The following is a 72,089-nucleotide window of genomic DNA, read 5'->3' as shown; positions in this document are numbered from 1 at the left end:
ATTCACGCTAACTGTTCCTAGCTAACTGTTAATTCCATATTGCCTTTTATTTATCACAATTTATTTATCGCAATTTATTTATCGCATTTTATTTATAGCAATTTTAATTCTCACAATTTTATTTATCGTCATTTAATTTCTGTTATTTATTTTTACGCACTATAAATATCGGGACACGTATACAAGGTTTTGACATATCATATCGAAGCATCTATATATATAATTTGGAATAACCATAGACACTCTATATGCAGTAATGCGGGAGTTAGCTATACATGGTTGAGGTTGATTCTACAATAATATATATAGTTTGAGTTGTGATCGAGTCTTAGACGTATACGGGTCACGAAACGTATTAATTAATTCAAATATTATATATTAAACTATATATGAATTATTGGACTGTTAACTGTGGACTAATAATATTGGATAATTAAAATGAATTAAAATATTGATTATAACATATGAAACTAAACAATTCTTCAAGTTTGCCACTTGATTACATCTTAAACCTCATTTGTATCTTGACAATTTTAATCTGAGTTCAAACCTTTCATGATTCTTAAAGACACCTCAACCGAGAGGATGAACCAACCGTACTTCATCTACGAAAGAAAAGATCGATGCATGTAATTATGCACCTGAAAAACTCTCGGAAACTGAGCAATCGTTTAACACATAGCTGTGCTAATTCTTTTAGTGTTATTATTACCCAGAATAATTTAGTAATCCCTTTCAAAGTAGCAAATTTAGTCACAGCTCCAGCAAGTCAATTTTGACCTTTTGTCCGAAATTATATACCTCTTCGTGCTATATGTATTCCATCATATTGGAAACTTCTGTAAAATCTAAGTACAAATTATGAATGAATTGTGAAAAAGTGTTGAGAACTGAAGCATGGGTTAGTAAAATATAATGACACTTGGCCAACGTGATTATATTACAGTAAGTCATGCTGAGTTTCTAAATGGAACGTGATGATGGTTCACAGTAGATCATACCATCGTCATGTGCCATGTTACATAACTCTTTCATTCTAATTAACCTCTGAACATATCAAGAAAATATATTCTTGATAGTTCTATTCTCAATAATTATGGTAATTTGACGAATCAAATCGTGCTTTTACGTTCTTTCTTGATTTTAACATTAAATTCATTCGAAACTCCATACTTACAAATTCTGGACCATTACTAGCTTAGCTAAAGGCCGAGAAGAGAATAAAAAGTCAAAGAGCTCCAAGATATAAGAGAAAATATAAAGCCCGACAACAACACCGAAATTACAAATCGTGTATATCAATACGTATCGCAACGTAAAGACATGGGAGAATTAAAAACATGATAACCCCAAGGTAATCAAAGAAGTAAACAGATTCCTCTGGTGATAAATGAAAGAGAAGAATGACAGAAGTGATAGTCAGGAAAATACAAAGTATTAGAACTGGATTAAGCATTTCCAGAATCTTTTGGAAGTATCAATTGAGTAAAGGAACGGTGAAAAGAATGGAATGAAAGGGGTTGATTTATAACAAAATGTCAGACATAGTAATCGAGACAGATTACCGCATTCAATTATATAGGATACTAATTCCTTAATTACCGAAAAATCAAATCTTTTATAGATTTCGAAGATTATCTTTAAATTCCTTGAATTTCAAAAATCCACCGTGACTACGTCAAAAGTTAAATCTCTATCTCAATCTTTTGTGATTACTTCATTCGTACGCTTCACCTAATCGAATCGTTTTGTCTATATTAGTCAATAATGATAAAACTCCATTTATCAACTCATATTCGTCGTGAAAACATTTTTATTGTTAGCCATGACGACCACGATCAAATTTCGGGACGAAATTTCTTTAACGGGTAGGTACTGTGACGATCCGGAAATTTCCGACCAAATTTAAACTTAATCTTAATATGAATTCGACATGATAAGTAAAGTCTGCAATATCGAGTCTCAAAATTTTTTAACAGTTTCATGAAATCAATTGACTTTCGACCATTCCCGATGATTCACGAACAAATATTTGTAAATAAATACATATATAATTAAATGTATATATAAATAATAATTTGAAATATTATTTGAAATATTATATGATTTAATTGTTGGAAATAAATATGTAAAATAATATGCGATGAAATGAAAACTATTACTATAGATATATAGTTATATAAATATTTCTTGCAAATATATAAAGTTATATTAAATTTAATTGTTTAAAAATATATAATATAATTATTTTAATAGTTAAACTTGCTATTTAAAAACCGATTATATATATATAATGAGAGAAAATGGAAGATGAATGATTTTGAGTTTAAATGATGAACGTCTGTAACACTCGGTTGACTTTTTGTGAGTGTTCATATAGATATAATATATATATATATGAAGGATTAAGATAAAAGTTAAGCTGTAAATTGATTACGAATATTTTAAATTTGTTAAAAATATTTTTACTTTTTTAAGTTTAATTATTAGTACTCCGTACATATAAATTGGAACAGAAAATAAATAATTATCGAACCATTTTGATCAAGTTTTAATCAGTAAATGACTGAAATAATTAAACGAACTTAATTTAAAATTTTGAGATTTTTAGGAACACTTTTATACATTAACTGTTTAGCAATGGACACGATATGACCATCCGTGATAAAGTGTCAGTAGAAAGATTACAAAAGAACCCGGCTGCTAAACTATTTGTTACTGTGCAATTTGAGACTATTTACTTTTTGAATTTTATTCATAATCTAACTGCATCTTATATATGTATATATAATTACAATATATATACATAACTCATGGATAAACATATATGGATTCAAATAGTTACACTAAATTAATTATATATATATATATATATACGAAATTTTCAATCTACCTCAACTTACACTTCCACCAAATAATCACCACTTGATTATTACTAAACGAATTTCTGTATCCTATTTAATCATCAACACCACTTGCATATGAAACTAGGCAACTATCTATCTATATATTTCCTTTATTTCTCGTATTATAATTTGTGTCTTCTACTTTGACACCTTTCCACCATCTCTTTGTTGGGTTGAAATCACAAACCCACCATCATCATCAATTTACACCCATTTGTTGATTGTCTTTCTTTTTAAACCACCATGCTTCACAAGTTTCTTCTATTGCAACTAGAATCCATCGCCACCTTTTTCTCCGGCACTCACCTCCACCAGCTACCACACCACCACATTCACCATCGTGAACAACCTCCAACAACCACCGTCCACCATGACCGCCACCATGCTACTAACAACGAACAACTACAAACCACCATCTTTTCTATCTCTAACTTCTTTTTCTACAAAACCCACTTATATTATTTTTTTGTTGTTTCACTCGAGCTCCAACTGTGACGACCCGGAAATTTCCGACCAAATTAAAACTTAATCTTTATATGTTTCAACACAATAAGCAAAGCCTGTAATGTTGAGTCTCGAAATGTTTGAACTATTTATATAGATTCATTTAACCTGTGACTATTTCCGACGATTCACGAACAATTGTGTGTAAATAAATATGTAAATATATATACATATATAAATATAAGAGTGCATATTAAGTTGTATTAATAAAATACAAAATAATCATTTGAATTGAAAATGTAAAATAATGTACAAGATAATTAAGATTAAAATTTATTTATGATTTAAACGAATTCTTATTTTTATTTATTATCATTTTTATGATATTATTTAGTTATTTTATTAGAATTATTATTAATATTATTAGGGTATTTACTATTAATATTTATTAAAAATAAAAATAGGGAATCCCATTCTGTTATAAGTAACTATCAATTTTTTTTCTTTTTCTTCACATGAAAATAATTTACGTACTTCATGTCTCCAGTTTGTTACAAGTCTACTTCACAAATCAATTGGAAATCAATTTAACTGTTAAATCATGTACCTAATCACTCTATATAAGTTACAAACTGCAATTTGAGTTGAAAAAAAAGAAAACCCAGAAAATAAGCTTGACACTCTGTACATTCATCTTTTTCACCATATTTTGATTTAGAATAAATTTTCAAAATGTAATAATGCAGTCATGTTAGGAATCGTCTATCTAAACTATCTGTAAGTTTTCAATCCTCAATTCTTTCTATTAATTTCTAATTTGAGAGTCAAAGTTTTGGTTTTCAAAGTCAACTAAGTGTTCTTGAATCAAATTCGAGTTTGTTTTGATATCTCCAGTTAATTTGATGATCCATAAAGATTATAGGAATGATTTGCAACACAATTCATGTTGTAATCATAACCTATAACACTCTTAATCTAAAAATCAATTTTTGAGTTCTTGAGTTCTTCACAGTGATATACACTAACGTGAATTCGAAACAAATTTCAAAAACTAAAAATGTAGAGTTGTTAGGAATCATTTACTTAAACTTTCTGCAAAATCTCAAGTTCCAATTCTTGATAACGAATTCGAATTTGCGAGTCAAAGTTAAATTGTCAAAAGTCAACTGTTTTGTTCTTGGAGAAATTAGAGCTTGTTTTGATGTTTTAAGTTCAATTGACGATTTCAATAGTTTTTAGGAATGATTTGAAACATGTTTCATGTTGTAAAGATTGTCCAAAACGAACTCAAAATTGAAAATAAAATTTTTTTTTTCTTGGCTACCAGCAAGCAGTAGGATTTTTTTGTTTTTTTTCCTCATTTTTTTTATATCATGAACACATTTTTATTTTTTGTTTCATGTTTGTTTAGAAGTCCTAAAACCATTTTGATGATTGACTATTAAGAATGAAGTTGTTTGATTGTTTAGATTTTGGTGAAGAAGATGAAGTGGGTTGAAACATGTAATAGATAAGTATTTGGGTTTGTATTATAAATCAGAAAAACTGAAATGGATGAATGGTTAAGGGTGTTGATGAGTGAGCGAGAGGTCTCGGGTTCGAGCCCGGCTTGGTGCAATTTTTTTAAAACTGACTCCTAAGGTAGTTTTATACTTTTAAAAATTATTATTATTATTAATATTATTATTATTATCCTTAGGTATTTCTACAATTATTAATTTTACAAAACAAAAGATATATATGTAAATATATTATTACATAAAATATACTAATATTACGTAAAATTATGTTTCAACTAATATTATTGATATAACATTAATTAAATATCAAATAAGTATCATAATATATTATAAGAATAATTAATACATAACAAATATATAAACTTAATTGATTTATACTATAATGTGTTAATACTTGATATAGGTTCGTGAATCCGAGGCCAACCCTGCATTGTTCAATGTCGTCATATGTATTTTTACTACAAAATACAGTATTGTGAGTTTCATTTACCTTTTTACCCTTTATATTTTTGGGCTGAGAATACATGCGCAACTTTTATAACTGTTTTACGAAATAGACACAAGTAATCGAAATTACGTTCTATGGTTGAATGATCGAAACTGAATATGCCCCTTTTTATTAAGTCTGGTAATCTAAGAATTAGGGAACAGACACCCTAATTGACGCGAACTCTAAAGATAGATCTATCGGGCCCAACAAGCCCTATCCAAAGTACCGGATGCTTTAGTACTTCGAAATTTATATCATGTCCGAAGGAGGATCCCGGAATGATGGGGATATTCTTATATGCATATTGTGAATGTCGGTTACCAGGTGTTCAATCCATATGAATGATATTTTTGTCTCTATGCATGGGACGTATGATTATGAGAAATGGAAGTATGAAATCTTGTGGTCTATTAAAATTATGAAATGATTCTTTATAATAAACTAATGAACTCACCAACCTTTTGGTTGACACTTTAAAGCATGTTTATTCTCAGGTACGAAAGAAATCTTCCGCTGTGCATTTGCTCATATTAGAGATATTACTTGGAGTCATTCATGACATATTTCAAAAGATGTTGCATTCGAGTCGTTGAGTTCATCAAGATTATTATTAAGTCAATTATATTTGGATATATTATGAAATGCTTTACATGCCTGTCAACTGTCGATGTAACAAAAGTTTGTCTTTTAAAAACGAATGCAATGTTTGTAAAATTTATCATATAGAGGTCAATTACCTCGCGATGTAATCAACTGTTGTGAATCGTTTGTAATCGATATGGACTTCGTCCGGATGGATTAGGAGGGGTCTCTATAGTTGGTATCAGAGCGGTGGTCTTAGCGAACCAGGTCTTGCATTAGCGTGCCTAACTGATAGTCGTTAGGATGCATTAGTGAGTCTGGACTTCGACCGTGTCTGCATGTCAAAAGTTTTGCTTATCATTTTTCTCGGAAAACATCTGCTTATCTTCCTTAGGAAATTACCTACTCATTATTCTTAGTCTAGACACATTTTAGTGCATTGACTGCATGAATAGTGTATAGACAAAATTCATATCTTAGCGTATCTGACAATTCATATCTTAGTGTATCTGTTACTGTAGACCTTGCCTGATATCTCGTAAATTTCTCCTTAATTTAAGGGATCCTGGTACTATATATATCTATGCAAATTATGCATTGAGAATACCATCTAACTATCAATTGATGCCACTAAACTCTTCATACCAAAAATCTTTCCTGAGATCGTTTAAGATGGCCTCTACGAATCGACCAAGTTCCTCTGACTCCGAAGACAGCGTGACAGGGGCACACCAACCAATCAACTACCGTGATTACTGGAGAAAATGGGGATGGGTTCGCGACATACTCACCCTATGGAGAAAGGAAGAAGGTACTCCATATCATGAATCAAATCTACCACCTAACCTTGGAGTACTTGACCCGCTCACCGGCGAACCCGTTCGCAATATCGTTTATACCCTATTTGCAAGAATTTTTCGTCTTGAAACTACCATTAATGGAACTAGAGAAGATATCCGACCTCTACCTCACATTGATAAACAACTCGGGTTAGTAGAAGAAGTTAGAGAACTCCGAGCTCGAGTATTAACTTTAGAGAGCACGGTATACAATTTGCAATCATCAACAGTATCACCAACACCAGTAACATCACCACCCTTAGCACCAATGGCACCAGTACCACCAACAACCCAAGTTTCAACAATCCATGCCTCAACATCTCATTCTGTACCTCGAGTATAATTATCGTTCCACAAATCATTCTACATCATTTATATTCGTTCGACATGACGATTATGTAAACTCTAATGTTTTAGAGATTCTAATGTTTTAGAGATTATGTATCATAGTTCTAATCGTAAATCTGATGAGTTTAATATCACATTGACTCATTAAATCCATAATTACATCTGAAGAAAATATATATGTAAATATATTTTCATAAAGATTGTGATTAAAAATTCTTTCGTACAAACTGTTAATGGTAAAAATATTTTAACGGGTAGGTAATACCCGAGAAATATTTAAGATTTCACATTAATAAGTTACATTGTACAGTCTTCGAATCTGATTCAACGGTCGATTACCATCCTACCTACATCTATCGATATACGAATCCGTTCACCACAGAATAATCATTTTCATTCAAATTCAATTTCATATTTGGATTTTTACTTACCAAAATCCAACAAGTGGCATAATGAAGAAATAATGGACACAATAAAAATTGATTAGAAACAGACTAATTAAAAATATGTAATTTTGTTAAGAAACCATGCTAACTGTTCCAGCTAACTGTTCCTAGCTAACTGATTACATTCTATTTATCGCATTTTATTTATTGCAATTTAATTATCGCAATTTACATTCTCGCAATTTTATTTATTGTCATCTAGTTTCTGTTATTTACTTTACGCACTTTAGTTATCATTATTTAATTCCTGTTATTTATTTTACGCACTTTAAATATCGGGACACGTATACAAGGTTTTGACATATCATATCGATGCATCTATATATATTATTTAGAATCACCATAGACACTCTATATGCAGTAATGATCGAGTTCTCTATACAGGGTTGAGGTTGATTCTATAATAATATATATACTTTGAGTTGTGATCGAGTCTGAGACATGTACACGGGTCCCGATACGTATTAATTAATTCGGATATTATATATTAAGCTATATATGTATTATCGGACTGTTAATTGTGGACTATCAAATATGGACTGTCGACATTGGATAATTAAAATGAATTAAAATATTGATTATAACATATGAAACTAAACATATCTTCAAGTTTGCCACTTGATCTCATCTTAAACCTCATCTGTATCTTGACGATTACAATCTGCGTTCAAACCTTTCATGATTCTTGAAAACACCTCAATCGATAGGATGAATCAACCGCACTTCATATACGGAAGGAAAGGTTTATGCATATAGTTATGCACCTGAGAAACTCTCGGCAACTGAGTAAAAGTTTAACACGTAGCCGCATCAGATCCTTTGGCATTTATTAGCAAAAATAACTTTGCGATCCCTTTTCAAAGTAGCAATTTTGTCACAGCTTCAGCAAGTCAACTTCGACTTTTCATTCTAAGTAGCCTTACTATAATCCTGATATATACAATTACCCTTTTTATAACGGAGAATTCTTTTATATTCCACCATATTACCAGAAGACGTACAAGCAGCCTCGTTGTTTTTTTTGGCTTAAATCTCTCTGACAAATCATTATATTTATTCATTGAAACCCTATCATATACTCATCCGCATATTGTAACGAGAACTGCCATACCAATTACCGGGAATCAGCAAATTTGTATTTTGAGTCTCGCAATGTTTCCACATCAACAGTTATATGTATCCATATAACATTTATCTCTTAGAACTATGATCTTCCATTCTGAAATTCAGAAAAGCACCCAGTCTGTGAATTAATGCTCTAAATTTTGAAAAGTTGAATGAAGCAACAAAAACTATGGATGATTTTAACAGTCAAAAGTTTGATAAAAAAAAAAAAGATACGTTGGAAAAGCTCAAAAGGAAGTTTGGTACTGAAAAACGAATTGAGCAAACCATGAAGGAGACTCTGAGCAAATCACAAGGACTAAACTTGTACATAAAGAACCCTGATGATTCTGTTTCTGATGAAGTCTTTAGTGAATATCTTGCTCCTTATTTATTCTAAATCCTTGCGAAAGGATTTTCTTCATCAACATTCGATCTCAGAAATTCTGAAAATATCATCATAAATATCTTTGATATTTCCGAGAATATTTTCATAACAATTCTTATCTGAAATCATTAATCTCTTCGTGCTATCAGTGTTACATCATATAGAAACTGTTAGTTTCTATATTCTGTAAACTTTCGAGCTTGAAATATGAATGTTATTGAAGTAATGTTGGGAACTGATGCATGAGTTAGTATAATATAATGACACTTGATCAACGTGATTATATTACAGTAAGTCATGCTGAGTTTCTAATGGAACGTGATGATTCACAGATCATAACGTCATCATGTGCCATGTTACACGACTCTTACATTCTACCCAATCTCCAAGTATATCAAGAACATATATTCTTAATAGTTCTATCTTTTCAGATATTCTACTAATTTGAAAAATCAAGATCGTGCCATTACGATTTCCTTCTAGAACATTAACTATGTTCATTTCAAAATCCATATCTACGAATTCCGGACCATTATTCACTTGACTTGAAGTCGGGAAGAGGAGACGAAAGTATGGAACTCTTGAATATAAAGAAAATATAAAGCTCGACAACAATACATAAATTACAAACCGTGCATATCAATACGTATTGCCACGTAAAGGCACGGGAAAATTAAAAACACTATAACCCCAAGATAATAGTAGAAGTAAATATAATCCTCCGGTGGTAGATGAAAGAGAAGAATGACAGATATGAAAGTTAAGAGTATATCAAGGATCAGAACTGGATGGAGCATATTAATGAATGCTTTAAAAATATGAATCAGGGGAGAAAGAATGGAAGGTGTGAGCTGTGAAAATAAGGAAACGAAGGGAGTGGATTTATAGTAAAATATCCGACAGAGCAATCGAAACAGATTATTGCATTTAATCAAAGAAGATCTGATTTCCTATATCGCCGAAGAACCAAATCTTATTACGAAGATTTTCTTTAAATCCCATGAATTCCGAAAATCAATCATAACTACGTCATCAGTTCCCTCTCTTGCGATAGCTTCGATTATACTCTTCGCGTAATCAATTTTTTTTACCTATATTACTCACTGATGATAAAACTCTAATTTCTAGCTCGGATACGTCATGAAAACATACTTATTGTCAGCCATGACCATTCCACTCAAATTTCGGGACGAAATTTCTTTAACGGGTAGGTACTGTGACGACCCGGAAATTTCCGACCAAATTAAAACTTAATCTTTATATGTTCCAACACAATAAGCAAAGCCTGTAATGTTGAGTCTCGAAATGTTTGAACTATTTATATAGATTCATTTAACCTGTGACTATTTCCGACGATTCACGAACAATTGTGTGTAAATAAATATGTAAATATATATACATATATAAATATAAGAGTGCATATTAAGTTGTATTAATAAAATACAAAATAATCATTTGAATTGAAAATGTAAAATAATGTACAAGATAATTAAGATTAAAATTTATTTATGATTTAAACGAATTCTTATTTTTATTTATTATCATTTTTATGATATTATTTAGTTATTTTATTAGAATTATTATTAATATTATTAGGGTATTTACTATTAATATTTATTAAAAATAAAAATAGGGAATCCCATTCTGTTAGAAGTAACTATCAATTTTTTTTCTTTTTCTTCACATGAAAATAATTTGCGTACTTCATGTCTCCAGTTTGTTACAAGTCTACTTCACAAATCAATTGGAAATCAATTTAACTGTTAAATCATGTACCTAATCACTCTATATAAGTTACAAACTGCAATTTGAGTTGAAAACAAAGAAAACCCAGAAAATAAGCTTGACACTCTGTACATTCATCTTTTTCACCATATTTTGATTTAGAACAAATTTTCAAAATGTAATAATGCAGTCATGTTAGGAATCGTCCATCTAAACTATCTGTAAGTTTTCAATCCTCAATTCTTTCTATTAATTTCTAATTTGAGAGTCAAAGTTTTGGTTTTCAAAGTCAACTAAGTGTTCTTGAATCAAATTCGAGTTTGTTTTGATATCTTCTGTTAATTTGATGATCCATAAAGATTATAGGAATGATTTGCAACACAATTCATGTTGTAATCATAACCTATAACACTCTTAATCTAAAAATCAATTTTTGAGTTCTTGAGTTCTTCACAGTGATATACACTAACGTGAATTCGAAACAAATTTCAAAAACTAAAAATGTAGAGTTGTTAGGAATCATTTACTTAAACTTCCTGCAAAATCTCAAGTTCCAATTCTTGATAACGAATTCGAATTTGCGAGTCAAAGTTAAATTGTCAAAAGTCAACTGTTTTGTTCTTGGAGAAATTAGAGCTTGTTTTGATGTTTTAAGTTCAATTGACGATTTCAATAGTTTTTAGAAATGATTTGAAACATGTTTCATGTTGTAAAGATTGTCCAAAACGAACTCAAAATTGAAAACAAAATTTTTTTTTTCTTGGCTACCAGCAAGCAGTAGGATTTTTTTGTTTTTTTCCTCATTTTTTTTATATCATGAACACATTTTTATTTTTGTTTCATGTTTGTTTAGAAGTCCTAAAACCATTTTGATGATTGACTATTAAGAATGAAGTTGTTTGATTGTTTAGATTTTGGTGAAGAAGATGAAGTGGGTTGAAACATGTAATAGATAAGTATTTGGGTTTGTATTATAAATCAGAAAAACTGAAATGGAGGAATGGTTAAGGGTGTTGATGAGTGAACGAGAGGTCTCGGGTTCGAGCCCGGCTTGGTGTAATTTTTTTAAAACTGACTCCTAAGGTAGTTTTATACTTTTAAAAATTATTATTATTATTATTATTAATATTATTATTATTATCCTTAGGTATTTCTACAATTATTAATTTTACAAAACAAAACATATATATGTAAATATATTATTACATAAAATATACTAATATTACATAAAATTATGTTTCAACTAATATTATTGATATAACATTAATTAAATATCAAATAAGTATCATAATATATTATAAGAATAATTAATACATAACAAATATATAAACTTAATTGATTTATACTATAATGTGTTAATACTTGATATAGGTTCGTGAATTCGAGGCCAACCCTGCATTGTTCAATGTCGTCATATGTATTTTTACTACAAAATACAGTATTGTGAGTTTCATTTACCTTTTTACCCTTTATATTTTTGGGCTGAGAATACATGCACAACTTTTATAACTGTTTTACGAAATAGACACAAGTAATCGAAATTACGTTCTATGGTTGAATGATCGAAACTGAATATGCCCCTTTTTATTAAGTCTGGTAATCTAAGAATTAGGGAACAGACACCCTAATTGACGCGAACTCTAAAGATAGATCTATCGGGCCCAACAAGCCCTATCCAAAGTACCGGATGCTTTAGTACTTCGAAATTTATATCATGTCCGAAGGAGGATCCCGGAATGATGGGGATATTCTTATATGCATATTGTGAAAGTCGGTTACCAGGTGTTCAATCCATATGAATGATATTTTTGTCTCTATGCATGGGACGTATGATTATGAGAAATGGAAGTATGAAATCTTGTGGTCTATTAAAATTATGAAATGATTCTTTATGATAAACTAATGAACTCACCAACCTTTTGGTTGACACTTTAAAGCATGTTTATTCTCAGGTACGAAAGAAATCTTCCGCTGTGCATTTGCTCATATTAGAGATATTACTTGGAGTCATTCATGACATATTTCAAAAGATGTTGCATTCGAGTCGTTGAGTTCATCAAGATTATTATTAAGTCAATTATATTTGGATATATTATGAAATGCTTTACATGCCTGTCAACTGTCGATGTAACGAAAGTTTGTCTTTTAAAAACGAATGCAATGTTTGTAAAATTTATCATATAGAGGTCAATTACCTCGCGATGTAATCAACTGTTGTGAATCGTTTGTAATCGATATGGACTTCGTCCGGATGGATTAGGAGGGGTCTCTACTGTTGGTATCAGAGCGGTGGTCTTAGGGAACCAGGTCTTGCATTAGCGTGCCTAACTGATAGTCGTTAGGATGCATTAGTGAGTCTGGACTTCGACCGTGTCTGCATGTCAAAAGTTTTGCTTATCATTTTTATCGGAAAACATCTGCTTATCATCCTTAGGAAATTACCTACTTATTATTCTTAGTCTAGACACATTTTACTGCATTGACTGCATGAATAGTGTATAGACAAAATTCATATCTTAGCGTATCTGACAATTCATATCTTAGTGTATCTGTTACTGTAGACCTTGCCTGATATCTCGTAAATTTCTCCTTAATTTAAGGGATCCTGGTACTATATATATCTATGCAAATTATGCATTGAGAATACCATCTAACTATCAATTGATGCCACTAAACTCTTCATACCAAAAATCTTTCCTGAGATCGTTTAAGATGGCCTCTACGAATCGACCAAGTTCCTCTGACTCCGAAGACAGCGTGACAGGAGCACACCAACCAATCAACTACCGTGATTACTGGAGAAAATGGGGATGGGTTCGCGACATACTCACCCTATGGAGAAAGGAAGAAGGTACTCCATATCATGAATCAAATCTACCACCTAACCTTGGAGTACTTGACCCGCTCACCGGCGAACCCGTTCGCAATATCGTTTATACCCTATTTGCAAGAATTTTTCGTCTTGAAACTACCATTAATGGAACTAGAGAAGATATCCGACCTCTACCTCACATTGATAAACAATTCGGGTTAGTAGAAGAAGTTAGAGAACTCCGAGCTCGAGTATTAACTTTAGAGAGCACGGTATACAATTTGCAATCATCAACAGTATCACCAACACCAGTAACATCACCAGCCTTAGCACCAATGGCACCAATACCACCAACAACCCAAGTTTCAACAATCCATGCCTCAACATCTCATTCTGTACCTCGAGTATAATTATCGTTCCACAAATCATTCTACATCATTTATATTCGTTCGACATGACGATTATGTAAACTCTAATGTTTTAGAGATTCTAATGTTTTAGAGATTATGTATCATAGTTCTAATCGTAAATCTGATGAGTTTAATATCACATTGACTCATTAAATCCATAATTACATCTGAAGAAAATATATATGTAAATATATTTTCATAAAGATTGTGATTAAAAATTCTTTCGTACAAACTGTTAATGGTAAAAATATTTTAACGGGTAGGTAATACCCGAGAAATATTTAAGATTTCACATTAATAAGTTACATTGTACAGTCTTCGAATCTGATTCAACGGTCGATTACCATCCTACCTACATCTATCAATATACGAATCCGTTCACCACAGAATAACTATTTTCATTCAAATTCAATTTCATATTTGGATTTTTACTTACCAGAATCCAACAAGTGGCATAATGAAGAAATAATGGACACAATAAAAATTGATTAGAAACAGACTAATTAAAAATATGTAATTTTGTTAAGAAACCATGCTAACTGTTCCAGCTAACTGTTCCTAGCTAACTGATTACATTCTATTTATCGCATTTTATTTATTGCAATTTAATTATCGCAATTTACATTCCCGCAATTTTATTTATTGTCATCTAGTTTCTGTTATTTACTTTACGCACTTTAGTTATAGTTATTTAATTCCTGTTATTTATTTTACGCACTTTAAATATCGGGACACGTATACAAGGTTTTGACATATTATATCGATGCATCTATATATATTATTTGGAATCACCATAGACACTCTATATGCAGTAATGATCGAGTTCTCTATACAGGGTTGAGGTTGATTCTATAATAATATATATACTTTGAGTTGTGATCGAGTCTGAGACATATACACGGGTCCCAATACGTATTAATTAATTTGGATATTATATATTAAGCTATATATATATTATCGGACTGTTAATTGTGGACTATCAAATATGGACTGTCGACATTGGATAATTAAAATGAATTAAAATATTGATTATAACATATGAAACTAAACATATCTTCAAGTTTGCCACTTGATCTCATCTTAAACCTCATCTGTATCTTGACGATTACAATCTGCGTTCAAACCTTTCATGATTCTTGAAAACACCTCAATCGATAGGATGAATCAACCGCACTTCATCTACGGAAGGAAAGGTTTATGCATATAGTTATGCACCTGAGAAACTCTCGGCAACTGAGTAAAAGTTTAACACGTAGCCGCATCAGATCCTTTGGCATTTATTAGCAAAAATAACTTTGCGATCCCTTTTCAAAGTAGCCAATTTTGTCACAGCTCCAGCAAGTCAACTTAGACTTTTCATTCGAAGTAGCCTTACTATAATCCTGATATATACAATTACCCTTTTTATAACGGAGAATTCTTTTATATTCCACCATATTACCAGAAGACGTACCAGCAGCCTCGTTGTTTTTTTTGGCTTAAATCTCTCTGACAAATCATTATATTTATTCATTGAAACCCTATCATATACTCATCCGCATCTTGTAACGAGAACTGCCATACCAATTACCGGGAATCAGCAAATTTGTATTTTGAGTCTCGCAACGTTTCCACATCAACAGTTATATGTATCCATATAACATTTATCTCTTAGAACTATGATCTTCCATTCTGAAATTTAGAAAAGCACTCAGTCTGTGAATTAATGCTCTAAATTTTGAAAAGTTGAATGAAGCAACAAAAACTATGGATGATTTTAACAGTCAAAAGTTTGATAAAAAAAAAAGATACGTTGGAAAAGCTCAAAAGGAAGTTTGGTACTGAAAAACGAATTGAGCAAACCATGAAGGAGACTCTGAGCAAATCACAAGGACTAAACTTGTACATAAAGAACCCTGATGATTCTGTTTCTGATGAAGTCTTTAGTGAATATCTTGCTCCTTATTTATTCTAAATCCTTGCGAAAGGATTTTCTTCATCAACATTCGATCTCAAAAATTCTGAAAATATCATCATAAATATCTTTGATATTTCCGAGAATATTTTCATAACAATTCTTATCTGAAATCATTAATCTCTTCGTGCTATCAGTGTTACATCATATAGAAACTGTTAGTTTCTATATTCTGTAAACTTTCGAGCTTGAAATATGAATGTTATTGAAGTAATGTTGGGAACTGATGCATGAGTTAGAATAATATAATGACACTTGATCAACGTGATTATATTACAGTAAGTCATGCTGAGTTTCTAATGGAACGTGATGATTCACAGATCATAACGTCATCATGTGCCATGTTACACGACTCTTACATTCTACCCAATCTCCAAGTATATCAAGAACATATATTCTTAATAGTTCTATCTTTTCAAATATTCTAGTAATTTGAAAAATCAAGATCGTGCCATTACGATTTCCTTCTAGAACATTAACTATGTTCATTTCAAAATCCATATCTACGAATTCCGGACCATTATTCGCTTGACTTGAAGTCGGGAAGAGGAGACGAAAGTATGGAACTCTTGAATATAAAGAAAATATAAAGCTCGACAACAATACATAAATTACAAACCGTGCATATCAATACGTATTGCCACGTAAAGTCACGGGAAAATTAAAAATACTATAACCCCAAGATAATAGTAGAAGTAAATATAATCCTCCGGTGGTAGATGAAAGAGAAGAATGACAGATATGAAAGTTAAGAGTATATCAAGGATCAGAACTGGATGGAGCATATTAATGAATGCTTTAAAAATATGAATCAGGGGAGAAAGAATGGAAGGTGTGAGCTGTGAAAATAAGGAAACGAAGGGAGTGGATTTATAGTAAAATATCCGACAGAGCAATCGAAACAGATTATTGCATTTAATCAAAGAAGATCTGATTTCCTATATCGCCGAAGAACCAAATCTTATTACGAAGATTTTCTTTAAATCCCATGAATTCCGGAAATCAATCATAACTACGTCATCAGTTCCCTCTCTTGCGATAGTTTCGATTATACTCGTCGCGTAATCAATTTTTTTTACCTATATTACTCACTGATGATAAAACTCTAATTTCTAGCTCGGATACGTCATGAAAACATACTTATTGTCAGCCATGACCATTCCACTCAAATTTCGGGACGAAATTTCTTTAACGGGTAGGTACTGTGACGACCCGGAAATTTCCGACCAAATTAAAACTTAATCTTTATATGTTCCGACACAATAAGCAAAGCCTGTAATGTTGAGTCTCGAAATGTTTGAACTATTTATATAGATTCATTTAACTTGTGACTATTTCCGACGATTCACGAACAATTGTGTGTAAATAAATATGTAAATATATATACATATATAAATATAAGAGTGCATATTAAGTTGTATTAATAAAATACAAAATAATCATTTGAATTGAAAATGTAAAATAATGTACAAGATAATTAAGATTAAAATTTATTTATGATTTAAACGAATTCTTATTTTTATTTATTATCATTTTTATGATATTATTTAGTTATTTTATTAGAATTATTATTAATATTATTAGGGTATTTACTATTAATATTTATTAAAAATAAAAATAGGGAATCCCATTCTGTTAGAAGTAACTATCAATTTTTTTTCTTTTTCTTCACATGAAAATAATTTGCGAACTTCATGTCTCCAGTTTGTTACAAGTCTACTTCACAAATCAATTGGAAATCAATTTAACTGTTAAATCATGTACCTAATCACTCTATATAAGTTACAAACTGCAATTTGAGTTGAAAACAAAAAAAACCCAGAAAATAAGCTTGACACTCTGTACATTCATCTTTTTCACCATATTTTGATTTAGAACAAATTTTCAAAATGTAATAATGCAGTCATGTTAGGAATCGTCTATCTAAACTATCTGTAAGTTTTCAATCCTCAATTCTTTCTATTAATTTCTAATTTGAGAGTCAAAGTTTTGGTTTTCAAAGTCAACTAAGTGTTCTTGAATCAAATTCGAGTTTGTTTTGATATCTTCTGTTAATTTGATGATCCATAAAGATTATAGGAATGATTTGCAACACAATTCATGTTGTAATCATAACCTATAACACTCTTAATCTAAAAATCAATTTTTGAGTTCTTGAGTTCTTCACAGTGATATACACTAACGTGAATTCGAAACAAATTTCAAAAACTAAAAATGTAGAGTTGTTAGGAATCATTTACTTAAACTTCCTTCAAAATCTCAAGTTCCAATTCTTGATAACGAATTCGAATTTGCGAGTCAAAGTTAAATTGTCAAAAGTCAACTGTTTTGTTCTTGGAGAAATTTGAGCTTGTTTTGATGTTTTAAGTTCAATTGACGATTTCAATAGTTTTTAGGAATGATTTGAAACATGTTTCATGTTGTAAAGATTGTCCAAAACGAACTCAAAATTGAAAACAAAATTTTTTTTTTCTTGGCTACCAGCAAGCAGTAGGATTTTTTTGTTTTTTTCCTCATTTTTTTTATATCATGAACACATTTTTATTTTTTGTTTCATGTTTGTTTAGAAGTCCTAAAACTATTTTGATGATTGACTATTAAGAATGAAGTTGTTTGATTGTTTAGATTTTGGTGAAGAAGATGAAGTGGGTTGAAACATGTAATAGATAAGTATTTGGGTTTGTATTATAAATCAGAAAAACTGAAATGAGGAATGGTTAAGGGTGTTGATGAGTGAGCGAGAGGTCTCGGGTTCGAGCCCGGCTTGGTGCAATTTTTTTAAAACTGACTCCTAAGGTAGTTTTATACTTTTAAAAATTATTATTATTATTAATATTATTATTATTATCCTTAGGTATTTCTACAATTATTAATTTTACAAAACAAAACATATATATGTAAATATATTATTACATAAAATATACTAATATTACATAAAATTATGTTTCAACTAATATTATTGATATAACATTAATTAAATATCAAATAAGTATCATAATATATTATAAGAATAATTAATACATAACAAATATATAAACTTAATTGATTTATACTATAATGTGTTAATACTTGATATAGGTTCGTGAATTCGAGGCCAACCCTGCATTGTTCAATGTCGTCATATGTATTTTTACTACAAAATACAGTATTGTGAGTTTCATTTACCTTTTTACCCTTTATATTTTTGGGCTGAGAATACATGCACAACTTTTATAACTGTTTTACGAAATAGACACAAGTAATCGAAATTACGTTCTATGGTTGAATGATCGAAACTGAATATGCCCCTTTTTATTAAGTCTGGTAATCTAAGAATTAGGGAACAGACACCCTAATTGACGCGAACTCTAAAGATAGATCTATCGGGCCCAACAAGCCCTATCCAAAGTACCGGATGCTTTAGTACTTCGAAATTTATATCATGTCCGAAGGAGGATCCCGGAATGATGGGGATATTCTTATATGCATATTGTGAATGTCGGTTACCAGGTGTTCAATCCATATGAATGATATTTTTGTCTCTATGCATGGGACGTATGATTATGAGAAATGGAAGTATGAAATCTTGTGGTCTATTAAAATTATGAAATGATTCTTTATGATAAACTAATGAACTCACCAATCTTTTGGTTGACACTTTAAAGCATGTTTATTCTCAGGTACGAAAGAAATCTTCCGCTGTGCATTTGCTCATATTAGAGATATTACTTGGAGTCATTCATGACATATTTCAAAAGATGTTGCATTCGAGTCATTGAGTTCATCAAGATTATTATTAAGTCAATTATATTTGGATATATTATGAAATGCTTTACATGCCTGTCAACTGTCGATGTAACGAAAGTTTGTCTTTTAAAAACGAATGCAATATTTGTAAAATTTATCATATAGAGGTCAATTACCTCGCGATGTAATCAACTGTTGTGAATCGTTTGTAATCGATATGGACTTCGTCCGGATGGATTAGGACGGGTCTCTAGACCAACAACCTGCATGTATACAGCTCCATCGAACCCAACACATTCACCTTTTATTCGAAGTTATGCGTTGCTGCAACATTCGAGTATTCCTCAAACACCACCACCCTCATTTAGTCGATCATCATTATTATTATTTTTTGCTGTTAACAAATGCAACCACCACACGCCACCATGTTTTTACTCCCGTATTTCAAAACTCTTTTTACACAAACCCTCATTTAAACCAAGTCACAAAAGAAAAGAAATCCAGAAATTATAAAGGGAAATAAATCATATACGTGCTTGAGGATTACAATGGATAACTTAACAGAGCTTTTTCCGATCAAAATTTACAATGCTATCCGGGTTCCATTTCGAAGGTACATCATAACCAATATCGATTCTTAATATGTTATTAGACTATCTTATTAGTAATATTTTTTTTATGATCGAAACTTGTCGAGAACGTATAATCGAAACTAACTGTTGCGTAACTTACGGTAATTATTTCATAATGTTTTAAACGAATCACTACATATAGGATTGGACCTAAATCTTTTATTAATTATCTATTAAGATTAGACTTAATTGATCAATATTATTATAATTAAATTTATGAAAAAGTAATAAAATAAACAGAAACCAAAGTTCCTGTTGCATTTCGTTAAATGAAGATGAAGATTCGATTTTCAATTTAAGTACCTTGACTATGTATAAGTTTACCTAATAAAATATGAGAAGACATTATTTCCAGTTTAGTCCCTAAATACAGTTGGGTTTACGTACAAATGTGTTGGTTAACTAAAGATAGTGAGATGAAATTTATTAAACATTTTGTTAAATGGATGATGCTAATGGTTGATTTAAAAAAAATCACGTCTATTATCATGTGTTTAATGTAAATAAAACAAGGATTGGATGTACATCAAATAAATTTACATTTTTTTTCGTCGTATCAAGCATGTTACAATCATAACATATTAGAGTAATATAAGTACGTGTTATGTCTCTATACTTTATAAAAATTTTAAAGTGTAGATCAACAAATATGGTAAATCCGAAACAGGTTCTTAACCGATTAGTTAAGGAAATATATAGCTATATATAAAATCGTAAACTTATATTATTTTAGTAGTGGACTTAAACTATTGAGAGAATAAAAATTAACATCATTTTTTTTAGTTTGTCTTGTTATTAATTTATTCAAAATAATTTAGGGCATACTCATTTCGGATCTCCCTTCTCGCTCTAGGTTGAGTACTTCGGGTCACTCGTTTACACTATTATTTGTGTATTTTGTTGTGCTAACCCTAAGGTGAGTTTCATTTGCTCCCTTTTATATATATTTTTGGGACTGAGAATACATGCGCTGTTTTTATAAATGTTTTATGAAATAGGCACAAGTACTAAAACTAATTCTACGTGGATTTAAACCAGAGATATACCCTTAGCTTGGTAACATTAAACTACTTGTCTATGTACGGTAGGCGCGAATCCTAAAGATAGATCTATTGGGCCTGACAAACCCCATCCCAACTAAGGGATGCTTTAGTACTTCGAGATTATTTTAAACACACCTGATCTGGTGTACTTCATAGGGTAAAACATGAACGTTAAGGCTTGTTACCAGGTGCCTACAACTTATAGAATACTTTTATACACTTGCGAGTGTACATATATTTATAAACGGAAATCTTGTGGTCTATTAATATAATGAAATGATTGTTATGATAAACCTATGAACTCACCAACCTTTTTGGTTGACACTTTTAAGCATGTTTATTCTCAGGTACGAATTAAGTCTTCCGCTGTGCATTTGCTCATTCTAAATATATTACTTGGAGTCGTTCAAGGCATATTTAGGTCAGTACCTCGCAATGGGACCAGATGTTATTGTATTCGTTCAAGAAAATTTGGACGGGGTATGACAAAATCCTTGAACCTGTGGTTACCTATCCAAAGATCTTTCCAAAAAAGTGTTTCCATGCAATCACCAAAATCTCGTATAAAAGATAGATTAAACGATAGCCCAATTTTTGAAAGGCTAGAACCAATCCCAATGATGTAGTACCATATAGAACACGAACGACTTGTAGAAGATGTACACAACCCCCCTTCCCGATCATATATGCTTTTATTTATTTTGACCCAAAAAGCATCCTTTTTGACTCGAAAACGCCACCACCATTTTGAAAGTAAGGCTAGATTTTTTGCTTTTAAGGACCCTATGTTTAGACCCCCCGACTCATAAGGGACAAGAATGTCCTCCCATTTTACCCATGACATTTTTTTGTTATTATTTTCTCCCGACCCGCCCCAAAAGAACTTACGGTGAAGAATCTCGAGAAGGTTGATGACGCACGTAGGAGTTCGAAAGAGTGAGAAGTAATACAACAGTAGACTTGAGAGAACCGACTTGATTAAAATTAACCTTCCCCCGAATGACATTGCCCTTGTCTTCCAACCCGTGAATCTTTTATTGAATTTCTCAACTATTGGTTTCCAATCATTCATTTTATTCATTTTTAGGCCCACCGGTAAGCCTAGGTAGGTAATAGGTAAGGACCCACCCACACAACCTATGTCTAAGGCCATCTCATTCGTTTCATTTTGAGCGGCCCCGACACCATAAATTACGCTTTTAGATCGATTCACTTTTAATCCTGAAGCCTTTTCGAAACATTCAAGAATTTTAATTACATTTCGCATATTCCTTTTACCCCACTTTCCAATGAAAATCGTGTCGTCTGCATATTGTAAATGAGATAGTATAACCTTGTCCGAACCGATCTCTACCCCTTTTAGATAACCCCAATCACAAGCGGCCTTAGCAAGATAGTTTAAACCCTCTCCGGCAATTAGAAATAGAAAAGGGGACAAGGGATCACCTTGTCAAATCCCCTTTTCTAGTGAGAATTCCGGAGTGGGAGACCCATTAACTAGTTCGAGACGGAAGCCGACTTAAAACACGAACTAATCCATTTCCTCCATTTTTCCCCAAAACCCATAAGTCTCATTATGTCAAACAAATAGTTCCAATTAATGCTATCAAAAGCTTTCTCAAAATCAATTTTGAATATAAAGCTTTTTTGTTTTCTCTTTTTCAAATCTTCTACCGTCTCATTAAGGATAAGAACGCCGTCTAAAATTGATCTACCTTTACTAAAAGCACTTTGTTCCAACCCGATGAGTTTCGGGATTGTGTTTTTTATTCTATTTGCTAGCATTATGGATTTTAAATAATAATAAATAATATTGTTTGAAACGATTAATTTAATATTAATGCACGGGCTCATGTTGTCAACTGAAGTTAAAAAGGTTATTTCATAATCCTTATATATATTTAAATGTATGTCTGTTCTGCTTAGTTTGAAATTATGACATAATGAAATTAGTTTGTACTATAAATATATACAATTAGAAACGTACATAAAATATTATTCATAACGATCGGTGTTAAAACAACTTTTTAAGGGCCCATGATAGGTGTGTTATAGATTATTTGTCAATTGAAGTTAAAAGGACGGACTCATAGTATATGTGTTAATATTCAATACTAATGTTTTTGATATAAATGTTGTTAGTAATAAATGATTTTTTTATCGTAATTGTATTATACATTTTATAAGTATCAATATTAACGTTATCGACTACTAATTTATATAAATGTCGTGCAACGCACAGGCTCACAAAACTAGTATATATACATAATAAGTATTTCAGCATCATTAAATTTAAAGTATTTTACAACGTTATAAAATATAGTTGTAGCCATTTCCCAGAAGACTAATGTACCCTCGTGTATACAATTGCCCAATTTCTTCCTCCGACTTTTTAGCCACTTTCGGCTTCCTCCGCATCTGTCGTATTTGGGAGAGCATGTATAAATTTATATTACACCCCCCACCCCCCACCCCCCCCCCCCCCCCCCGGGTCTCATTGTAAAATTCATTTATACTTATAAGGCTATAATGTATGAATGTAAGATAAAATGAGAGATAAAAAAACTAAAATACGGAGCATTCGATATTACAGTATCCTCTCTCTCTCTCTCAACAAAGAAATAAAACCCTAAACTAAATCTAGTCGATGCCATCCGTTTTTCTCCTCCTCCTGCCGTCAGTTTTCGTCGGCGGTCCGGAGGACCTCCCTCATCCTTCGTTTTTTCTATTCACTGTTCTCCCTTCGTTTTATTTCGCTATCTTCATTCGTTTTAGGTGTTTCAATTCGAATGTATTAAGGTTGAGTTGGCGAGATGGTTCTGCCGGATCTTTCCTCATCGCTTTTCCAGCGTAGATCTACAGGCGTCATGCAATTAGTATTATGTGGGTCTTTCCGATTTATCGGAGGTTCGCGGCTGCCGGCGGTTTCGCTTCCTTTCTCCGCCGCCGGCGGGTTCGGTTTTCTCTTGCTCCATCGCCTTCCTTCTGCTCTTGACTTAAGGTATTGTCGTTGTTTAGGTTCGTGGTTGTAGATTTCGAGGTTGTGGGTTTCGTGGTTGTGGGTTTTGATTCGTGGGTGCGTGGGTGTCGATTTGTGGGTTCGTGGTTGTCCTTTCGTGATTGTCGATTCGTGATTGTTCGTTATGCGTATGAAGTTTGAATACTTCAATCGATCTGTTAGGTACCAGTGTTGGTCTCGTGATTTCTAGTCGGTGGACCCCAATATTGGAGGTCTTGGATGGGTGGTTTCATTTGCAGGTATCCCCGTATCTTGATCCTCTGTCGTGATTATTGTTGGGTTCCCTTGGTTCGTCACGTGGTGTTCAATCTATTGAATGGTTTTTTCTTTGTTAATCGTATTTACATACTACATTATCACCACTCGGTTTGAATGTGTGATCGGATCTTTGGTTTAGATTATCGTGGGTTTTTCGGGTCGTTGTAAGTGTGCTCTGCTTTCATGATTTAAATTGGGTGCTTGCCCTTAAGTGGTATTGTGATATGTTTTGGTTAACAAGGGGTTTCCTTAGATTGTTGGCCCGTTCATTTGTAGTAACTTTTTGTTAGAATTCGTGTTCGAGTGAGTTTTAGAATCGTTGATGTTGTATGTTTTTTATTTAGCTTGTTGTGTGCTAGTCGTTTCGTGTTGAAGTCATTGCATTGTAGAAGGTTTGGTGGAGGTCGTGTTATATGTAATTCGCTTTGTATTCCTAGCATTTTGCTAGTTTTTATCAATTTAATATAATTATTATTGCCTTTCAAAAAAAAAAGAGAGAGATAAAATTATGTGATGAAATTGTATAAAACAAAAAATGTACAATCTAATCATATGATAATTTTAAAATTTTATGTTTTTTTATCTATAAATAATTAATATGGGACGAAAGAAGTATTATAAAGCTTTTGTAAACCTGTGTCCGATATTAATATGTTGAATGTTTTTTGTATGTTATTTATATTTTATACATATACATATATATTAATTACTATAAATTATAAATAAATTCTTATATTACAAAAATACGAGTTAAATAAATACACGTAAACACGTGTCTAACGGAATATGCATTACCAAAATCACATTATGAAATTTTAACAAAAAAAATAAAATAGCAGAAGTCCTCGAATACATAAATCGACTTTTAAGCTAAGAAAGAACTAAGAGTAGGTTATGATAGTTACGATTAGGTCAAACTGCTATTCTATTTTAAGTGTCCTAGTAATTGAGTAAAAATATTGATCTAAACTATTTCAGTTGTATAGATAAAAATGGAATCGAGTGCACAAATTATAACATTACGTTTTAAGGAGCTTATAAATTCATGATCATTATCATGAAATGTTATATCATCATGTCCCGTTTTGTAACGACTCATGTAATCACTCAATTAATACTTGAAAAGTACAATGATATTCATACCTTTCATGTATGCAAATACCTTTCATGTATGCAAGTTATTTTACATCAAGATGAGGTTATTATCTTTCTATTTATAGTGTGCCCGAAATTGCGTACTGTGCCTTATGTTAATGCGTTGTGTTAAATTCGTTATGCGCACGGCGCACCTTTGATGCACGCATAATTGTTTGCATAAACACATGGCTGGTCCTGAGTTTTCCAGTGCCCCGAGCGAGGTGATAAAAAAAGGCCCCTATGAATACAGATCAATGAAATTTACCGAGGTGACGTATAGCATATTGATAGGACCTTAGATCTAAAGTTCATTTTACTTCTCAAATCTCCGATTATATATAGAAAAATTGAACCCCTGAAAATCATGGGCCTGAGCGATCGAACACCTTGCACCCCTTCCGGGCCTCCCATGATAAAACATATGGGTCATATGATCAAATATATTCCAATATTTCTTCGAATATTTTGATAAAACTTTAATTATTATGTACATAGAATTTGTAGCGGACAAATTAAACATGCATAATTATATCCAATCTAAAATATTTGCTGGATTTGTGGTCACCCCTTAAAAATTTTGAAGAGTTGATACTCGTCGATTAAATGCCTCATAAATTTGTGGTTATAAATAAATGCATTGAACTACCATGTAAATGTAATATAGGAAAAATACAAAATTTAAAACCAAAAAAATAAAGATTAAAGATAGCGTGTAAAAATAAAATTTCATTTTTATACTTACTTTTTTAAATTAAAAAATATCAAGAATTTCAACAATGAAGTGATTACACAAAGGACAACTAGCTCTTTTCACAAACAGCTCTCTTGAACAGAGTCTGCAAAATGTGTGACCACAGGGGATAAAAGCTGCGCCCTTATGTCTTACCATGCACACGCAACAGTTATTGTACTTATTATCACCACCACCAACACCTCCTCCTGTACCACCGTCTTCCACCGTCACGTCATCAACCTCTTCCTCATCATTTACCAGAAAACTAGATCCATCAAATTCCAGTAACGACATTAACGACATCCTCGCCGACGCCGGCCGTTCGTTACTTTCACCTCCACCGCCGCCGCGGCTCCGAGCTTCCTCCGTCAATATTGGCTCTATTTCCTCCACCGGCGACTCAGTCCGTACAATTTCAGTTTGATTATTCATAACATTACCAGTGTTAACATTACTTTCACTCACAGGCGGTGAATTCAACCACCACGGTGACAAATTGGTGTTAACGACGGAATTCACCTCCGCCGTGCTGTTTCTCGTCTCCGTACGGTTACTATCACCGGTAACATGAACATGAGAAGCGAGTGTAGGAACAGCGGCCGTACAAGCGGTTCCGGCGCGTCTTAACCGGAGTTTCTGCCGGAGCATCTTCCACGTGTTATTCGATTTCTTACCGTAATTCGGATCATCGCGAATTAGATCTAGTAACGTCCGATCATGAATTCTGTACGGCGGCGTTTGTTTAATCGATAGGATTCCACCTAGGGTTATACCGTTCGTTTCTCCGCCGTAGTCGTACCGTCGGCTCCGTCCACCGCTGTCGTCGTCTTCCATTTCACAAACTGAAATTGCAGCTACTAGTTAAATTTAGATCTGATAAAATTATATATGGAGAAAATAGTGTTAAAATAAAAGAAGGATATAATACTTAAATTGAGTGGTGAAGAAAAATGGAAGGATATATTGATTTTGTTTGTTTTTATTAATAATTTGTGGGTAGCGTTTGAATTATTGTCTGCTGTTTTCTTCTCATATACACACTGATTTTACAGAGAATTAGTTAGAGAGAGAGAGAGAGAGAGAGAGAGAGAGAGAGAGTGTGAGGGACAATGAAGGTAATGTTATGGAGCTCGAGTTATTATGAAGAGGGAAGCAGCTCACTATCATGTCTATTGTTTATTGTACTCCGTAATATTTTTGGCAAATTGTACGAAATTTGAAATAATTACGCTATTGAACGGATTAAAAAAAAATACTAATATTTTTTTTGAAAAGCAACAACTTTTTTATAAATAAAAATAATACTGATAATACTAGCAAGATGCTAGTAGTTACAATAATTCTAAATGATATAATCAAGATTCACGATTCGACGACTCTACCATCCTCGAAAATTACAACAAAAAAGGCTAAAATCTAATAATCTAAGCTTCTATCTGCCGTCCAAATCAACACCAACATGTGAAAATATAACCACGACCAACACTACGAAATTCGAGATAATACCCGTCGATCACACAATCTAACCAAGTGGTGGTATAGTAAAATGTAGAAATGTAGCATAGAAAGAAACTATGACCGTAAAATCACACCTAATATCCATCACGACCAATAGTCACGACTTGAATCCCCACCCTACTCATCAATCAACAAACCGGCTCGACACCAAACATTGAAATAACCCGAAGCACCAATCTAATTTAACGACAATCAAGAAATCACCTCGACACCAAACATCAAAATAACCCGAAGCACCAATCTAATTTCACAAATCACAACAAAAACCTGAAAAAACAGTAATCATGAACCTCAAAAAATACTAATATACATTGTTCCATTTTTATTTTAAGTGAAATGAAAAATAAAATAAAATGAGAAATTTTAGGAGAGTATATAACCATACTTTTCACACGAAAATTTTAGGGATTTATCTTTAAAACTAGTGAAATGACTTGTAAAATCACGGATTTCGACTAAAAAAGATCTCGTTGTTTTACAAATATATTTATGTAATTAACTTGGTCAGAATAAATAAACTACATTTATTCTCCCACCACTTTCTTCCAATTTTCATCACAATTACTATTTTTCTTGTCATAAAAAGTCTACATAAACCATTCATTGAGACATGTATTTCGCATACATATGTAACGTGATTAATTCCGTAAAAAGAAGTCATATTTGAATACTAATAATAATGTAATAATAATTATTATAATAATTATAATGATAAATAATAATAATAAAGTTTGCTTAAAATTGAATAATTATATTTTTAATAATAATTATTTAGAATTACTATATGAAGGTTGTACAATATGCTTCAAAATTTATACATGTAATCATGGAGTGTTTTGTAAAAGATTGCACAATTTGTTTTAAAGTTTGTACATATGACCATGAGGGTATTTTATCATTAAGTTGTACATAATGCTTCAAATATTATACATATGATCATAGGAGTGTTTTGCCATAAGTTTGTACATAATGCTTCAATTATTGTACATATGGTTATAAGGGTGTTTTATCATAAGGTTGTACATAATGTTTCATATATTATACAATTAACGTGTTAATATGTTTATTAAATACAAATAATTATTTGAGTTACATAATCATTGGGCTGAGAATTTTTCTTTTTATTTTTGAATTTTTAAAAACTTGGATGGTTATTATTCATGACATCATAAAAATTTATTAAATACTATAGATATCTCTAAATTTTTTTATTATTTCATACCAATATTATTTTTGTTATACGCAATATAAAATTATAAAAACTATTAGGTCATTTTTCCCTACTTTATCCTCTTTTAAAAAAATAATAATATAATATGTATAAAACCAACAATAAATACTGATTATATTATAGAAATATTTATTTTGTTTAAATCATTTCTTTTCTTATAATCTTATTTCAACTCGAGAATTAACGTCTCTTGTTTTTATTTTATATTACATTTATTTTCATCATTTTTCCATCTTTTATCTTTCAAATCTCGTTCTTTTCCATTTCATAAAACATTTTTGATGTTTTTGTAAAATAATAGAAACCCCGTAGATTGTATTGTATTATTCATCAACTATATATAGACTATACAATTACACATTCTAACCCTAATGGACCGAGTCCATCTATACATTTGTATTGGGTCGGTCCTAATATTCTAATACTCCCCCGCAGTTTGAGCGGGAGGAAATTACAAAAGCTCAAACTGGAGCATAAATACATAAATTCATGATATAAATATAAACATTATGAACATAACAAACTAAAAATACGGCCAAAGTCTTCATGTTAGAGCTTGTAGTCTTGACTTTGTGGCTTGATTCTTATTATTATTATTTTTTTTTTCCGTATAAGAGATTAAGAGAAAAGATAGTCTATTTTTGGAAAAGAAATTAAGAAGAATTAGGAAAAGGAATATAAATAGGAAACATATAAATTAGAAAAGGAAAAGGAAAGATTGAAGTAGAGTAAAAGAAAATTTTTGGAAGATACGTTTTGATATATATTTTTTTTAATATGGAATGTTTAAGAAAGGAAAAAATAAGAGGAATCATAAGGAAATAAGTAGAGATACGGTTACTTTATTTATATATATATATATATATTTTTTTTTAAAAGGCTAACAATAGATGAGTTTACGATGCTTTGTTGAATCTCGACCAAAACATCAACAATAAAAGAAAAACAAAGACGGTGAAAAGAAAAATCATACCGACCGTAGTTACTGTGACGACTCGGAAATTTCTGACCAAATTTAAACTTTTTCTTTAAATGATTTAATGTTTTCGACACGATAAGCAAAGTCTGTAATGTTGAGTCTCAAAGTTTTGGAACTATATTCATGTAATCAATTATTCTTTGACTGTTCTCGATGATTCATGAACAATATATATATAACTTAATGTGCATATATATATATATATATATATATATATATATATATATATATATATATATATATATATATATATATATATATATATATATATATATATATATATATATATATATATATATATATGATTTCAAGTTATTTAGTAAACGATAGTAACATTCGATTATTGATTCGATTGATATTTAGATAAGTTAACTAAAACGTTTAAGATGAACCAGTAAAACACTAATTTGCTACAGTATTTTCGAATTGCTATAGTACCCGAAAAGCTACAGTGTTTTCGAAAATCACTATTTGCTACAGGAAAAAAAAACTTTGCTGCAGTAAAACACTATTTCAAAATGAAAATGTATATATGTATATGTATATGTATATACTACGAGACGATGATTTATAGAAGGAAATAACCAAAACACTTAATTGATTAAAGCTACACTTCGAGTGACATAGTTTATCAATGATTAAGTTTAATTTTTGATAAAAGTACACGTCGCGTAACGAAAAGTACTAGTTTTCTAAGCGTACGAAAATGCATTCGAGAAACCGAAACCGGCACATAAGTCAAGTGACAACGTACGAGTCAACGGACCAAAAATTATAAATCAACTATGCACGTGAATTTAATATAATATATAATTAATTATATAAATTAAATATATTATTATTAAATTATGTCGACAAACAAAAAGTTAAAACAATGTGAGCTGTAAATCCTCCCCATGCGATCGCATGGGAAAGGTGCTAGAAGGCCATGCGATCGCTGAAATGTCCCGTTCATATTGATTATAAACATTCCATATTAATTGATTTCGTCGCGAGGTTTTGACCTCTATATGAGACGTTTTTCAAAGACTGCATTCATTTTTAAAACAACCATAATCTTTATTTTATCGATAAAGGTTTAAAAGCATTACGTAGATTATCAAATAATGATAATCTAAAATATACCGTTTACACACGACCATTACATAATGGTTTACAATAAGAATATATTACATCAAAAATAAGTTTCTTGAATGCAGTTTTTACATAATATCATACAAGCATGGACTCCAAATCTTGTCCTTATTTTAGTATGCAACAGCAGAAGCTCTTAGTATTCACCTGAGAATAAACATGCTTTAAACGTCAACAAAAATGTTGGTGAGTTATAGGTTTAACCTATATATATCAAATCGTAACAATAGACCACAATATTTCATATTTCAATACACATCCCATACATAGAGATAAAAATCATTCATATGGTGAACACATGGTAACCGACATTAACAAGATGCATATATAAGAATATCCCCATCATTCCGGGACACCCTTCGGATATGATATAAATTTCGAAGTACTAAAGCATCCGGTACTTTGAATGGGGTTTGTTAGGCCCAATAGATCTATCTTTAGGATTCGCGTCAATTAGGGTGTCTGTTCCCTAATTCTTAGATTACCAGACTTAATAAAAAGGGGCATATTCGATTTCGATAATTCAACCATAGAATGTAGTCTCACGTACTTGTGTCTATTTTGTAAATCATTTATAAAACCTGCATGTATTCTCATCCCAAAAATATTAGATTTTAAAAGTGGGACTATAACTCACTTTCACATATTTTTACTTTGTCGGGAAGTAAGACTTGGCCACTGGTCGATTCACGAACCTATACAAATATGTACATATATATCAAAGTATGATCAAAATATAATTACAACCATTTTTATTATATTTTAAAGATTTGAGTGTATTAAGCCAGCTGTCTTCGTTAGTAACCTACAACTAGTTGTCCACAGTTAGATGTACAGAAATAAATTTATATATATTATCTTGAATCAATCCACGATCCAGTGTATACATGTCTCAGGCTAGATCACAACTCAAAGTATATATATTTTTGGAATCAACCTCAACCCTGTATAGCTAACTCCAACATTACTGCATATAGAGTGTCTATGGTTGTTCCAAATAATATATATACATGGGTCGATATGATATGTCAAAACATTTGCATACGTGTCTATGGTATCCCAAGATTACATAATATATTAGAATACATGTATAATACAATATAAGTTAGCTAGGATATGATTTGTATAGATTTGTTAAACATTTCCCGTAGCTAAAATAATCAAAAAATATCAAATCTTGTTTTACCCATAACTTCTTCATTTTAAATCCGTTTTGAGTGAATCTAATTGCTATGGTTTCATATTGAACTTAAGTTTATGAATCTATACAGAAAATGTATAAGTTTATAGTCGAAATTACAGGTTACAAGTCATTTTTGTAAAGATAGTCATTTCAGTCGAAAGAACGACGTCTAGATGACCATTTTGGAAAACATACTTCCACTTTGAGTTTAACCATGATTTTTGGATATAGTTTCATGTTCATAAGAAAAATCATTTTCCCAGAAGAACAACTTTTAAATCAAAGTTTATCATAGTTTTTAATTAACTAACCCAAAACAGACCGCGGTGTTACTACAAGGGCGTATATCCGGTTTTACGGTGTTTTTCGTGTTTTTCGGTTTTAAATCATTAAGTTAGCATATCATATATATATAGAACATGTGTTTAGTTGATTTTAAAAGTCAAGTTAGAAGGATTAACTTTTGTTTGCGAACAAGTTTAGAATTAACTAAACTATGTTCTAGTGATTACAAGTTTAAACCTTCGAATAAGATAGCTTTATATGTATGAATCGAATGATGTTATGAATATCATTACTACCTCAAGTTTTCTGGATAAAGCTACTGGAAATGATAAAAACAGATCTAGCTTCAAAGGATCCTTGGATGGCTTGAAAGTTCTTGAAGCAGAATCATGACAAGAAAACAAGTTCAAGTAAGATTTTCACTCGAAATAAGATTGTTATAGTTGTAGAAATTGAATCAAAGTTTGAATATGAATATTACCTTGAATTAGAAAGATAACCTACTGTAAATAATAAAGGTTCCTTGATCTTAGATGATTACTTGGAATGGATTAGAAAGCTTGGAAGTAGACTAGCAAACTTGGAAGTATTCTTGATTTTTTATGAAACTATACTTATGGAATTTATGAAGAACACTTAGAACTTGAAGATGGAACTTGAGAGAGACCAATTAGATGAAGAAAATTGAAGAATGAAAGTGTTTGTAGGTATTTTTGGTCGTTGGTATATGGATTAGATATAAAGGATATGTAATTTTGTTTTCATGTAAATAAGTCATGAATGATTACTAATATTTTTGTAATTTTATGAGATATTTCATGCTAGTTGCCAAATGATGGTTCCCACATGTGTTAGGTGACTCACATTGTGACGATCCGGAAATTTCCGACCAAATTTAAACTTTATCTTTATATTATTCCGACACGATAAACAAAGTTTGTTAAGTTAAATCTCAAGAATTTTAAATTGTGTTCATACATTCATTATAACCTCGACCAAATTCCGACGATTCACGAACCGTTATATATAAATAAATATGTATATATATGTATATGTATATATATATATATATATATATATATATATATATATATATTATAACTTAAAAATATTAATAAAGTATTAAACGTATAATACTTTACATGAACGTATTTGTTTCAATATGTTTATCGATGGAATTAGAAGATAATATCAAATGATTGATTTATCAGATACATTGTGATATGATTACGGGTCTATGTTATAAGGTCCACTGTGATTTAAGAAATCTATTTTTTTTTTGACGACATTCGGAAAATGGTAAAGTGATTTATAAGTAAGAACGTGGAGTGTAAATAACTTAGATGTTGGATATCGACAAGTTAAGTAACTCGACATTTTTCATTAAGATTATTTCATACGTTTATTTAACCTTTGAACTTTATCGCATGCTTCACCAACAGACTGTAATTTAAAAACTTGAAACCTATTATGAAAATATATGATTTTACTTTTCTAAAATGTTTTATGAAATAACGATTTCCATTATTTTAACCTTTGAACAAAATGCTTCTTAAATATATTTAGTTTTGGAAAACAAAATTATCATATTTATTTGATTTAGTTTCAAACGTACAAAAACATTTTCAGTTTAAAAAGAACTTTATTATTAAAACGTATATAACTTTTATAAATATTTAGAACCACTTTTAACAACTCATTACTTAACCAGTATGATAAAGATAACGATATTTATATTTTATTTTATTAAATGTATATAACGATTTAAATTAATATTATATATATTTATACGCGTATTATACGTACATAGTTTTATACTTTTACTATACTTAAACTTTACCTTTACTTTACCTTAACTTTAATAATTCATACTTTAATAATTCACTTTAATAATTCATACTTTAATAATTCACTTTAATAATTCATTCTTTAATAATTCACTTTAATAATTCACTTTAATAATTCATACTTTAATAATTCACTTTAATAATTCATACTTTAATAATTCACTTTAATAATTCATACTTTAATAATTCACTTTAATAATTCATACTTTAATAATTCACTTTAATAATTCATACTTTAATAATCCACTTTAATAATTCATACTTTAATAATTCACTTTAATAATTCATACTTTAATAATTCACTTTAATAATTCATACTTTAATAATTCACTTTAATAATTCACACTTTAATAATTCACTTTAATAATTCATACTTTAATAATTCACTTTAATAATTCAAAAATCTATTATAAATAGAATTCAATAGGTTTCATTATTTGATAGAAACTTGAAAATATTTTCTCTAAACTCTCTCAATCGATTTACATATATATATTTACTCCGTATTATTTCAAGATATTATCAGTATACATAAAATATTACGACGGAGTGCTGTCCGAGTGATTTTGAAATTGTTTTTCGAGCGGGATAGAGCTAAGTAAATTATGGGTTAAAGCTATGGAGGTTATGGGTATGGTTCGGGAGTATTGCTCGTGAGTCAAACTAGTGTTTATCATCTCCGTTGCGTCTACGTACTTTTCCTGCAATATTGAATCTCAATATTGATACGTTCGTGAATCCAAGGCCAACATTGCACTTGTTCAATGACGTCATATGTATTTTTACTACAAAATACAGTATTGTGAGTTTCATTACTCCCTTTTTATATATATTTTTGGGCTGAGAATACATGCGCTGTTTTATAAATGTTTTACGAAATAGGCACAAGTACTAAAACTAATTCTATGTGGGTTTAAACTAGAAATATACCCTTAGCTTGGTAACATTAAACTACTTGTCTATGTACGGTAGGCGCGAATCCTAAAGATAGATCTATTGGGCCTGACAAACCCCATCCTGACTATGGGATGCTTTAGTACTTCAAGGTTATTTTAAACACACCTGATCTGGTGTACTTCAGAGGGTAAAACATGAACGTTAAGGCTTGTTACCGGGTGCCTACAACTTATAGAATACTTTTATACACTTGCGAGTGTACATATATTTATAAACGGAAATCTTGTGGTCTATTAATATATTGAAATGATTGTTATGATAAACCTATGAACTCACCAACCTTTTGGTTGACACTTTAAAGCATGTTTATTCCCAGGTATTAAAGAAATCTTCCGCTGTGCATTAGCTCATTTTAAAGATATTACTTGGAGTCATTCATGGCATATTTTGAAAGACGTTGCATTCAAGTCATTGAGTTCATCAAGATTATTATTAAGTCAATTATAGTTGGATGTATTATGAAATGGTGTGCATAACGTCAATTTTCATTGTAAAGAAAGTTTGTATTTTAAAAACGAATGCAATGTTTGTAAAATGTATCATATAGAGGTCAAATACCTTGCGATGTAATCAACTATTGTGAATCGTTTATAATGTATATGAACGGGTCCTTTCACACATGGACTGCTAAGAGCTGATCATTGGAGTGTATATACCAATAGTACATACATCTAAAAGCTGTGTATTGTACGAGTATGAATACGGGTGCATACGAGTAGATTTGTTGATGAAACTGAACGAGGATGTAATTGTAACCATTTTTGTTAAGTAGAAGTACTATGATATGTGTCTTGAAGTCTTTCAAAAGTGTATGAATACATATTAAAACACTACATGTATATACATTTTAACTGAGTCGTTAAGTCATCGTTAGTCGTTACATGTAAATGTTGATTTGAAACCTTTAAGTTAACGATCTTGTTAAATGTTGTTAACCCAATGTTTATTATATCTAATGAGATGTTAAATTATTATATTATCATGATATTATGATATATTAATATATCTTAATATGATATATATACATTTAAATGTCGTTACAACGATAATCGTTACATATAAGTCTCGTTTCGTAATTCTTGAGTTAGTAGTCTTGTTTTTACATATGTAGTTCATTGTTAACACACTTAATGATATATTTAAATATCATTTTATCATGTTAAATATAGTGTATCAATATCTTAATATGATACATATGTATTTAGTAGACGTTATCATAACGATAATCGTTATATATATCATTTCGAGTTTCTTAACTTAGTAATCTCATTTCTTATGTATATCACACATTTTTAATATACTTAGTGAGATACTTACTCATCATGATCTTATGTCAACCATATATATATATATATGTCTATATATATACCACAACATGTAGTTTTTACAATTTTGTAACGTTCGTGAATCGCCGGTCAACTTGGGTGATCAATTGTCTATATGAAAATTATTTCATTTAATCAAGTCTTAACAAGTTTGATTGCTTAACATGTTAGAAACATTTAATCATGTAGATAACAATTTCATTTAATATATATAAACATGGAAAAGTTCGGGTCACTACAATCGCATGGCAGTCTGGTACTGGAAATGTCCTATAAATTCAATCGATTTCAGTTTGTGAGAAGCATACATCCTTCTATCTATCTCTCTGTAAACATATATAATTATATATATTATAATTAAAATTATTATATGATTATTATTATAAAGATTATTATTATTATTAATCTTAGTATTATTATTAAATTGTATTATTATTATTAGTATATTACATAAAATACTACGACGAGGTCTTGATTGAGTTATTTCAAAACGGGTTTTATGAGCGGGATAGAGCTAAGGAAATTATGGGTTATAGCTATGAAGGTTATGGGTATGGTTCGTGGGGTTTGCTCGTGAATCAAACTAGTGTTTATCATCCCCGTTGCGTCTACGTGCTTTCCTGCAATATTGAATCACAATATTGATACGTTGAGATCTACAGTTATTTGGTATTCCGAGTTTCGGTCACATTTCGGTGAACGACTTTATGTGCTGCTAAGGTGAGTTTCATTTGCTCCCTTTTTAATTGCTTTTGCAATCTATATTTTTGGGCTGAGAATACATGCACTTTATTTTAAACACAATGGATACAAGTACATACTAAATTCTACACTGAGTTTGAACCGAAAATCCCTTAGCTTTGGTAACTAGTAACTACCAGTTATAAGAACTGGTGGGCGCGAGTAGTAGTATATGGATCCATAGGGCTTGATATCCCCGTCCGAGCTAGAGCGCTAGCCTTTTAACGGACGTATGCTATTTGAGAAGCGTACACGTTGATTTGCGTGTATTATTAAGATGATTATACAAAGGGTACAAATTATATATACGTTAAGTTTAGTTACCAGGGTGCTCAATCTTGTAGAATATTTTGATAAACGTTAAGTTTAGTTAACGCATAAAGGGAAGAAATTTGAATGGAATGATGAATAAGAGAAAGCGTTTCAGTTATTGAAGAAAAAGCTAACTACGGCACCTATATTGTCATTGCCTGAAGGGAATGATGATTTTGTGATTTATTGTGACGCATCAAAGCAAGGTCTCGGTTGTGTATTAATGCAACGAACGAAGGTGATTGCTTATGCGTCTAGACAATTGAAGATTCACGAACAAAATTATACGACGCATGATTTGGAATTAGGCGCGGTTGTTTTTGCATTAAAGACTTGGAGGCACTACTTATATGGGGTCAAAAGTATTATATATACCGACCACAAAAGTCTTCAACACATATTTAATCAGAAACAACTGAATATGAGGCAGCGTAGGTGGATTGAATTATTGAATGATTACGACTTTGAGATTCGTTACCACCCGGGGAAGGCAAATGTGGTAGCCGATGCCTTGAGCAGGAAGGACAGAGAACCCATTCGAGTAAAATCTATGAATATAATGATTCATAATAACCTTACTACTCAAATAAAGGAGGCGCAACAAGGAGTTTTAAAAGAGGGAAATTTAAAGGATGAAATACCCAAAGGATCGGAGAAGCATCTTAATATTCGGGAAGACGGAACCCGGTATAGGGCTGAAAGGATTTGGGTACCAAAATTTGGAGATATGAGAGAAATGGTACTTAGAGAAGCTCATAAAACCAGATACTCAATACATCCTGGAACGGGGAAGATGTACAAGGATCTCAAGAAACATTTTTGGTGGCCGGGTATGAAAGCCGATGTTGCTAAATACTTGGGAGAATGTTTGACGTGTTCTAAGGTCAAAGCTGAGCATCAGAAACCATCAGGTCTACTTCAACAACCCGAAATCCCGGAATGGAAATGGGAAAACATTACCATGGATTTCATCACTAAATTGCCAAGGACTGCAAGTGGTTTTGATACTATTTGGGTAATAGTTGATCGTCTCACCAAATCAGCACACTTCCTGCCAATAAGAGAAGATGACAAGATGGAGAAGTTAGCACGACTGTATTTGAAGAAAGTCGTCTCCAGACATGGAATACCAATCTCTATTATCTCTGATAGGGATGGCAGATTTATTTCAAGATTCTGGCAGACATTACAGCAAGCATTAGGAACTCGTCTAGACATGAGTACTGCCTATCATCCACAAACTGATGGGCAGAGTGAAAGGACGATACAAATGCTTGAAGACATGCTACGAGCATGTGTTATTGATTTCGGAAACAGTTGGGATCGACATCTACCATTAGCAGAATTTTCCTACAACAACAGCTACCATTCAAGCATTGAGATGGCGCCGTTTGAAGCACTTTATGGTAGAAAGTGCAGGTCTCCGATTTGTTGGAGTGAAGTGGGGGATAGACAGATTACGGGTCCGGAGATTATACAAGAAACTACCGAGAAGATCATCCAAATTCAACAACGGTTGAAAACCGCCCAAAGTCGACAAAAGAGCTACGCTGACATTAAAAGAAAAGATATAGAATTTGAAATTGGAGAGATGGTCATGCTTAAAGTTGCACCTTGGAAAGGCGTTGTTCGATTTGTTAAACGAGGGAAATTAAATCCAAGGTATATTGGACCATTCAAGATTATTGATCGTGTCGGACCAGTAGCTTACCGACTTGAGTTACCTCAACAACTCGTGGCTGTACATAACACTTTCCACGTCTCGAATTTGAAGAAATGTTTTGCTAAAGAAGATCTCACTATTTCGTTAGATGAAATCCAAATCAACGAAAAACTTCAATTCATCGAAGAACCCGTCGAAATAATGGATCGTGAGGTTAAAAGACTTAAGCAAAACAAGATACCAATTGTTAAGGTTCGATGGAATGCTCGTAGAGGACCCGAGTTCACCTGGGAGCGTGAAGATCAGATGAAGAAGAAATACCCGCATCTCTTTCCAGAAGATTCGTCAACACCTTCAACAGCTTAAAATTTCGGGACGAAATTTATTTAACGGGTAGGTACTATAGTGACCCGAACTTTTCCATGTTTATATATATTAATTGAGATTGATATTTACATGATTAAATGTTTCCAACATATTAAGCAATCAAACTTGTTAAGACTTGGTTAATTGAAATAGGTTTCATATAGACAATTGACTACCCAAGTTGACCGGTGATTCACGAACGTTAAAACTTGTAAAAACTATATGATGACATATATATGGTTATATATATAGTTAACATAATATTATGATAAGTAAACATATCATTAAGTATATTAACAATGAACTACATATGTAAAAACAAGACTACTAACTTAATGATTTTGAAACGAGACATATATGTAACGATTATCGTTGTAACGACATTTAATGTATATATATCATATTAAGAGATATTCGTACATCATAATATCATGATAATATAATAATTTAAAATCTCTTTTGATATTATAAACATTGGGTTAACAACATTTAACAAGATCGTTAACCTAAAGGTTTCAAAACAACATTTACATGTAACGACTAACGATGACATAACGACTCAGTTAAAATGTATATACATGTAATGTTTTAATATGTATTCATACACTTTTGAAAGACTTCAAGACACTTATCAAAATACTTCTACTTAACAAAAATTCTTACAATTACATCCTCGTTCAGTTTCATCAACAATTCTACTCGTATGCACCCGTATTCGTACTCGTACAATACACAGCTTTTAGATGTATGTACTATTGGTATATACACTCCAATGATCAGCTCTTAGCAGCCCATGTGAGTCACCTAACACATGTGAGAACCATCATTTGGCAACTAGCATGAAATATCTCATAAAATTACAAAAATATGAGTAATCATTCATGACTTATTTACATGAAAACAAAATTACATATCCTTTATATCTAATCCATACACCAACGACCAAAAACACCTACAAACACTTTCATTCTTCAATTTTCTTCATCTAATTGATCTCTCTCAAGTTCTATCTTCAAGTTCTAAGTGTTCTTCATAAATTCCAAAAGTTCTAGTTTCATAAAATCAAGAATACTTTCAAATTTGCTAGCTCACTTCCAATCTTGTAAGGTGATCATCCAACCTCAAGAAATCTTTGTTTCTTACAGTAGGTTATCATTCTAATACAAGTTAATAATCATATTCAAACTTTGGTTCAATTTCTATAACTATAACAATCTTATTTCAAGTGATGATCTTACTTGAACTTGTTTTCGTGTCATGATTCTGCTTCAAGAACTTCGAGCCATCCAAGGATCCGTTGAAGCTAGATCCATTTTTCTCTTTTCCAGTAGGTTTATCCAAGGAACTTAAGGTAGTAATGATGTTCATAACATCATTCGATTCATACATATAAAGCTATCTTATTCGAAGGTTTAAACTTGTAATCACTAGAACATAGTTTAGTTAATTCTAAACTTGTTCGCAAACAAAAGTTAATCCTTCTAAATTGACTTTTAAAATCAACTAAACACATGTTCTATATCTATATGATATGCTAACTTAATGATTTAAAACCTGGAAACACGAAAAACACCGTAAAACCGGATTTACGCCGTCGTAGTAACACCGCGGGCTGTTTTGGGTTAGTTAATTAAAAACTATGATAAACTTTGATTTAAAAGTTGTTATTCTGAGAAAATGATTTTTATTATGAACATGAAACTATATCCAAAAATTATGGTTAAACTCAAAGTGGAAGTATGTTTTCTAAAATGGTCATCTAGACGTCGTTCTTTCGACTGAAATGACTACCTTTACAAAAACGACTTGTAACTTATTTTTCCGACTATAAACCTATACTTTTTCTATTTAGATACATAAAATAGAGTTCAATAAAAAACCATAGCAATTTGATTCACTCAAAACGGATTTAAAATGAAGAAGTTATGGGTAAAACAAGATTGGATAATTTTTCTCATTTTAGCTACGTGAAAATTGGTAACAAATCTATTCCAACCATAACTTAATCAACTTGTATTGTATATTATGTAATCTTGAGATACCATAGACACATATACAATGTTTCGACCTATCATGTCGACACATCTATATATATTTCGGAACAACCATAGACACTCTATATGTGAATGTTGGAGTTAGCTATACAGGGTTGAGGTTGATTCCAAAATATATATAGTTTGAGTTGTGATCAATACTGAGATACGTATACACTGGGTCGTGGATTGATTCAAGATAATATTTATCGATTTATTTCTGTACATCTAACTGTGGACAACTAGTTGTAGGTTACTAACAAGGACAGCTGACTTAATAACCTTAAAACATCAAAATATATTAAAAGTGTTGTAAATATATTTTGAACATACTTTGATATATATGTATATATTGTTATAGGTTCGTGAATCAACCAGTGGCCAAGTCTTACTTTCCGACGAAGTAAAAATCTGTGAAAGTGAGTTATAGTCCCACTTTTAAAATCTAATATTTTTGGGATGAGAATACATGCAGGTTTTATAAATGATTTACAAAATAGACACAAGTACATGAAACTACATTCTATGGTTGAATTATCGAAATCGAATATGCCCCTTTTTATTAAGTCTGGTAATCTAAGAATTAGGGAACAGACACCCTAATTGACGCGAATCCTAAAGATAGATCTATCGGGCCCAACAAGCCCCATCCAAAGTACCGGATGCTTTAGTACTTCGAAATTTATATCATATCCGAAGGGTGTCCCGGAATGATGGGGATATTCTTATATATGCATCTTGTTATTGTCGGTTACCAGGTGTTCACCATATGAATGATTTTTATCTCTATGTATGGGATGTGTATTGAAATATGAAATCTTGTGGTCTATTGTTACGATTTGATATATATAGGTTAAACCTATAACTCACCAACATTTTTGTTGACGTTTAAAGCATGTTTATTCTCAGGTGAATACTAAGAGCTTCCGCTATTGCATACTAAAATAAGGACAAGATTTGGAGTCCATGTTTGTATGATATTGTGTAAAAACTGCATTCAAGAAACTGATTTCGATGTAACATATTTGTATTGTAAACCATTATGTAATGGTCGTGTGTAAACAGGATATTTTAGATTATCATTATTTGATAATCTACGTAAAGCTTTTTAAACCTTTATTTATGAAATAAAGGTTATGGTTTGTTTTAAAAATGAATGCAGTCTTTGAAAAACGTCTCATATAGAGGTCAAAACCTCACAACGAAATCAATTAATATGGAACGTTTTTAATCAATAAGAACGGGACATTTCAGTTGGTATCCGAGCGTTGGTCTTAGAGAACCAGAAAATTTGCATTAGTGTGTCTTATCGAGTTTGTTAGGATGCATTAGTGATTCTGGACTTCGACCGTGTTTTCTTTAAAAATGAGTGCTTAACATTTTTGTTGGAAACTATATATTTTTAACATATGAATATTATGTGATATATTAATCTCTTAACGTGTTTGATATTATGTGATAGATGTCTACCTCTAGAACAAGTCCCATTGACTCACCTAATAATAATGAAGAGTCAAATGTAAATTGGAATGATTCGTGGACTGATTCACAAGTTCCCGAAGAGGAACCGGAAGAAGAGTCGGAACCGGAAGAAGAATCGGAACCGGAAGAAGAATCGGAACCGGAAGAAGAATCGGAACCGGTGGGGGAAATAATAAAACGGTTAAGTAAAAGAGAATCCTCAACCAACCGACCAAGGTTAATTATGGTCAATGGTGTTTCCGCCAAGGAAGCAAAATATTGGGAGGATTACCAATTCTCCGATGAATCGGATTCCGACGAGAATTCCAATGATGTTATAGAAATTACCCCAACTGAATTTAAAAAGGCAAAAGAAAATAATAAGGGAAAGGGCATAAAAATAGAGAAATCTAATTCCAACCCCGATGAACTTTATATGTATCGTCAACCCCCGAAGTCCTTAAGTTGTAACAATGACCCGGGAACCTCTAAACCACCAGGTTTTTCTAAACCAATGTGGACAACGACGGCTCGTATTAGGGGAACATCATATATCCCTAGAAACTTGGCAAAACGAACCAAAACCGAAGAAGAAGAAACGAGCGAGTCGGAATAAGATAGTTGTATTCGTGTGGTGTAATATATGTAATATAGTGTTCTTATGCTTTATGATATATGTAAAAATTGCTTGTATTAATAAGTATTTTTTTATGAATCTAACTCTTGTCTATTTTACAGTTTAAAAACACAAAATGGATAGACAACCCAATATTTTAAGAGACCTACCCGGAGACATGATTGATGAAATCTTGTCTAGAGTCGGCCAGAATTCCTCGGCACAACTATTTAAGGCGAGATCAGTTTGTAAGACATTCGAAGAACGTTCCAAGAATGTCTTGGTTTATAAGAGACTTTCGTTTGAAAGATGGGGGATAGCACATTGGGAAACCCATAAGTTACGATGTGTTTACTTTGACGCATATATTGCGGGGAACCCAAATGCTATTTTACGCAACGGGTTAAGAAATTATTTTGACTCAATATATCCGAATATTGGACTTCGTGATTTAGAAAAAGCGGCTAACATGCAACATAAAGAAGCATGTTATGCTTACGGATTAGTAATGTTCGCTTCTCACCAAAGTGAGAACAAGAACATCGGGCTACAACTATTAAACAAAACGTTTCCACAAGTGACGGAGTCGGTAATTGGGGTAAGAAATGAGGTTTTTAGATTGTTACGGGACTGTTGGACATTACGTAACCCTCGTCCTTTTGACGACGTTACAACACGCTGTCTTATCAACGGCCATAACGGTTATGTTCCACAAGACCAAGGATGGGAAGTAATCCTAGTAAAACCAGAATGCATGACTTGTTTCTGGACGTATGAATTACGTGTCTTTATTGCCTTTGCTGAACGACTTGTGTACTAGCTAGAATTATCTTCACAACTATCTTGTATCAAAGTTATTGTGTGCTATATTTCATGCTTTATGTAAAATAAGCGGTATTGTAAGTTTGTAAAATATTGTATAAAAGTTTGAACGCGAAATATTATTATAATCAGTTTTTCATATAGAATTGTAGTAGTTGAATTGTATATTAGCTACTAAGTATGAACTTAACGGGTAGGTACTACCAGAATTTAAACTTATAAAACGCTAATATGAAGAAAAAGCTTTTATAAATGAGTTCATATTATGCTACGAAATACTATTAACTACTCTTAATATTCTGTATGATTAACTTGTTCCATTTGACTATTTTGAAGGAAATGGCACCGACTACTCGACACACCGTGAATATGAATGAAGAGGAATTCCGTACTTTTCTAGCTTCAAACATAGCCGCAGTACAGGCTGCGCTACATACCAACAATAACCTTGGATCTAGCAGTACAGGAAATCGTGTAGGATGCACCTACAAATAATTCACTGCCTGCAAACCTTTGGAATTTGATGGAACCGAAGGACCGATCGGATTGAAACGGTGGAACGAGAAGGTCGAATCGGTGTTTGCCATAAGTAAGTGTACTGAAGAGGACAAAGTGAAGTACGCTACGCATACCTTCACAGGTTCTGCGTTAACATGGTGGAATACCTATCTAGAGCAAGTGGGACAAGACGATGCGTACGCACTACCGTGGTCAGCATTCAAGCACTTGATGAACGAGAAGTACCGTCCCAGAACCGAGGTCAATAAGCTCAAGACAGAACTTAGAGGGTTACGAACCCAAGGATTTGATATTACCACGTACGAAAGACGATTCACAGAATTGTGCCTATTGTGTCCGGGAGCATTCGAAGATGAGGAAGAGAAGATCGACGCATTTGTGAAAGGATTACCGGAAAGAATCCAAGAAGATATAAGTTCACACGAGCCCGCCTCTATACAACAGGCATGTAGAATGGCTCACAAACTAGTGAACCAGATTGAAGAAAGAATTAAAGAACAGACTGCTGAAGAGGCCAATGTGAAGCAAGTCAAAAGAAAGTGGGAGGATAACGGTGATAAGAATCACCAATACAACAACAGCAATTACAACAATAATCGCAACAATTATCCCAACAATCGCAACATCAATCGCAACTACAACAAACGGCCCAACAACAACAACAACAACAACAGCAACTACAACAATCATCCCAACAACAATAATAATCGCAACAACAACAACAATCAGAAGCAGCTATGCCAAAGGTGTGAAAAGTATCACTCGGGGTTCTGCACCAAATTTTGCAACAAGTGTAAAAGAAATGGTCATAGCGCGGTGAAGTGTGAGGTCTACGGACCAGGGGTTAATAGAACGAAAGGAACAAATGGTGTCGGAACGAGTAATGGCGGAGCAAGTAGTGTCGGAGCAAGTTATGCCAATGTAGTTTGTTATAAATGTGGAAAACCGGGCCACATTATTAGAAATTGCCCGAACCAGGAGAACACGAATGGACAAGGCCGCGGAAGAGTTTTCAATATTAATGCGGCAGAGGCACAGGAAGACCCGGAGCTTGTTACGGGTACGTTTCTTATTGACAATAAATCTGCTTACGTTTTATTTGATTTGGGTGCGGATAGAAGCTATATGAGTAGAGATTTTTGTGCTAAATTAAGTTGTCCATTGACGCCTTTGGATAGTAAATTTTTACTCGAATTAGCAAATGGTAAATTAATTTCAGCAGATAATATATGTCGGAATCGAGAAATTAAACTGGTTAGCGAAACATTTAAGATTGATTTGATACCAGTAGAGTTAGGGAGTTTTGATGTGATAATCGGTATGGACTGGTTGAAAGAAGTGAAAGCAGAGATCGTTTGTTATAAAAATGCAATTCGCATTATACGAGAAAAAGGAAAACCCTTAATGGTGTACGGAGAAAAGGGCAACACAAAGCTACATCTTATTAGTAATTTGAAGGCACAAAAACTAATAAGAAAAGGTTGCTATGCTGTTCTAGCACACGTCGAGAAATTACAAACTGAAGAAAAGAGCATCAATGATGTTCCCATTGCAAAAGAATTTCCCGATGTATTTTCGAAAGAATTACCGGGATTACCCCCACATCGATCCGTTGAATTTCAAATAGATCTTGTACCAGGAGCTGCACCAATAGCTCGTGCTCCTTACAGACTCGCACCCAGCGAAATGAAAGAACTGCAAAGCCAATTACAAGAACTTTTAGAGCGTGGTTTCATTCGACCAAGCACATCACCGTGGGGAGCTCCTGTTTTGTTTGTCAAGAAGAAAGATGGTACATTCAGGTTGTGTATCGACTACCGAGAGTTGAACAAACTTACCATCAAGAATCGCTACCCACTACCGAGAATCGACGACTTATTTGATCAACTACAAGGCTCGTCTGTTTATTCAAAGATTGACTTACGTTCCGGGTATCATCAAATGCGGGTGAAAGAAGATGATATTCCAAAGACTGCTTTCAGAACACGTTACGGTCATTACGAGTTTATGGTCATGCCGTTTGGTTTAACTAATGCACCAGCTGTGTTCATGGACCTTATAAACCGAGTGTGTGGACCATACCTTGACCAGTTTGTCATTGTATTCATTGATGACATACTTATTTACTCAAAGAATGACCAAGAACACGATGAACATTTGAGAAAGGTGTTAGAAGTATTGAGGAAGGAAGAATTGTACGCTAAGTTTTCAAAGTGTGCATTTTGGTTGGAAGAAGTTCAATTCCTCGGTCACATAGTGAACAAAGAAGGTATTAAGGTGGATCCAGCAAAGATAGAAACTGTTAAAAAGTGGGAAACCCCGAAAACTCCGAAACACATACGCCAGTTTTTAGGACTAGCTGGTTACTACAGAAGGTTCATCCAAGACTTTTCCAGAATAGCAAAACCCTTGACTGCATTAACGCATAAAGGGAAGAAATTTGAATGGAATGATGAACAAGAGAAAGCGTTTCAGTTATTGAAGAAAAAGCTAACTACGGCACCTATATTGTCATTGCCTGAAGGGAATGATGATTTTGTGATTTATTGTGACGCATCAAAGCAAGGTCTCGGTTGTGTATTAATGCAACGAACGAAGGTGATTGCTTATGCGTCTAGACAATTGAAGATTCACGAACAAAATTATACGACGCATGATTTGGAATTAGGCGCGGTTGTTTTTGCATTAAAGACTTGGAGGCACTACTTATATGGGGTCAAAAGTATTATATATACCGACCACAAAAGTCTTCAACACATATTTAATCAGAAACAACTGAATATGAGGCAGCGTAGGTGGATTGAATTATTGAATGATTACGACTTTGAGATTCGTTACCACCCGGGGAAGGCAAATGTGGTAGCCGATGCCTTGAGCAGGAAGGACAGAGAACCCATTCGAGTAAAATCTATGAATATAATGATTCATAATAACCTTACTACTTAAATAAAGGAGGCGCAACAAGGAGTTTTAAAAGAGGGAAATTTAAAGGATGAAATACCCAAAGGATCGGAGAAGCATCTTAATATTCGGGAAGACGGAACCTGGTATAGGGCTGAAAGGATTTGGGTACCAAAATTTGGAGATATGAGAGAAATGGTACTTAGAGAAGCTCATAAAACCAGATACTCAATACATCCTGGAACGGGGAAGATGTACAAGGATCTCAAGAAACATTTTTGGTGGCCGGGTATGAAAGCCGATGTTGCTAAATACGTGGGAGAATGTTTGACGTGTTCTAAGGTCAAAGCTGAGCATCAGAAACCATCAGGTCTACTTCAACAACCCGAAATCCCGGAATGGAAATGGGAAAACATTACCATGGATTTCATCACTAAATTGCCAAGGACTGCAAGTGGTTTTGATACTATTTGGGTAATAGTTGATCGTCTCACCAAATCAGCACACTTCCTGCCAATAAGAGAAGATGACAAGATGGAGAAGTTAGCACGACTGTATTTGAAGGAAGTCGTCTCCAGACATGGAATACCAATCTCTATTATCTCTGATAGGGATGGCAGATTTATTTCAAGATTCTGGCAGACATTACAGCAAGCATTAGGAACTCGTCTAGACATGAGTACTGCCTATCATCCACAAACTGATGGGCAGAGTGAAAGGACGATACAAATGCTTGAAGACATGCTACGAGCATGTGTTATTGATTTCGGAAACAGTTGGGATCGACATCTACCATTAGCAGAATTTTCCTACAACAACAGCTACCATTCAAGCATTGAGATGGCGCCGTTTGAAGCACTTTATGGTAGAAAGTGCAGGTCTCCGATTTGTTGGAGTGAAGTGGGGGATAGACAGATTACGGGTCCGGAGATTATACAAGAAACTACCGAGAAGATCATCCAAATTCAACAACGGTTGAAAACCGCCCAAAGTCGACAAAAGAGCTACGCTGACATTAAAAGAAAAGATATAGAATTTGAAATTGGAGAGATGGTCATGCTTAAAGTTGCACCTTGGAAAGGCGTTGTTCGATTTGGTAAACGAGGGAAATTAAATCCAAGATATATTGGACCATTCAAGATTATTGATCGTGTCGGACCAGTAGCTTACCGACTTGAGTTACCTCAACAACTCGTGGCTGTACATAACACTTTCCACGTCTCGAATTTGAAGAAATGTTTTGCTAAAGAAGATCTCACTATTCCGTTAGATGAAATCCAAATCAACGAAAAACTTCAATTCATCGGAGAACCCGTCGAAATAATGGATCGTGAGGTTAAAAGACTTAAGCAAAACAAGATACCAATTGTTAAGGTTCGATGGAATGCTCGTAGAGGACCCGAGTTCACCTGGGAGCGTGAAGATCAGATGAAGAAGAAATACCCGCATCTCTTTCCAGAAGATTCGTCAACACCTTCAACAGCTTAAAATTTCGGGACGAAATTTATTTAACGGGTAGGTACTGTAGTGACCCGAACTTTTCCATGTTTATATATATTAATTGAGATTGATATTTACATGATTAAATGTTTCCAACATATTAAGCAATCAAACTTGTTAAGACTTGGTTAATTGAAATAGGTTTCATATAGACAATTGACTACCCAAGTTGACCGGTGATTCACGAACGTTAAAACTTGTAAAAACTATATGATGACATATATATGGTTATATATATAGTTAACATGATATTATGATAAGTAAACATATCATTAAGTATATTAACAATGAACTACATATGTAAAAACAAGACTACTAACTTAATGATTTTGAAACGAGACATATATGTAACGATTATCGTTGTAACGACATTTAATGTATATATATCATATTAAGAGATATTCGTACATCATAATATCATGATAATATAATAATTTAAAATCTCTTTTGATATTATAAACATTGGGTTAACAACATTTAACAAGATCGTTAACCTAAAGGTTTCAAAACAACATTTACATGTAACGACTAACGATGACTTAACGACTCAGTTAAAATGTATATACATGTAGTGTTTTAATATGTATTCATACACTTTTGAAAGACTTCAAGACACTTATCAAAATACTTCTACTTAACAAAAATTCTTACAATTACATCCTCGTTCAGTTTCATCAACAATTCTACTCGTATGCACCCGTATTCGTACTCGTACAATACACAGCTTTTAGATGTATGTACTATTGGTATATACACTCCAATGATCAGCTCTTAGCAGCCCATGTGAGTCACCTAACACATGTGGGAACCATCATTTGGCAACTAGCATGAAATATCTCATAAAATTACAAAAATATGAGTAATCATTCATGACTTATTTACATGAAAACAAAATTACATATCCTTTATATCTAATCCATACACCAACGACCAAAAACACCTACAAACACTTTCATTCTTCAATTTTCTTCATCTAATTGATCTCTCTCAAGTTCTATCTTCAAGTTCTAAGTGTTCTTCATAAATTCCAAAAGTTCTAGTTTCATAAAATCAAGAATACTTTCAAGTTTGCTAGCTCACTTCCAATCTTGTAAGGTGATCATCCAACCTCAAGAAATCTTTGTTTCTTACAGTAGGTTATCATTCTAATACAAGTTAATAATCATATTCAAACTTTGGTTCAATTTCTATAACTATAACAATCTTATTTCAAGTGATGATCTTACTTGAACTTGTTTTCGTGTCATGATTCTGCTTCAAGAACTTCGAGCCATCCAAGGATCCGTTGAAGCTAGATCCATTTTTCTCTTTTCCAGTAGGTTTATCCAAGGAACTTAAGGTAGTAATGATGTTCATAACATCATTCGATTCATACATATAAAGCTATCTTATTCGAAGGTTTAAACTTGTAATCACTAGAACATAGTTTAGTTAATTCTAAACTTGTTCGCAAACAAAAGTTAATCCTTCTAACTTGACTTTTAAAATCAACTAAACACATGTTCTATATCTATATGATATGCTAACTTAATGATTTAAAACCTGGAAACACGAAAAACACCGTAAAACCGGATTTACGCCGTCGTAGTAACACCGCGGGCTGTTTTGGGTTAGTTAATTAAAAACTATGATAAACTTTGATTTAAAAGTTTTTATTCTGAGAAAATGATTTTTATTATGAACATGAAACTATATCCAAAAATTATGGTTAAACTCAAAGTGGAAGTATGTTTTCTAAAATGGTCATCTAGACGTCGTTCTTTCGACTGAAATGACTACCTTTACAAAAACGACTTGTAACTTATTTTTCCGACTATAAACCTATACTTTTTCTATTTAGATACATAAAATAGAGTTCAATATGAAACCATAGCAATTTGATTCACTCAAAACGGATTTAAAATGAAGAAGTTATGGGTAAAACAAGATTAGATAATTTTTCTCATTTTAGCTACGTGAAAATTGGTAACAAATCTATTCCAACCATAACTTAATCAACTTGTATTGTATATTATGTAATCTTGAGATACCATAGACACGTATACAATGTTTCGACCTATCATGTCGACACATCTATATATATTTCGGAACAACCATAGACACTCTATATGTGAATGTTGGAGTTAGCTATACAGGGTTGAGGTTGATTCCAAAATATATATAGTTTGAGTTGTGATCAATACTGAGATACATATACACTGGGTCGTGGATTGATTCAAGATAATATTTATCGATTTATTTCTGTACATCTAACTGTGGACAACTAGTTGTAGGTTACTAACAAGGACAGCTGACTTAATAACCTTAAAACATCAAAATATATTAAAAGTGTTGTAAATATATTTTGAACATACTTTGATATATATGTATATATTGTTATAGGTTCGTGAATCAACCAGTGGCCAAGTCTTACTTCCCGACGAAGTAAAAATCTGTGAAAGTGAGTTATAGTCCCACTTTTAAAATCTAATATTTTTGGGATGAGAATACATGCAGGTTTTATAAATGATTTACAAAATAGACACAAGTACGTGAAACTACATTCTATGGTTGAATTATCGAAATCGAATATGCCCCTTTTTATTAAGTCTGGTAATCTAAGAATTAGGGAACAGACACCCTAATTGACGCGAATCCTAAAGATAGATCTATCGGGCCCAACAAGCCCCATCCAAAGTACCGGATGCTTTAGTACTTCGAAATTTATATCATATCCGAAGGGTGTCCCGGAATGATGGGGATATTCTTATATATGCATCTTGTTATTGTCGGTTACCAGGTGTTCACCATATGAATGATTTTTATCTCTATGTATGGGATGTGTATTGAAATATGAAATCTTGTGGTCTATTGTTACGATTTGATATATATAGGTTAAACCTATAACTCACCAACATTTTTGTTGACGTTTAAAGCATGTTTATTCTCAGGTGAATACTAAGAGCTTCCGCTGTTGCATACTAAAATAAGGACAAGATTTGGAGTCCATGTTTGTATGATATTGTGTAAAAACTGCATTCAAGAAACTGATTTCGATGTAACATATTTGTATTGTAAACCATTATGTAATGGTCGTGTGTAAACAGGATATTTTAGATTATCATTATTTGATAATCTACGTAAAGCTTTTTAAACCTTTATTTATGAAATAAAGGTTATGGTTTGTTTTAAAAATGAATGCAGTCTTTGAAAAACGTCTCATATAGAGGTCAAAACCTCGCAACGAAATCAATTAATATGGAACGTTTTTAATCAATAAGAACGGGACATTTCATCTTACATGGCATATTTTTTAAGGAAACGTTGCATTCACCAAATCATCACCATGTATCTTATTTTGACTGCATTGTCAACGGAAGTACTATTGTAAACTATTATTTACGGTGATTGTCTATATGTAGAAATCATCAGATGTCGAAAACCTTTGATTTAAATATTCATTTATGGTGTGCCTTTTCAAAAGAATGCAATGTTTACAAAACGTATCATATAGAGGTCAAATACCTCGCAATGAAATCGATGAATGACGTGTTCGTCCATATGGATTTGGAGCGATCGTCACAGTTACCGATCAAAGGTTTTTTTTGTTTTTATTTTTGTTTAGAAAACTTGTTTAGAATAGGAAACATGATTGGAGATTAAAAAAAGGATGGTAGGAGATACGAATTTCTTTTTTTTTAAGTGAATTAAACGAAAAGAAAAAGAAAAATGTAGAAATAGATGAAGTAGTTGAAACACAAGTAACAAAGAGTTGTGGAACGACAACACTTCTGAAAAATCCCGATATCAACCGGAAGAATCGAAATAAGAAATAGTCACGAGAAGGAGGCTGCTTCTTTTTTTTTTAAATAATAATAAGAAAAGGGATAAAGAAGTTTAGAAAATAGATGATTCGCGGACGGGGAACGCGGAAAGAAAGTAAGAAAAGTGGCGGCATACCGGTACTCGGTGGCGGCAGACCAATTTTTGGTGGCGGCGGCAGACCGATTTTTGGTGGCGGCGGTAAAGAAAGAAAAGAAGAGATAGGACTGTAAGGCCTGATACCATGTAAAATGAATAAACCAAAGTGGCCTGGAACAATGGGGAATGAAGCTCACGAAGTAAGTTACGAATCCAACACGTTTCAGCAACGACATTTGCAACAGCTCGATATTCAGCTTCAGCACTGGATCGAGATATCGTAGCTTGGCGTTTAGAAGACCAAGAAAGAAGATTGTCACCAAGAAATACACAATAACCAGAGGTAGAGCGGCGTGTACCAGGGTAACCTCCCCAATCAGCATCAGAATAAGCTGTAAGCTTAGTAGTGGAAGAGGCAAACAGCTGAAGCCCATTATCAACAGATCCACGAAGATAACGTAAAACACGTTTGAGAGCAGTAAAATGAGGTTCTCGAGGATCGTGCATGTATAAGCACAACTGTTGAACATCATACGTAAGATCAGGACGTGTAAAAGTCAGGTATTGAAGTGCACCTGCAAGACTACGATATAATGTGGGATCTGTAACAGGAGGTCCATTAGGTCCAAGTTTAGACAGAGTATCAACGGGAGTAAGACATGGCTTACAATTAATCATATCAGCCCGTTCTAAAATGTCCAGAGCATATTTCTGTTGAGAGAGATATTGTAAACCCCTAAATAACACTGGATTTGTCTAATACCATTGACCAAACTAAAACTTAATTATTTTACTTAGTATATATCAAAATTAAGTAAAACCATGTTAAAAACTATTAGAATATTAGGACCGAGCCCATCTATACATTTGGGTTGGGTTGGTCCTAATATTCTAATAGTTTTTAACATGGTTTTACTTAATTTTGATATATACTAAGCAAAATAATTAAGTTTTAGTTTGGTCAATGGTATTAGACGAAGTGTAGTTAAATCCAGTGTTATTTAGGGGTTTACAATAATTTTGTTTTATATAAGTTGTTTTTAATTTTGGTTCAGGCAATATGTTATTTTTATTTTAAAAAGTCTTTATTTAAGAACTACGTTTAAACATTTTATATATACTTGTTATATTTTAATTCCTTATTATAACTCAAAATTATCATTAATAGACATTGATACTAAATTTATGTGTGTGTGTTAACATTCTTTTATTTTTAATTGTAAATTATGATTAATAAATTTCGTAAATCGATGGTTTTTATTTGGAGAAGAATCAAAAATTACCTGATAACATAAAATATTCCAATGTTTTTTTTATTAGTTTAAAGAAATAAAAATAAAACTAATGCTAACATGACATGATTAGTTTTACTGTCACTGCCAACATAGTACGATTTTAAGTTAGTCTTTCAATTTTAACTGGTGGTCGTAATGCTCAGTTATTCGACGATCTCCTTGTCGAAATTGGCAATCGTTCATTTAATTATCAGCCTGATACTTGCTCTTGTTCTTTGACCGCTGAGGGAGTGTATTCGGTAAATGATGCTAGAGTCGCTATTGATAGTATCTTACTGCCATATTCTAACACGAGCACGTTGTGGTTTAAGTTTATCCCAAGGAAAGTTAATATATCTTTGTGGCGTTTAAGATTGGATTCTATTCCAGTTCGTTGGAACCTTTATGCTAAAGGGATATAGATTGATTCGATTGTATGTCCGTTATGCAACAATGATATTGAGACCAATGACCACCTCTTCTTTGATTGTGTATTCGCAAAGGAGATTTGGCTTAAAATACGAGTTTGGCTCTATTGTAATTTACCTCCATGCACCTCATGGGATTAGTTTATTTCTTAGTTAGAAGGTATCCGATTTTGCAAAAGAATCAGATCATCGCAGTTGTTGTTACGCTTCTATGGGCTATTTAGTGGTACCGTAATGGAGTTGTTTTTAACAATTCCTTTTGTAGTAAAAGTAGTTTTTTGATGTAATTAGATTGTATTCGTTTGATTAAACATAGAAGTCATTTAATTTTAAATTGGAACTCATAGTTGTTTATGCCGTTGTAATTATCCCTTAGCGTCTTGCTAGGGATCGTTTATTAATATATTTGATTCTTTGGCCGTTAAAAAAATAATAAAGAAGTTCAATCCTATAGTTATAGTGAGTGGCCCAACATTATGCTTATTAGGACTTAAAATGTAAGTTATTTTAGATGATTAACTACTCGGACTATTCTCAACGATGGGTATTCTTACTTAATCCTCGATCGTCCTATGAGAACACCATCGGTAGCGAACTGTCCTCATTATGCCACGTCTTTGTAACTTTCTGAGATATTTGAGAACGAAGGTGATGAATAAATGGTTACACTTTTGAATTTAATATTTATATGTCGATTTAATGATAACATAATTAGTTTCAGTTATTTTAAGAAGGATGTAATGAGTGAGAATTAAACATTGCTTTCATTTAAAAATTTTCAAGCATTCAATCACTAGAACACCATGCTAATCATGAACTTCAATACTTTGACATGTTATTAATTATACTTAAGTATTTATATTTGTTTATTATCTAATAAAAACAAAAATCATAACTATGATCATAGACCAACATCCTCGTCTAATTTGATAAAAAATTACTAATTAATAACAATAAAGGTTTGTGCGACAGGTATATAAGTTTGAACTGATTGTAAGGAATAAAACTTTAGGATGTTCCAAATTTGTCTTTATCTAAACTTATGAGGGAGTGACATGTTTTTTTTTTTTTTTTTTTTTTTTTTTTTTTTTTTTTTTACATAAACAGAATGCTTTACAGTATTATACTGTACAACACTGTAAAGCACGATGGTTGTATACATAACAAAAATAGGTTGTGTATCATCTGTATTAAGCCGTTTATCAAATTTAGTTATGGGTCACCGGTCCACTATGATTTGTTAAAAGTAGTTCGGCCGTTTGACCAACTCTGTCGTCCTTTATTTATTTTTTATTTTTATATGCTACCTGAAATCAATGGTTTTGTTCTATTATATTGTGTAATACGGAGTAACAAATAACAAATATATAAGCAATAAACAATTGCATAAACATTTAAGAATCTTATCATTAATAGTTACATGAAGGTGTATTTTGACAAGTAAGTGATTTGGATTTTAGATTCTAAGATAGTGTAATGGTTGAGATATTTTAATATAGGAGTCTTAGGTTTAGATGCATTAACAAATTTTGACGTGACAAAAAAATGGCAGAAAATGATCACTGAATCATTCGCTTAATTGCGTACATCTGAATACATATGCTTACATTCCCTAAGTAGTCTATACAGAGAAATTATCATACGTTCGCCCATTTAGCAATTTGGATATCACTACATGTAATTAGTATTGAGAAGATGAATCCTAGCTAAAAGCTCTGATTGTTATGAGCCGTTATTTTTATACAGTAACAAATATGGTTACGTATATGTAAGAATATTGAGTGTTGGATATGTAATATGGGCCTTTTAAAACAAAGAATCACAGTAGACTAGAAGAAAATAGGGTTTATTGGATTGGACTTTATGCAAGTGCACATCTTGCACATGTCCAAATACCACCTTAGGAATAAAACAACGACTTATTGATCGTTAAATCCCATTTCAACAATGCATATCTCTTTAGGATACGTGGCATGGGTCATTTGTCCACGATGTGTTAATTCCGAGCGAGAAGTCAAGTCAATCACATTCATTTTGGTTAGATCCGAGCGGATGTTATTGAATGAGTAATCCATTTTTCTATGCTGTACTTCTCGGTTCATTTTTTCATACTAGGACCCGCCGTACTTCCTTTAACTACACCTTAGATGTAGTGCAAACATTTTATTATGAAAAAGAATGAGGAAGAGCTCCAATGCAATAGAGAACAACCACGTAAATCAGAATTCACTTAACTTATTAAGACAGACAACTGAGAAATAAGGACTCCATGTTCTACAAGTTGTTGTTCTTATCTTAGCGTGCTAGTCGCTGCTTCATTTCGTATAGTGATAACTCTTTATGCTTCTTAGTGTTGCCCCCGTATAGTAAGGGAAACACTTCTGCAGTATTTGTGTAACTACTGGAGTAAGAAGTTTTGTTACAAACATGATCTTCCATTCATGAAAATAAAGGAAAATTGTGCTGGGCCAAAAATCAAATGATAATCAATACATTTGGGATTGAGATTCTTACAATGGTTTTATATAGGAAAATGCAAGATTTTGGTGATCGTTTTAGTGACCATGTAATTAACAGATATCTAAAAAATATCGACCCAAAAGTGTTTTTCACATTTTAGGTACCAGAATTCTCGTGTCCTTTTAGCTCCCGGCATGCCTGTTCATCTAATCTAGTTAATACACTCTCCATCATATATTAATAACCCATCTTTTCTTTTTGATCCGTTTCAAATTAATAATTTAATTTCATAAATAGATAAGAATAATTGGGTTAGAGTACATGTTGGACGGTAGTCCAAATAAATGGCTCACATTTATTGCATGGACATATAGGAGACTATTTGCAAATAGCATGTGCCAAATAATTGTAGATTTTTGGTGGTTCATGAAACTAAAACTCGCAAGTGTGAAAAAAGTCATAAGGTGGCTGTGAATATTATTTGTCATCACATGGATGACTAAGTTTCCAGTTAGTAAAGTTTTATGTATAAATATGTGTTCATGCAAAGAGCAAAAGGTATCCAGAGAAGATTACATCACAAAAGTTGTAAACATAGTTGATCGATAATATCAACGCAGTGTGTTTCTTTGTGAGGTCGGGAGTTTTATTTTTGTATGGAGTGTAAAAGAGTGTACGAGAAACTTAGATTTTATACTAACATCTAAGGGGCTTGGGTTTGGGTTTAACTCATAGTGTACTTTTTCTTGTACCGGATTCTTTTATATTATAAGAATAAAGGAGACTCTTGGAGTGGACGTAGGCAGAGTTTTGCCGAACCACGTTAAATCGTCATGTTATCAGTTACTTTATTTGCTTTCTATTATTTCTCGCAAGTTTGTCTCAAACAATTATATCTTCGCTTCTGCTGGTGTGGTGCACCAAGCAAGTTGACATAATAAGTGGCATCGGAGCATCCAGGTCTTTTAGATAGTTTTTTGTTTGGAGATGGCGGGAAATAGCAGTACGCAGTTTAAGGTGGAGCCATATGATGGAACCGGGAATTTCACCTTGTGGCAAGCAAGGGTGAAGGATGTCCTGGTTCATCAGGGCTTGGCAAAGCCGTTGAAGGGTAAAAAGGACGACAAGCAGGAAAAGATGACAGATGACGATTGGAATATCATCGAGGAAAGATGTGTTAGTACCATTCGTCTTTCCATCAGTGATATGATCATTAATAATGTCCGTGGCGAGACAACTGTGACGGGGTTGTGGGTGGCTCTCGAGAAGTTATATCTTGGGAAGAATATGACGACAAAGCTAAACTTAAAGCGTGATCTTTATCGGTTGAAGATGGAGGAATGCGGGAATATCATTAAACACATGAACGTGTTTAATGGTCTGGTGGATCAACTTGCAAAAGTTGAGGTTATATTGAGGAAGAAGATAAGACCCTTATTCTCTTCTTACATCTCTTCCCAGTTCGTATGATATTATGGTCACTATTGTTCTTTATGGTAAGGCTACTATAAAGATGGAGGATGTAATACCGGTAATCTTATCACAGGATAAGAGACAAAGATCCAGTGACCATTTTGAGCATGTGTTTGCTATGGTTGGTCAAGGAATAGGAAGGTTTTCCTAGAAGAGATCTAGTGATAACAGTAGGTCTAAGTCAAGAGACGGCGTGAAGGGTATCCAGTGCTTCAAATGTCATGAGTGGGGTTACTAAGGAAGGTGTGATGACCCGGAAATTTCGACTAAATTTAAACTTAATCTTAAATGATTAATGACTTCGACATGATAAGCAAAGCCTATGAAGTTGAATCTCAAAATTTTGAACTATTCAATTACCCTTCGGTTGTTCTCAACGATTCGCGAACCATTATATGTAAATAGATACATATATATACTATAACTTGAAAACGTAACAAAGTTTTAATTGCATGATACCGTACATTAAACTTATTGGTTTATATATCTATTTGAATATATATGATTTCAAGTTATTTAGTAAACGATAGTAACATTCGATTATTGATTCGATTGATATTTAGATAAGTTAACTAAAACGTTTAAGATGAACAAGTAAAATACTAATTTGCTACAGTATTTTCAAATTGCTACAGTACCCAAAATGCTACAGTGTTTTCAAAAATCACTATTTGCTACAGTGAAATTGACTTTGCTACAGTGAATTGCTACAGTAAAAATTGACTTTGCTACAGTAACTTTGCTACAGTAACACTATTTCAAAATGAAAATGTATATATATATATATATTAACAAATAGCGAGACGATGATTTATAGAAGTAAATGACCAAAACATTTGAAAGTTTAAGATATACTATGAGTGGTATAGTTTATGGATAATTTAAGACTATATTTTGACAAAGGTACGTGACACGAAACGTAAAATGCAAGTTTTCTAAAGGTACGAAAGGACATTCGAAAAACCGGAACCGGGACATAAGTCGAGTGACAACGTACGACTTATCGGAACAAAAATTACAAGTCAACTATGCACGTGAATTTAATATAATATATAATTAATTAATTTAAATTATATATATTATATTTATATTTATTTTATATTATGTCGACAAGCTAGGAGCCAAAACAATGTGAGCTGTCCCTGGTCCTCATGCGAGTCGCATGGCCAGAAGGCCATTTCCATGCGAGTCGCATGACTCCAGATTTCAGGCCACATCTATAAATTTCAGTGTTTTCGCTCGATGTAAATCACACACATACACAAATATATATATATACTCCGTAATATTATTTATTATTTATTATTATTATTATTATTATTATTATTATTATTATTATTAATAAGATTATTATTAATCTTATTATTTTTTTTATTATTATTAGTGTTATTATTTTTGCGATACAAAAATAATAATGTACAAAAAAATATTACGACGGAGTGATGTCCAAGTAATTTTCAAAACGAGTTTCCGAGCGAGCTAGAGCTAAGGAAAATATGGGTTATTGCCAAGGAAATTATGGGTAATGTTCGGGGGTATTTTTGTGAATCAAACCTCGTGTTTATCATCTCCGATGCGTCTACGTGCTTTCCTGCAATATTGTATATCAATATTAAACTGTGAGTTCATTTGATCCCTTTTTACATATATTTTTGGGCTGAGAATACATGCAAATGCTTTATTAACTGATATACAATATTTATATGCGTGAGTTCCATATGATCCCTTTTACTCTCTACATTTTTGGGCTGAGAATACATGCAAATGCTTTATTAACCGATATACAAAATTTATATGCGTGAGTTTCATTTGCTCCCTTTTTAATTGCTTTTGCAATCTATATTTTTGGGCTGAGAATACATGCACTTTATTTTAAAACGCAATGGATACAAGTACATACTAAATTCTACACTGAGTTTGAACCGAAAATCCCTTAGCTTTGGTAACTAGTAACTGCCAGTTATAAGAACTGGTGGGCGCGAGTAGTAGTATATGGATCCATAGGGCTTGATATCCCCGTCCGAGCTAGAGCGCTAGCCTTTTAACGGACGTATGCTATTTAAGAAGCGTACACGTTGGTTTGCGTGTATTATTAAGATGATTATACAAAGGGTACAAATTATATAAGCATTAAAGTTTAGTTACCAGGGTGCTCAATTTTGTAGAACCGATTGATAAACGTTTCGGATGAAACAACTGAAATCTTGTGATCCCTTTTTTTTGTAGAATATTTTGATAAACGTTTCTGGATGAAACAACTGAAATCTTGTGATCCACTTTTATGTAAAACCTATTGATAAACGTTCCGGATGAAACAACTGAAATCTTGTGATTCCCCTTTTATGTAAAACCTATTGATAAACGTTCCGGATGAAACAACTGAAATCTTGTGATCCCCCTTTTATGTAAAACCTATTGATAAACATTTTGAATAAAACAACTGAACTTTTGTAATCCACATTGATATACGGATTATGTGTATTATTAAAACTATGAACTCACCAACCTTTGTGTTGACACTTGAAGCATGTTTATTCTCAGGTTTCCTAGAAGTCTTCCGCTGTTTGCTTATATGTTAGACAAGCTATGTGCATGGAGTCATACATGGCATATTTTTCAAGGAAACGTTGCATTCACCAAATCATCACCATGTATCTTATTTTGACTGTACTGCCAACGGAAGTACTATTGTAAACTATTATTTACAGTGATTGTCTATATGTAGAAATTATCAGATGTTGAAAACCTTTGATTTAAATATTCATTTATGGTGTGCCTTTTCAAAAGAATGCAATGCTTACAAAACGTATCATATAGAGGTCAAATACCTCGCAATGAAATCAATGAATGACGTATTGTCCATATGGATTTGGAGCGATCGTCACAGAAGGGTTGTCCACTCTGGAAGAATGGTGAAGATAAATCCGGGGGTTCATTGGCTGAGGTAGCAGTTAATCTACGGGTGGGAGATATTCTCACAATCTCTAAAAAGTTTTACTTCTGCTCGAGATGAATGGATTTTAGATTCTCGTTGTACGATGCATGTGTGTTTCAATAAAGCTTATTTTTATAAGCTAATATTAAAGAAGGCGCGGTGCTGACGTTAGGTGATGGTTCAACATGTGATGTTGAGGGTGTTTGCAAGGTGAAAATAAAAATGTTTCACAGAGTTGCTTACGCTCTTGGTGGTGTGGCGTACACACAAAGGATGTGCAAGAATCTAATTTCCTGTTGGATTCTCAAGGATACGGCTATTAGCACGTAGGTGGAGTTATGAAAATCACACTTGGCGTGATGGTCCTGATGAATCGAGAGAAGTATGAGGGTTTATATTGTCTGGTGGCGAGCACAAAATGTACTCGTGTCTCGAAGATTTAGAAAGCGTGCACACGAAAACAGGTCGGGAACATGTTATGACATGTTTGACTGAGGTAGATGATGGTGAGAAGGAAAATTCTATTGTGGTGGGAGAGGTGATTCGAGACTCCTCTCCGGTGTCAACTAGGTAAGTTGACGGGGTTAGCTGCACATGATAATTGGCCAGTTTATTTGAATATGTTTCAGGACCGAGGTGATTCAATGTATGTGTAGCGGGGGATAAGAGGCCAATGGTGAAAATACTAGGTGATAGTATTTTCGGTGACGAAGGAGATAAATGTTCGTCAAGGTGGAGAGTGTTGGACAATATTCCAAATAAATGGCTCACATTTATTGCATGAACATATAGGAGACTGTTGAGTCCCCAATATAATTAAGGATTTAATTATGACAAAACATAAATTTATTTACACTAAAATGTAATGTGCAGCTAGCACAAGTTTGTTTATGTATAGACAGCAAATATTGTTGTGTCGAGTGTCTAGTATACTACCTAGTCTACCAGCACAAGGTAGACAGTATTCTTTGATTAGCACAGGATGTGTACCAGCAATTTGAGAATATCAAGTGACTCAACAATGAAGAACCAGCATAGCTAGAATGCAGCTTACTACACAAGACAGCTATGCTCCATTACAAGCATAGTGGTTTACTGAGTGGTCTACATCAATTATACTATTCAACAGAAGTCAAAGACAAAGTTGAACAGAAAAGGACACGTGTCGACGGCTGATAAGTGACCTTACAAGACCACGTGGGAATGCAGAAGTTTAACGCATGTACAGACATGTGTTATACTTTTTCAACGCCTAGGGAACACAACATTCTATTTGTTTGAACAAATAGTGGTGCCAAACCGAATTGTGGTGTTCCTGCAAATACTTACCAAAGAGGAAAGAAGAGAGCACACTCTCTGATGCAGTTGTCCCCACAAGTACAGACATCCTATGTACCAGTGGACAATAGAACAATTACACGGATAATAGGACTACTATAAATTTATGTATCCACTATTGTAACAACTAGTGGTGTGTGTTTATTTAATTTGAGTCCAAACGTGTAATAGCTTTAGAATATCCTCGATAATTATAACTTAGGTAAATCTGTATCAACCAACTATTATTCCGCCAAGGATAGTTGTAATTCTTTGTGATTTAATCAATAAATAATAAACCGTTAAAAATTACCTTTGACTCTATTTAATTTACTTGCTTGAATACTAAATCGTCTTAACTGATTAAGTTAATAAAGAAGAATTGTATTCACCCCCTCTACAATATTCGTGTTGTTTATTAAGGGAACAACAACTGGTATCAGAGCTTCAGTCTTGATAATTTAATATCTTGGATCTAAATTCTCTCATGACTGCATATTCAAATACAGCTTACCTTGAAAATGACTCATCCAATAGACCACCCAAATTTGATGAAGATGAGTATGAAACCTGGAAAGCAAGGTTCATGCTTCACCTTGAGTCTATTGACCCACTCATGCCTGGCATTGCCACAGATGGTCCATTCATCCCTACTGAAACTATTGGTAGTGTTCCAGCTACAACTGACACTCCTGCCATTCCTGGCAGAGAAGTTATCCTCACTCCAGCAAAATGGGATGCCGAGGATAAACGTCGTGTTGGACTTGACCCTAAGATCAGAACCATGTTAGCTATAACTTTACCTAACCATTTGTTCAAACTGATTAGGGGAAAACTGAATTCTAAGCTTATGATAGACTATCTTGATGTTACATATGAAGGCATGGATGAGGTTAGTCAGAACAAGATTATTGCCTTGAAAAGAGAATATGAAATGTTATTTGCCTACAAGAGTGAGACCCTTAAGAAAACCTTCATTAGGTTTAACTCCTTAGTGGCTGACCTGCTTACTTTGAAAATCACATATACTAATTTTGAACAAGTAAACAAATTCATTGACTTACTACCTGCTAAATGGAAATCTGTTACTGACCCCTTAAGAACCACTCAGACTTTAAAGAACTTCAACATGTCATCTCTTTATGGTATACATTGGAACCATGAGAAGGCAGAAGCTAAACTTGAACTTAATTTGAAAGAAAATTTTAAGTCTGCCCCCACCACTTCAAAATCTTCTAAGACAGATGATACTGCTCTTATTACTGCTACTAAAAAGAAATCTCAAAAAGCTTTACCGGTTCAAAAGTTGATGGCAGAAGAAGAGTCAGCTGAAGATGATATGGATAGTGGTACTGGGTCTGAAGAAAGCAGTGATGATGAAGTTGATGTGGAAGGGTTTGCTGAAAGTATGGCTTTGCTGGCTAGGCAGTTCAAAAGGTTCAATCGTAATAGAACCAGCAAATCATACAAAGGGAGTAAGAAGCCTAGTGCTAGGTACAGTAGCAAATTAGTCAAAGCTCCTAAATCTGAGTGTTACAATTGTGGGAAGGTTGGACATTTTGCTACTGAATGCATGTCCAGGAAACCTTCCACTTCACATGCTAACTCCTTCTCAAAAGCTGATAAGTATAAAAACAAGTACAAAGATATGATGGCTCAGATGAAGGAAAACTCAAAGGCTGATAAGAAGGGAAAGAAACCAGAAAAGGTACTAGTTGTTGAGCATCATGACTGGGATGAAACCAGCTCATCGTCATCCTTTGACAGTGAAACTGATGGTGATTGTGCTGGTTATGCTTCTGGTAAAAGGCTGTATTTGATGGCCAAGGAGGTTGAGGAGTCTAATGAGGATGATAATGGTAGTACATTTGTGTCTGATATGAGGGAAGCTGACCTGAAAAAGGATTTACCTCAATGGAAATCTGAAATGTTGTATAAGGTTGATAATTTTCGAACTTATACCGATGACAAAAAAGCTGAAATGTATGACTACCTAAGAGTTGATCTATGTAGAGGCAGTAAACGTGAAGAAGTTTTGAAAACTGATAACAAATCTTTATACGAAAAACTTAAAGGCAAAACTGATGAAAAGGTCGTTGCTTCATGTTGGGGCAGCAGATGTTAAGAACCAGCTAAACGAACTCAAAAAGGTCGTTGCTTCATGGTGTACATCTGCTCAACGCACAGCTAAATGTGTAAATGAGTAGGTGCCTGCCCAAGTTGAGGCCTTCTTTGCTGGTGACTATGATGCTGCTCTTGCAGAAGTTACTTTTATGGACCATATTCTTGAAACTGATCCAGAAGCTGTCTTGCCAAATACTTTTGCTAAGATAGTTAAGGGTAAAAAGGTCTTAACAAATAAGTTTGTCAGACTTACAGAGACCCCACCACCGTTCTTGAAAGAAATCTTAGAGAGTGAAGTAAAAGCTAAGGAAATCAATACTTTAATTGATGAAACTACTGATCCCTCAAACATTTACTATATGACTCCTAAAGAAAGACAAATCAAAAAGGAAATAACTGAGAATAACAAGAGAAATCTAAAATCAGTTAAGTCTTTTAGCTGTCTGACTGCTGAGCCCATTGCTGAAAGTCATACTGGTCAACCAGTAACTGAAGACGAACCAGAAAATCATGATGCTGGGAAGTCTTAAGTGACTCCTGATGGTCAACCAGCAGCAGCATACAAACCAGTAACTTCTCACACTGATAAGTCAAAATCTAAAGGCAAAGCAGCAAACCACATTAATGGTACTGGTTCCAAGCCAAAAGCTGCCCATAAGGGAAAAGCTAAAACAGTAGAGTCAAGTACTGAGACATCTATTGTTGAGATACTGACTGTGAAGCTCGACCAGCTGCTACTGGTAGTCATCCAAAGCCAGCAGCAGAACCAGTCACCCAGTACATCTACTGCAAACCAGCTACCGAGACCAAAAGTGAGAAAATGCTACAAATGTGGCAGCAAAGCTCACTTGTCCCATCAATGTACCCAAATTATGAACCCCAATGCTGCTACCCCTCAAACCAACCAAGCAGCAAGGAAGAAAGCATCAAAGATGACTCTTCCAGAACCCATCTTTGGATGGGTTCTCAAAAAGAACTAATCTCTTAGCTACTCTACAGGGCATTCAAAACAAGCAAATCTGGTATCTCGATAGTGGTTGTTCGAGACATATGACCGGATGTAAGTCCATGCTGATGGACTATCAAGAAAAGGATGGTCTAGTTGTTTTATATGGAGATAATTCGTTGGGTTATACAAAGGATTTTGGTACTTTAACAAATGAGAATGTTACATTTACAAATGTGGCATATGTCGTTGGGCTTAAACATAATTTATTCAGTATAAGCCCAACTGACAAGCAAAAGTAAGATAGTCCAATTCAGAAGAAAGATTGGTACTATTTTTTATAAGACAGGGAAACCACTGCTGACAACAAAAAGACATGAGAACATGTATCAAATTGACATGAACACAGCAGTCACAACAACTGATACTTGTTTTTATTCAAAGGAAGCAGACAATATCGAGTGGTTATGGCATAAGAGACTCTTACATCTCAACTTTAAAGATATTCACAAATTATCTAGTAAAAGTTTAGTGTCTGGGCTACCCACAATGTCTTATGTGAATGACAAATTGTGTCCTGGTTGTGAAAAAGGGAAGCATCACCATGCCTCATTCAATTCAAAGCATATTTCATCTGTTGAAAAACCATTTCACATACTTCATATGGATCTTTTTGGGCCTGTTAATATAGCCAGCTGTAGTGGGAAGAAATATACACTGGTGATTGTTGATGAATATTCCAGATACACTTGGGTATTCTTTTTGAAGCAAAAGAGTGAAGCTGCTGATGAAATTATTAATTTCATCAAAAGAATGGAACTCTTGAATGGGCAACTGGTGAAGCAGCTAAGAAATGATCATGGTACAGAATTCAGAAATGCTACATTGGAAGAATTTTGTGCTGACAAAGGCATTTCACAGAACTTTTCTGCTGTGAGAACACCTCAACAGAATGGTTGTAGTGACCCGAACTTTTCCATGTTTATATATATTAAATGAAATTGATATTTACAGAATTAAGTGTTTCCAACATGTTAAGCAATCAAACTTGTTAAGACTTGATTAATTGAAATAGGTTTCATATAGACAATTGACCACCCAAGTTGACCAGCGATTCACGAACGTTAAAACTTGTAAAAACTATATTATGACATATATATGGATATATATATATATAGTTAAAATGATATTATGATAAGTAAGTATATCATTAGGTATTTTAACAATGAGTTATATACATAAAAATGAGACTATTGAATTAAGAAACTCGAAAACGATATATATAACGATTATCATTATAACAGCGTCTTATTAAATACATATGAATCATATTAAGATTTTGTTACACTATATTTAAACATGATAAATGATAAGTAAATATATTATTAAGTGTATTAACAATGAACTACATATGTAAAAACAAGACTACTAACTTAAGGATTTCGAAACGAGACATATATGTAACGTTTATCGCTGTAACGACATTTAAATGTATATATATCATATTAAGATATATTAATACATCATAATATCATGATAATGTAATAATTTAACATCTCATTAGATATAATAAACAATGGGTTAACAACATTTAACAAGATCGTTAACTTAAAGCTTTCAAAACAACACTTACATGTAACGACTAACGATGACTTAACGACTCAGTTAAAATGTATATACATGTAGTGTTTTAACATGTATTCATACACTTTTGAAAGACTTCAAGACACTTATCAATGTACTTCTACTTAACAAAAATGCTTACAATTACATCCTCGTTCATTTTCATCAACAATTCTACTCGTATGCATCCGTATTCGTACTCGTACAATACCCAGCTTCTAAATGTATGTACTATTGGTATATACACTCCAATGATCAGCTCTTAGCAGTCCATGTGAGTCACCTAACCATGTGGGAACCATCATTTGGCAACTAGCATGAATGATTACACAAAATTACAAACTAATGTGACCTTATATGGAGTACCTACATCACATTTTCAATCATCACCATAAACTCTTTCATTTTTCAATTTTTATGCATCAAACTAAACTCTCTCAAGTGTTCTTCCATTGTTCTAAGTGTTCTTCATCATCTTCATCAAAATCTAGCTCAATCTAGTTCATAAATCCATACATAAACCAAGTTACAAAACAACTACTCAAGAACACACCAAGAACACTTCCAAGTTTGCTAGCTTACTTTCAATCTTGCAAATCCATTTCAAGTGATCATTCAATCTCAAGAAATCTTTCTTATTTACAGTAAGATATCTTTCTTATTCAAGGTAATACTCATACTCAAACTTTGATTCAATTTCTATAACTTTAACAATCTTATTTTGAGTGGAAATCTTACTTGAACTTGTTTTCGTGTCATGATTTTGCTTCAAGAACTTTCAAGCCATTCAAGGATCCTTTGAAGCTAGATCTATTTTTCTCATTTCCAGTAGGTTTATCCACAAAACTTGAGGTAGTAATGATGTTCATAACATCGTTCGAATCATATATATAAAACTATCTTATTCGAAGGTTTAAACTTGTAATCACTAGAACATAGTTTAGTTAATTCTAAACTTGTTCGCAAACAAAAGTTAATCCTTCTAACTTGACTTTTAAAATCAACTAGACACATGTTCTATATCTATATGATATGCTAACTTAATGTTTTAAAACCTGAAAACACAAAAAACACCGTAAAACCGGATATACGCCGTCGTAGTAACATCGCGGGCTGTTTTGGGTTAGTTAATTAAAAACTATGATAAAATTTGATTTAAAATTTGTTCTTCTGGGAAAATGATTTTTCTTATGAACATGAAACTATATCCAAAAATCATGGTTAAACTCAAAGTGGAAGTATGTTTTTCAAAATGGTCATTAAGACGTCGTTCTTTCGACTGAAATGATCACCTCTTATAATATTGAATTGTAACCTGTATTTTAGACTATAAATTTATACTTTTTATGTTTAGATTCATAAACTTAAGTTCAATATGAAACCATAGCAACTTGAATCACTCAAAACGGATTTAAAACGAAGAAGTTATGGGTAAAATAAGATTGGATAGTTTTGCTTGTTGTAGCTACGTGAAAATTGGTAACAAATCTATATTAATCATATCCTAGCTAACTTATATTGTATAATACACATATTCTAATATATTATGTAATCTTGGGATACCATAGACACGTATACAAATGTTTTGACATATCATATCAACCCATGTATATATATTATTTGGAACAACCATAGACACTCTATATGCAGTAATGTTTGAGTTAGCTATACAGGGTTGAAGTTGATCCCAAAAATATATATACTTTGAGTTGTGATCTAGCCTGAAACGTGTTTACACTGGGTCATGGATTGATTCAAGATAATATATATCGATTTATTTCTGTACATCTAACTGTGGACAACTAGTTGTAGGTTACTAACGAGGACAGCTGACTTAATAAACTCAAATCATTAAAACGTAATAAAAAATGTTGTAAATATATTTTGAACATACTTTGATATATATGTACATATTTGTTATAGGTTCGTGAATCGACCAGTGGCCAAGTCTTACTTCCCAACGAAGTAAAAATCTGTGAAAGTGAGTTATAGTCCCATTTTTAAAAATCTAATATTTTTGGGATGAGAATACATGCAGTTTTATAAATGTTTTACGAAATAGACACAAGTAATTGAAACTACATTATATGAGTGAATGATCGAAGTCGAATATGCCCCTTTTGCTTGGTAGCCTAAGAATTAGTAAACCGATCTACTAATTGACGCGAATCCTAAAGATATATCTATTGGGCCTAACGAACCCCATCCAAAGTACCGGATGCTTTAGTACTTCGAATTCATTTTTTTATCATGTCCGATGGATTTCCCGAAATGATAGGGGATATTCTTATATGCATCTTGTTAATGTCGGTTACCAGGTGTTCACCATATGAATGATTTTTATCTCTATGTATGGGATGTATATTGAAATATGAAATCTTGTGGTCTATTATTACGATTTGATAAATATATAGGTTAAACCTATAACTCACCAACATTTTTGTTGACGTTTAAAGCATGTTTATTCTCAGGTGATTATTAAGAGCTTCCGCTGTTGCATGCTAAAATATGGACAAGATTCGGTGTCAGCATGATTGTATAATATTGTTTAAAACTGCATTCGAGAGTTACTTTGTTGTAACATATTAATATTGTAAACCAATATGTATTGGTAGTGTGTAAGTGTGATATTTTTAGATTATCATTTCTTGATAATCTAGGTGGTGTCCTTTTAACCTTGTTGATAAAATAAAGGTTATGGTTTGTTTTAAAAACGAATGTGGTCTTTGAAAAACGTCTCATATAGAGGGTCAAAATCTCGCAAAGAGATCAATTAATATGAAACTTTTATAATCCATATGAACGGGACATTTCAGTTTGTATCAGAACGTTGGTCTTAGAGAACCAGAAAATTTGCATTAGTGTATCTTATCGAGTTTGTTAGGATGCATTAGTGAGTCTGGACTTCGACCGTGTTTTCTTTAAAAATGATTGCTTAATATTTTTGTTGGAAACTACAAATTATAACATGTAAATATTATGTGATCTATTAATCTCTTAACGTGTTTGATATTGTGTGATAGATGTCTACCTCTAGTACAAATCCCATCGACTCACCTAATAATAATGAAGAGTCGAATATATTTTGGGAAGATTCACAAATTCCCGAAGAGGAACCGAAAGAGGAGGAACCGGAAGAAGAGGGACCGGAAGAGGAGGAACCGGAAGCAGAAGAGGTTTCGGAGGAAGAAATATTGATACCTACAGTAAATCGATTAAATAAAAGAAAATTCTCAACCAACGGACCAAAGTTAATAATGGTCAATGGTGTTTCCGCCGAGGAAGCAAAATATTGGGAAGATTACCAATTTTTCGATGAATCGGATCCCGATGAGGATTCCGATGATGTTATAGAAATTACCTTGACCCAATTTAATAAAGCAAAAGAAAATAATAAGGGAAAAGGTGTAAAAATAGAGAAACCTGATTCCAACCCTGATGAACTTTATATGTATCGGCAACATCCGTATTTCCTAAATTGTAACAATAACCCGGGAACCTCTAAACCACCAGGTTTTTCTAAACCATTGTGGAAAACGACAGCTCGTATTAGGGGAGCACCATATATCCCTAGGAAATTAGCAAAACGAACCAAGTTCGAAGAAGAAGAAACGAGTGAGTCGGATTAACGAGTTGTAATCATGTAGTGTAATATATGTAATATAGTGTGCTTGTGCTTTTATGATAAATGTAAAAACTG

The 72,089-nt window shown here is 32.8% G+C and overlaps 2 protein-coding genes across 2 annotated transcripts; both read right to left on the bottom strand.

The window, feature by feature from the left end:
* Positions 1–26,496: 26,496 nt before the first annotated feature.
* LOC139872927 (uncharacterized) lies at positions 26,497–27,600 on the bottom strand. The gene has a single exon (XM_071860862.1). The coding sequence runs from the start codon at positions 27,348–27,350 to the stop codon at positions 26,535–26,537; it is 816 nt and encodes a 271-aa protein (XP_071716963.1). The 5' UTR covers positions 27,351–27,600; the 3' UTR covers positions 26,497–26,534.
* A 681-nt stretch (positions 27,601–28,281) lies between these two features.
* Positions 28,282–54,487, bottom strand: LOC139870140 (uncharacterized mitochondrial protein AtMg00810-like). Its single transcript, XM_071857986.1, has 3 exons — positions 54,030–54,487; positions 53,849–53,946; positions 28,282–28,301 (listed from the first exon to the last, which is right to left on the bottom strand). The coding sequence occupies exons 1-3, from the start codon at positions 54,485–54,487 to the stop codon at positions 28,282–28,284; spliced, it is 576 nt and encodes a 191-aa protein (XP_071714087.1).
* Between the last annotated feature and the right edge of the window lie 17,602 nt (positions 54,488–72,089).

The sequence above is a fragment of the Rutidosis leptorrhynchoides genome, chromosome 10, assembly GCF_046630445.1.
Source record: "Rutidosis leptorrhynchoides isolate AG116_Rl617_1_P2 chromosome 10, CSIRO_AGI_Rlap_v1, whole genome shotgun sequence".
NCBI classification, from domain to species: domain Eukaryota; kingdom Viridiplantae; phylum Streptophyta; class Magnoliopsida; order Asterales; family Asteraceae; genus Rutidosis; species Rutidosis leptorrhynchoides.
The sequence above is the reverse complement of the archived record's forward strand: the minus strand, read 5'-3'. Positions and strand labels throughout refer to the sequence as shown.

Coding starts and splice junctions, on each gene's coding strand:
- LOC139870140 (XM_071857986.1), bottom strand. CDS start 54,487: ATGATTAATTGTAAGCCATGTCTTACTCCCGTTGATACTCTGTCTAAA. Junction 53,947..54,029: donor GCAAATGTCGTTGCTGAAAC/GTGTTGGATTCG, acceptor ACATGGTATCAG/GCCTTACAGTCCTATCTCTT. Junction 28,302..53,848: donor TCTGCCGCCACCGAGTACCG/GTATGCCGCCAC, acceptor CTGTTTTTTCAG/GTTTTTGTTGTGATTTGTGA.
- LOC139872927 (XM_071860862.1), bottom strand. CDS start 27,350: ATGGAAGACGACGACAGCGGTGGACGGAGCCGACGGTACGACTACGGC.